Source organism: Panthera leo, chromosome A2, assembly GCF_018350215.1.
Source record: "Panthera leo isolate Ple1 chromosome A2, P.leo_Ple1_pat1.1, whole genome shotgun sequence".
NCBI lineage: Eukaryota > Metazoa > Chordata > Mammalia > Carnivora > Felidae > Panthera > Panthera leo.
In genome coordinates this window covers 143612825-143684052 of record NC_056680.1, presented here as the reverse complement: position 1 = coordinate 143684052, position 71228 = coordinate 143612825, and the positions used below count along the sequence as shown (strand labels likewise).

At 45.1% G+C, this 71228-nt stretch overlaps 3 protein-coding genes and 1 long non-coding RNA gene across 14 annotated transcripts in view; 1 reads left to right on the top strand and 3 right to left on the bottom strand.

Annotated features, from left to right (window-relative positions):
• The window catches only part of FAM71F1 (family with sequence similarity 71 member F1), a 19764-nt gene extending 10304 nt beyond the window's left edge, over positions 1–9460 (bottom strand). For 5 of the 9 annotated variants that reach the window (XM_042923939.1, XM_042923949.1, XM_042923959.1 and 2 more), the window contains exons 1-3: positions 4038–4403; positions 2768–2952; positions 1425–1677 (exon numbers count right to left, since the gene is read on the bottom strand). In XM_042923939.1, coding sequence (XP_042779873.1) covers positions 1425–1677; positions 2768–2952; positions 4038–4286 — 687 coding nt within the window. In that variant the 5' untranslated portion in view covers positions 4287–4403. Of the gene's footprint in view, positions 1–1424; positions 1678–2767; positions 2953–3931; positions 4018–4037; positions 4431–4870; positions 5089–9224 lie in introns of those variants that run through there. The other 4 variants (XM_042923969.1, XM_042923977.1, XM_042923987.1 and 1 more) reach the window with 4 other exon arrangements.
• Positions 9461–19059: 9599 nt separating this feature from the next.
• FAM71F2 (family with sequence similarity 71 member F2) lies at positions 19060–31930 on the bottom strand. Of its 2 annotated transcripts, XM_042923926.1 has the most exons (6): positions 31673–31760; positions 30654–30956; positions 28869–29053; positions 27782–28031; positions 24223–24341; positions 19060–19424 (listed from the first exon to the last, which is right to left on the bottom strand). In XM_042923926.1, exons 3-6 carry the CDS (start codon positions 29030–29032, stop codon positions 19229–19231), a joined length of 729 nt encoding a protein of 242 aa, XP_042779860.1. In that variant the 5' UTR covers positions 29033–29053; positions 30654–30956; positions 31673–31760; the 3' UTR covers positions 19060–19228. The 2 variants fall into 2 exon arrangements, with proteins under 2 accessions (XP_042779860.1, XP_042779849.1); XM_042923915.1 differs by lacking the exon at positions 30654–30956 and having other exon boundaries at positions 31673–31930.
• Positions 31931–43581: 11651 nt separating this feature from the next.
• On the bottom strand, positions 43582–45772 carry HILPDA (hypoxia inducible lipid droplet associated). Its single transcript, XM_042927635.1, is given in 3 exon segments — positions 43582–44250; positions 44253–44479; positions 45589–45772. Coding segments are annotated over 2 exon segments (189 nt in total). The 5' UTR covers positions 44410–44479; positions 45589–45772; the 3' UTR covers positions 43582–44218.
• Positions 45773–46686: 914 nt separating this feature from the next.
• On the top strand, positions 46687–52118 carry LOC122213552. Of its 2 annotated transcripts, none has more exons than XR_006199580.1 (4): positions 46687–47010; positions 49949–50045; positions 50149–50254; positions 51855–52118. It is a non-coding gene; the product is annotated as an uncharacterized LOC122213552 (long non-coding RNA). The 2 variants fall into 2 exon arrangements; XR_006199581.1 differs by having other exon boundaries at positions 49943–50045.
• Positions 52119–71228: the final 19110 nt, after the last annotated feature.

Genomic DNA, 71228 nt, shown 5'->3' with positions numbered 1-71228 from the left:
AGCTATATCTATAAAACTTCTATAAGTAAAGATAGATTAGGGGCACCTGGGTGGCTCAGTTAAGTGTCCGACTTTGGCTCAGGTTATGATCTCCTGGTTCATGAGTTTGAACCTGTGTCAGGCTCTCTGCTTTCAGTGTGGAGCCTGCTTCAGATCCTCTATTCCCCTCTCTCTTTGCCCCTCCTCAGCTCGTGCTCTGTCTCTCAAAAATGGATACACGTTAAAACAGCAACGTATGATTGCAAGTGACTGAGCTATTACTGTAGTACCTTTAGTAAATATTTCTTACCATAGATTAAATCTTTGTGACTTTGGGCTGAACAAAAAAGTCTTAGCTACAACATCAAAAGCCTGATCCATAAAAGAAAAAATTGATAAATTGAAGTTCATCAAAGTTAAACACTTCTGCTACACAAAGGACGCCGTTAAGAAAACGAAAAAGAAATTTACAGACTGGGAGAAAATATTTACAAGACATATGTCTGATAAAGGATTTATATCTAGAATACACAAAGAACTCTAACGACTCAACAAGAAGACAAAACACAATTTAAAAATGGGCAAAAGACTTGAATAGACATTTCACAAAAGAAGATACATAAATGACTAATAAGCCCATGAGAAACTCTCTCAAGATCATTAGCTATTCAGGAAACCCAAATGAAAACCACCATACATCCACTAGAATGGCCTTACTAAAAAACTTAGATAACACCAATGTTGGTGAGGATGCGGAGAAATTGAGACTTTCATGCATCGCTGATGGGAATGTAAAATGGTGCAGCCATTTTGAAAAACAGTTCGTCAGTTTTTTGAAAAGTTAAATAGAAACTTACTTTTAAGTCACATAAATATGTGACCCAGCTATTGTATTCCTCGGAATGTATCCCAGACACATCAAACACACGTCTACGCAAACGCTTCGACACAAATGTTCATATCGGCATCATTCATAATAGTCAAAATCTGGACAAAATCCTCATGTCTACCCACTGATGAACGGACATACAAAATGTGGTTATATCTGTACCGTGGGATGCGACTCAGCAGTGAAAATACTGATAGTCTGACTCTGCCAGAGTTGGCCTCATGCTACAACGCAGATGGGCCTGAAAAACATCACGCTAAGTGAAAGAAGCCAGACACAAAAGACTATAGAGTGTAGGGTTCCATATATATGAAATGTCCAAGAACTATGGATTTATAGAGACTGAATACCGGTCAATGGCTGCCTAGGGCAGGAAATGGGAACATGTGAATGACTGAAAATGGGAGCAAGGACATTTTTAGGGTGATGAAGTATCCCTGTAGTATAGACTGTAGACTCTACCTCAATTAAGCTGATTAGCAAAGGCCTAAGGCAGGGATCACCCTCACATACCAGCTCACCTAAACTCCACAGGCCAGCTCTGGTGCCCACTTACGTTCGAGTCTCCCGAGGGGCTGCAGCTGTTCTTGGGGACCAGACAGTGAGTGACAAGAATCCTAGGGTCTTTGGTGGTGATGGACAGGCCCTTCTGCAGAATCTGAACCAGTCGGATCCAGAAGTGGAAGACAGTCTCTGGATGGTCAGGGTGGAGCCTTAGGTAGTAGATCTTCTCAGTGACTGTCCTCAACCGCAGGATGCGTTGAAGCCGGTCACAGACCTCGAGCTCCACAAACTTCAGGGGGAGTATCCTAAAGCCACAAGGGAAGACACACATGGGCGACCCCTATTGCTTCTGAGCCAACCCTCTCTTCGTTAAAATGAGGAGCGTCTCCCACAGGACTGAGGCTTTGGGGGGTAGGAGAGAGAGGGCTTGGCACAGTGGTGCTCCCACTTTGGAGAGATCAAGCTGGGGAGCTTGATTAAAATGAAGACGCCCGAAGATAGCCCCCGAAACTCAGATTCAGCAGGTCTGGGGTGTGGCCCTGAAATCTGCCGTGATTCTCACGCCGGTGTTCCCTGGGGTCCTGCTTGAGAGAGACAGCCCTGGAGTGAGGTGGCTGGGGTCAGAGGGTTTTTAGTTTCCTCCTTGACAGCATGCAGGGGACTTCCCTCCTCTGCCACAGAGTTGGCACATTCATCGACCCTAATGCTTCAACTACTCTTCGCAATGGGGCTAAAGTTCAGGGGGCTGGCTATCGCCCCACGCAGAGCATAAAGGCGAGGTTTGTCACTGAGTCAACAGGGAGACATCAAGCGTTTACCTGGATTTCTGGGAAGATCTAGGGATTCTTGAGATATCCTACAGATTACTTGGAGAGGTCCAAACATCACATAGACCTGTTTCATCCCAGAGGGGTGTGATGTCCCTGTATGTTACGGTTCTAAGTGAGACTTAGTTCCGCTCATTTTACTAGCAGGAACATTGAGAGGCAGCAAATAACCTGTGACTCAAAAATTATTGGAGTCGGTTGGATACCAAAGACTAGAACCCGTGTTCTCCCAAACGGTGCTCCATTTGCTGGACCTCAGTGCTTCCTTGCCGCTCGGCCCAAGGCGGAGAGATTTCCTATGAATTCAGCGCGGTGAGTGCAGCAAGAAGGGAAGTGGGCTGTTGACTCGCTTCTCATTACCGGCCACAGAACACTTCCCTTTGCCCCCCACCCCTTAGCCTTGATGCTCGCAGTGCACCCGGGCTTGGGCTACCGTCGCCTAAAAAATTAACATCACTGCCAATGACTTCTCTGCTTCTCCCCATCTTGAGTTGAGTCCCAAAGCAGCCTCCCGCTCTGGGTCTGCCCCTCGCCCTACTCCTCTTCTGTTCCCCTCTGTGTTGCTTACCTCTTCAGGATGATGTTTGGGGCTTTAGATGGTCTGTTCCATGTCTGGCTCTGTCCCTGGTGCCATTTGACACTAGCCATGAGGAGGATATTGGGAAGGGGCAGGCAGGGCACGGAGGAGGTCACCCCAACGGCCATGGTGTTGGAGGCTTTGTAGATGTCTATCCAGTTCCTGCCCTTTTTGACCTGCAAAGCAGTCCCGTGGGCACAGCCCTGAGCGTTTGGCAGAAGGAGCAGTGTATTTTAGCTGAGGGTTTCCCAACCCTGGCACTATGCACTTCGGGCTGGATAATTCTTTGTTTGGGGGAGAGGGGTCTCCTGTGCTCTGGGGATGTTTAGCAGCATCCTCGGCCTCTACCTACTAGACGCCAGCAGCGATCCCTTCCCCACCCGAGTTGTGACCATCAAAAATATCTCCAGATGTTACCAAATGCCCCCTGGTGTTGGAGGGGGGGTGCGAAATCAATGCTTGCTGAGAACCACTGTTTTAACCTATATTGGTTAAACGCCTATAAGAACCATAATCCCGGAGTTCCTGGACGTGTGTTGCATTTCTGTGACCCCTCCCCAACAGTTTCCTGGATTTTCTTAGACAGGTTTGTCTATAGGCCCTTTTTTGAGGGGCCCTATAATCTCCTTTCCCTGAACCATAAGGTCCCGTGCAATCCCAAGGTCTGTTTATTCTGGGTTCTAGCTGGCCTGAGGAGAACCCAGGCAAGGAAACAAAAATGCACCGAGCGCCCTCGTACTTAGGCCTTTGCTTCCTGTGTTTGCGTGTAATAACCAGGTTGGTCCAACCCCTTTTACAAGACAGGAAACTGGGATTCAGGGTGCGCCGGTCACTTGCACAATGACACCTCCTGATGAGAGAGCAGATTCTGAGCCCTGGTCTCTCCGGCTGCCCAGCTGCTGTTCTTTCACCAGTCAGCATTTCTGTCACAAACCCTCAAAGGGCAGCTCATTTCACTGCCTCTTTGTTCATGTCTTTGGGCTGACAGCCTGGAGGGGGAAGCAAATTGAGGGATTCGGATACCAGATCCTCTACTCAGAGCAGAGAACACCTGACCTCTTCCCCCACGATGACAAGCGTCTCCAGAAGAAGCCTTGTCTGGGGCTCTGCAACGTCAGGGTCAGATGCATTCCAGGCCCACTGACTTCTCCTTGCCTCAGTTCTCACTCCACGCCAGTCCCAGGGACAGACCCTCCCAGTCATGCCTTGGGAACAGGTCTAGAAGAATCAAGGAGTGCCATTCTGCACGACCCAAGAGTACCTGGACAAAGTTGCTTTCAAACACCACTGAGTCAGGAAATAGGTTGAATTCTGGAGAATGAACCATCTGGCAGAGCAATCCCTCCTCCACACCCAGGCCCACTCCAGGGTTTGGCTCCCCATCCACAGGCAAGAGGCCCCTGACTTCTTCCCAGACATTCAGGGAGGGGAAGATTGCATAGGATCTCGTGACTTGTACTGTCTTCTTTGATTTCCACTGAGTCTTTCTCTGTGGAACTGATGACAACATTTCCGCACATGCTCAGGGGCCTACCGCAAGTTTGTCCTGGTACCTCTCTCTTCCCTCCTGGCCTTGGGCAGCTGGCCAAGGCCTGGGACCGCCAATCAGCTCACAATGATGAATGGATGACATCATGAAAAAACCAGGGCAGGCCTGCAGGAAAGGGAAACGCAGAGGAGCCTCCCTTTTCCTCCAGAGCGCTTTCACGGCTTGTTTATGCCCTCACGCTCCCCAGCCCCTGTTGGAACCGGGGACACAGTGCCCCCAGAACTTGCTGAGCAAGTGGTGAGCCAGGTAGAAAGCAAGGAAGGAAGGAAGGCTGTTGGGAGGGCATTTACCTCCCTGCCTGTCAACCCTCTCTTACTCCTAATGCAACCTGCCCGCGATCAGTTTTAAGGGCCGGTGTCTATTTAAAACCCAGCCCTTCAGAGCATTGCACGATGCGGGAGCACACATGCCCTGGTTTATCTGCAGGAGCCCGTTCCATTTTAGAAGGAATTGCTGGGCTCCGTGCTCTGCTACGGCTGGGTGGTTACTTCTACAGGCCTTATTTTCCTTAGGAGGTAAAACTGAAGAAGTAATCAGTTTCTTACCCAGAGGCTGGCTTTGTGAGGGTGCCAGCTGAGAAGAATAGAGCTGGGATGGGCGTTTCTGCTGAATCAACAAGCCATTCCCCTTCTCGGAGAGCGACAGCGTTCCTCATCCTGGAGCCAGAAGGTGCGAGAGCCCATATCCTGCGGTGGCTAGGTCAAGGGCAAAGAACCCAGCAGGTTGACCGTTGTTCAAGTCCACTTCAGGGAGAAATTGTATTCTAATTTGGACAAAGTTCCAGAATTTACTAAATGATGTATTATCCATCAAAATCAAATATGATCAATTTAGAAAAGCAATTTGATGGGGCACCTGGGTGGCTCGGTCGGTTAAGCGTCCCAACTTCGGCTCAGGTCATGATCTCACAGTTTGTGAGTTTGAGCCCCACGTTGGGCTCTGTGCTGACAGCTCGGAGCCTCGATGGAGCCTGCCTCATATTCTGTGCTCCCTCTCTCCCTGCTCATGCTTGCTCTCTCTCAAAAATAAACTTAAAAAAAGTGTTTTTAAAAAAGAAAAACAATTTGACAACCAATATATGTGACGTACAAGCAGAGCGATTTATTTTTGTATTCATTGTCAAGTCTGAGAGATGGCTGAAAGGTCATGAGGCTTTCCTGATCTGATTCCATCAGCCCCTCACCTGGTCACTTCTATTATGCACCTGTTCAAGCACCTGAAACAGCTCCTAGGTTGGTAAAGCAACTTCCGTATTCACGTTCCTCATTTTCTTTTGCTTATCATGTGGGAAAAATGTCCTCCATGGAACATTCTGTAAGGACGGGGCCAAGAGACCCCATCCTGTGGTTTACATTTCCCTAGGAACAACACACAATACAAATGGGATGGCAATTAACACACTGATATAAGTTAAAGCTTACCCACAACAGTAAAACTTATTGGCCTAGATACATGGCTTGGATATATTTGGCCATTGAGACATCCAAAAGTCCCCTTCAGCTGGGAAGGTGACTTTTTCTCTTTTCTGTACAAGCCTGTTGAGTCCACTTCTGTGGTATGTGGAAGAGACTTTAGGACCCAGCCTAGAAAGCTAATTGTGAGAAAGTGAGCTTTCGGCTCTAAACAAACTGCCAAGCAATGGTAAAATGTCTTTAAGATGTCTACCCTTCCAGGGGCGCCAGGGTGGCTCAGTCGATTGAGCGTCTGACTCTTGGTTTTAGCTCAGGTGGTGATCTCACGGTTCGTGAGTTCGAGCCCCACATCAGGCTCCATGCTGGCAGTGTGGAGCCTGCTTGGGATTCTCTCTCCCCCCACCCCCCGCCCCTTCCACATGCACTCTCTCTCTCAAAATAGAGAAACGTTAAAAAAAAAAAAGATGTCTACTTTTCCTATTTGCCCCTATTGAACCCTCCAAAGTAGCACACTGAAACTTTTTAAAATCCATTTGGAACATGCTTAGTTGCCTTTCCCAGTATCCATTATCTCCATTTCTTTATTAATGGAATGCTTGATTTTTAGTTGGGCGCATATCTGGAATAAAAATTACATTTCCTGGTCTCCTTTACAGCTAGGTAAGGCCATGTGATTATGTTCTAGTGACAGAGATGTGAGCTCAAGGTTCAACTGCTATGAGGAAACCTTGTAGGAAGGGGAGTGCTCTCTTCACTCCTTATGTTGTTCCTCCTGGCTGGAATACAGACTTGATGGTTAGAGCTTGGCAGCCCCATTGGGCCATGAAGTGGCATTGTAAGGACGGTAGCACAGCAATATAAAAGGGCTCCAATTCCTTGATGATCATAAAACTGCCATACCAGTCCTGGACTGCGTACCTCCAGACTTCCTTATGGATGAGAGAAATAAATTTGGGTGTTCTGTCACATTGAGCTGGGCTTAAAACTTGCTGATACAACTATATAAAACTCCTATCTACTCTTCTGGACCAATTTTACAGGACATAATGGTACTCTTTACCACTAATTCTAAGCAATGAAGACGATAGGGTTAATTCGCAGGAAGTTAGGATCTTAGGAATGACAAACTTGTCACTTCTAGGGAGGAAGGTTGTATAAATATATATCCCAAGAACATGAGAAACTCATGGCTCTTGTCTTCCTGTGTATGCAGGGGTGTCGATGCCGCCACAATTGCTGCTTTGGGCACCTTTGGTAATGAGCACTCTGGTGAGAGTCTTCTTGCCAATGTTGATAGTCCTTTGGCTTGAGGCTAAAATCACTTGGTCATGTCATGTATCATTTCAAAGCTTGCTCAGGAGTGACCAGGATATCTGGCGGTCATTTGGGGCTGGACCTGGGTTCTGTGGCGCTTAAAGATTATATAATTTTGGAGACACTTAAAAATAAAAATACTGGAGGGACAGGACAATAGGGAGTTACTGTTTAATGGGTACAGAATTTTAGTTTGGGAAGATGACAAAGTTCTGGAGACGGATGGTGGTGATGGCTGTACAAACAGTGGGGATGTACCTAATGCCACTGAACCCTACACCTAAAATGGTAAGTTTCATGTATATTTCCCACAGTAAAACATTTCTAAAACATAAAAGACAAAATAAAAAGTCCCCACAAAAGTATGACACAAACTGCTCAGAGCCCTCCTAGGGCCTCAGAAGTTTCCATGTGAACAAAGGGTCCTGAAGCGTAAGCTTTATTATCTTCATGGTAAATCTGTCCCGTTTAAATTTGTGTCACTATTTTAAAAAGAAAACTATTACATAAGCAGCACATGTGCTTGTAGAACATCAGAAAACAGAGACAAGTTTAAAAAAACAAACAGCATTTTCTTACTTCCCAGAGAACATCACTGCAACAACCTTGGGTGTCTGTGTGTGCGTGTGTGTGTGTGTGTGTGTGTGTGTGAGAGAGAGAGAGAGAGAGAGAGAGAGATTGTACTCTGAAAATGGTTTTATGACTTTTTTATAACCTGTATCATTTAGCCAACACTTTCTGCCTTTGTGTTTCAGAATCCTTTTATCTCATCTCCTCTAATTTCTAGGCCATATTAAAACTCCTCCATTTAACTCCAATTATTCTTATGACTGATTTATCGAAATCAGCATTGAATCCAGGACCACACATCCCCCTTAAGTTTAGTGTAATCTAGACAGTCTCTTTTTTAGGACTCCTCCTAAACAATCGAGGCAGTTGTCCTACAGAAAATCCCACCTTCTAGATTTGTCTGGTTACTTCCTTGTGTTTAGTTTGCTTTTCTAGTTACTATCTTTTCTGTGAAATAGAGTTTACATCTAAAGGGCTGATGGATTCAGGTAAAAGTGTTTTTTTTTTTTTTTTTAAATTAAAATAGTCACTATTTCTTAATGACAAGCTACCATGGGATCTATGTACGATATTACTCTTCTTTCCCAAAGAATGTCCACAGGAAAATACATTGGAAGAATAGGTATCAGGAGAAAAACGATTCCAGGAAACAGAATAAAGCTTTTGACGAGAATCTTTTCTGTACTCTCAAGGGACTGTATAGTCCCTATGAAACAAACAAACAAACAAACAAACAAAAACAAAATCAGATGCCAAAATGAGATGAAGACAGGATTCGATGAGTTAAGGGGAAAACAGAAGAAAAACCCACTCAGTGTCTGACAGTCACATTAGAAGCCACAAGAAATGGAGGGGACATGACAGCAAACCAAGTCAGTGACGTGCGTAACAGGCCTGAGACTTTCACACAGAGCACAATAAAGAAGGGCAAGCAACAAGGAAATGGAAAGAAAATGATAGTTATGTAAGACATTTATGTCGATCCAACATACAGCTAGATTCCCTGATGAAGAGGGAACGAATGAAACTGAAAAAGTAGTCAAAACCATAAAAGAAAAAGCCATTTCTGAAACAAACAAACAAACAAACAAAAAACAATTTGGCAAACAGACAGGATTTACTATATTCCAGGTAAACTGAATAAAGAAACCATTGAGACCAACATAGCCCTTGTGAAGTTCCTAAATTTAGGCAAAACAAAAGCATCCTGCTACAGATATCTGCATAGAAGAAGCAGACGTTCTACCAAGGGGAATAAAATGAGACTGGCTTTAGACTTCAGCCTCCTTAGATGCCATAAGGCAACGGGACGAAGTAAAAGGATGTTGAGGAGAAAGGATGTGACCCAAGAATTCCACAAATTTAAATCGAATGACATTCGTTCAAGTGTAAAGAAGTCAAAATAATATTAAACTACTACGCACACCTGAATAAATAAATCCATAAGCTGGTTCTTTGAGGAAAAAAATAATTAGACCACTAGCTAACGGTTTACTTTTTTAGAAAAGGAAGGCATAAAACATACAATTTGAATAAGAGAACACAAATAAGTACAAATAACTAGGAAGTACACAGGCTCCTGGATAAAGGTAATGGCACGAACCTGTATTACTTATAGTCCAGGCACTCAAAAGACCTCAAAATATAGTGACTTAAAATAGAATTTGATTTCCTCTTACACAGTAGCCCACAGACAGGCCGTCCTGAGCTGGTAGAGTATCTCTGCCATTCGCAATATATTACTCTTTGTCTCTGGGTTTCAAAGTGCCCGCTCCAGCTCCTGCCATCATGTTTGCATACTGGCCAGTGAGAAGGGGAAAGGGGAAGGGGAGGGCACACTCATTCCTTTTAAGGGCACGACCTGGAAAGGGCATAATCACTTTTGCTCACACCCCATTGGTCGGAATTCAGTCACACGGCCACACCCAGGTACAAGGGAAGCTGGGTCATGTAGCTTTTAGCTGGATGGCCATGCGCCCACCTAGAACTGGTGGGTTCTGTTATTTATTATTTAAGGGTTAAGGATATCATTGTATAATCGGCAGGCTCCGCAAAGGAGCCATGTCACCGAATTACTCCCTCTGACATCCACAGTAAACACACAATAATTTTTTTAATAGCAAAAACTTAACTAGTGACAACCGAACAAGAGGTTAAGTGGAGGCCAAAAAAATAGAGCGGGATAAGCGTCCGACTTCAGCCAGGTCACGATCTCGCGGTCCGTGAGTTCGAGCCCCGCGTCAGGCTCTGGGCTGATGGCTCGGAGCCTGGAGCCTGTTTCCGATTCTGTGTCTCCCTCTCTCTCTGCCCCTCCCCCGTTCATGCTCTGTGTCTCTCTGTCTCAAAAATAAATAAAACGTTAAATTAAAAAAAAAAAAAAAAATAGAGCGGGAAATCTGGATGTGGCCTGATAAGAGAGAAAGTAAGCTATTTAATATAATTATGTGTGTTCTTACAAATGACCCACGCCCACTCCCACCCCACCCCCCACTCCCCCCAAATTGGAGGGAGACAGCCTGAGGGAGGGAGTAATCAGCTCAGGGAAAACAATAGAAAAACCTCCAAGAGCAGAAGCCCCTATTGATTACAACACTGTCTCACCACCACTGAGGCAGGAAAGCTCTTCTGGGCTCTCTGTTTCTCAGGTCTTCAGGCTGAATTGACAAAGCTTACCCCACGAGAACAGGATATACCCCCAACTAGAAAAGATCACATTTTAAAAACTGTCAGGAGACGGGGCGCCTGGGTGGCTCAGTCAGTTAAGTGTCTGACTTCGCTCGGGTCATGTTCTCACGGTTTGTGAGTTCGAACCCCGCGTCGGGCTCTGTGCTGAAGGCTGGGAGCCGGGAGCCTGCTTCAGCTTCTGTGTGTCCCTCTCTTCCTGCCCCTCGCCCCCCTGCTCTTGCTCTGTCTCTCAAAGATAAGTAAACATTAAAAAAAATTAAAAAAAAAAAAAAAAAAAAAAGGAGAGAGCATAGCCTCACTGGACGGACAGCTCAGAAGAGATTGGAGACCAGAAGTGAGCTGGGGTGAAGGTCAAATAGGCAGGATGTCGCTGTGGGGCCCGGGACGGGCAGGAGAGAGGCTGAAGAGGCGGTGGTGGCAGGGCTGGGATGGTACTGGGGCGCACGTGATGCTGTGACGGCACTTGCCTCCCTGAGAGCGAAGAAGGTGTGGGACCCGCAGAGCAAAGGGCCTTGGAAGAGCTGCCGCAGTGCGAGGCGGGACTAGAAGGAGCGGAGAGAGTATAGTAGGATAAATGTTGCTGTCAAAGTATCGTCAACATCAACGGGGCAATATCAAGGAGAAGGTAAATACTCCAATACGGTGCTTCTCGACCTGGTCACACCCAAGCCCCCTTTTCATGCCAAATACTTCGTAACGTCCCCTTTGCCATTGTGAAACAAAATCCAGTGATATTAACCTACCTGTATATATCACTTTAAAAAGCCGACATGCTAGCCTAGCCGTAACGTAAAAGAAAAAATCTGTAATAAAATAATACGTGCTCCCATAGGTAAAGGCTTGTGCCTGACTCTATTAGAGGTTGGAACGAAATATAATCAGAAATACCCAGGATGTAGTAGTTAAAAAAGTTAGACCTGTAAGGGCGTCTTGAACTGGTTACTCGAGGACAGTAAAGCTCCACTGTAAGTGGGGTCCCAAATAGTCGAGATGGAATGGTGTTGTAGCGGAGTTAACAACAGGCCTGGGATTCGCCTGCTCAGCCAAGGGGATGTAGACGCTCATCCAAACCACCGGGGTCCCAGCTGCGGTGGGGCGCCACCTGGTGGCAGTTATCCTCTCTGCTTACACGTGCTTGTGAAAGCATGCCCATCTTGGGGCTGGCCGGGCACCTTGGCTTAGCTGAGCCTGCAACCAAAGGTCTCAGCGATGACGGGTGACCGGATTGGGCACGATGGAGACTGACGTCTGTGAGCAGAGGCCCAGAGGCCATTGCCCTACTGCCCTCTGGACTTGGAGAGTCATGGGCTGCCCAAAGATCATGCCAAGCTATTCCGGGCCTTACTTTTCTCATCTATGAAGTACGGTTCCGAATAAAAAGCCTCATACAATTACGAGAATCACATTAGATTGCAGATGTGGAGGGACGGCTCAGTCGGTGGCGCCTCGGCCTTCAGCTCAGGTCATGATCTCATGGTTCTGGTGTTCATGGCTCTGCTGACAGCACGAGCCTCCTTTAGATCCTCGGTTTCCCTCTCTCTCCGCCCCTCCCCCCACTCTCTCCTCCCCAAATGAATAAACATTAAAAAAAAAAAAAAGGTTGTAGATGCGGAGACACTTTTAAAAATGCAAAGCATTTACAAATAGAATGTCCTGAGTGTGCATGCGTGGTAACCTCATACTGCTGGTCACATTCTTCTTGCATCTAGATCTGTCCCTTGAATGGGGGAGGGAGTGGATGTGACAGAAATTCCTTTCCTTCTTTGTGCAAGGCAGTGTGCCTGACTGGAGACTTTAGGGGCCCATAAAACCACTTTAGAATAAACCATCTGTGACTATTTCTTTATATGTCATGGACACATGGGATGTTTTCTGTTGCGACTATTAACATTCAAAAACAGAGTTTTGTTTGGGCATAATTAAAATTTTTAGTGATATTTTAACGTTTATTTATTTTTGAGACAGAGAGAGACAGAGCATGAACGGGGGAGGGTCAGAGAGAGGGAGACACAGAATCTGAAGCAGGCTCCTGGCTCTGAGCTGTCAGCACAGAGCCCGACGCGGGGCTCAAACTCACGGACCGCGAGATCATGACCTGAGCCGAAGTCGGCCGCTTAACCGACTGAGCCACCCAGGCGCCCCAGTGATATTTTAATTTAAAAAAAAAACCACATTATCCACATCCCCAATGGGGAAATTTATTTATCCTAGTCAGGCAGGAATCAGAGACAGAGCAAAAATCAGAATGGCCCCCCTTTCAAAATATCTCTAGATTATTGTATTTCTGGCTGTTTTCATTCATGGTATAGCTTCTGTAAGTGACTTTAGCTTTAATCATTCTAAATGTTCATTTTTAAATGCTTGTTTTCTGAAGCTTTACCACTTTGAGTTGTTGTTTCCCTATTTTGAAACCAAAGTCTTGGATTTCTCAAGATTGACCCCTTGTGGGCTTTTATGGGTTCTTGTTTTTGTTGTTTTGTTTGTTTTTCCAGCATAGTAAGGGAGACTTCATTGTGGGGGTGGGGCAGGGCCAGGCTATTACAATAGGCAGAGGGATGGTTGTAAAGGAATTTTGCAGTGCGGGAGAGGCTCTGGGCTCCACTCCCAATGCTACGTGGGCAAGTGGGAATGTGTAGCCAAAGGGCAGGGTGAGAGCCGGTGGATGGAAAATTATTGAGGAAATATCAGTAGTAAGGGGGATTCCGGTGAACTTGACCTAATAGGATTCTTGCTGAAGACAAGACCCCTGTGTTTTGTCTTGTTTTCTAAATCAAAGGCCTGTGGTTCTGAGAGTTCATCAGTCGTTCCCTCGGGCCGCTCAGGAGGCAAGTCAGGACCAGTCATTTCTACATGTTCAGTGTCCCCAGAATCTCTGCTTCCTCTACCTCCTATCTCATCCACAACACTAGATTCTTAGTTGGCCAGCCATTTGTTATTTTTCTTAAGATTTATAAGGGCATTTGCGAGGCTTTATAATCTCATTCCATTGCACACTTTAAGTGGGTCTGTTCTTGGTATTGCTCCTTGAGGACATTTTCTTTTTTCTCTGAATTCCATTTCAGAAACTTTAGGATGCGTCCTTACATTGTTTTGGGGATTGTTTTTTGCACATGTCATATCCTGATGGGCTCTAATTGACTCTGGATCACAATGCTTTGTTTCTTTTCTCTTTTAACTTACGTGTTTATTGGTTATTAAAAACTTTACTATCCCTTATGTGGTGTTATTTTCATTTTCATCTGGGAAATCGATGTCAATGATAAGTCCACTAAACAAAGGCTGTCATTTCTTCCCTTGTTGGGGTCCGGGTTGGGAGGGTAGGGGAGAACAACGTGGGGCAGCCAGGGCTGGCTATGGCAGAAATGGGTTTATTTAACAACCTTTAATTGGGTATCCAGCAGGAACCAGGCACTGGAGGGTACACAAGCGAATAAGGTATCTATGGTTGGTGTATTTGCCAACACAGCATCCACTTTTCTGGGAACAGCACCACATTAGTTAGACTTTACGGTTGTAACCACAGAAATTGACAGGTCAACCTTAGCCAAAGGGAATTTCTTGGAAGACTATTGGCGGGTCTCTACCACAAATGAACGTTAAAGTAACCAGGCTTGGGGGATAGGCAGAAACCAAAAGAGAAGCAATAGCCTGGATGCAAGTCCAGCAAGGGCTGCCTGGCCATGGCTCTGGAGCCGGGTGAGGGTCTATGGATGGCAATTTACCAGGAGGAAACGTCAGAAGTAAAGGGGATGATACCCCTGCTCAGTATAAAAATTCAGCTAAGTCCTTACAATGGACCTGATGGGTTAGCAGAAGGGATGGTTCCTGAAACTAGGAAAGCGTTGAGTAGAAGAGGCCACCATAAGAAGAGCAGCTTCTTTCTGTTCAGGGACACAGCCCACTTATGTGACTACAAGAGACGGAGTGATTGTCTTGACCTCCTACCTGGACTTCCTACTGGGCAAACCCACCTGGACACCAGAGGCAATGGGCCCTTCGATGTAGCCCATACAGACCAGCTTGGAGAGCAGGCAGGAATCAGAGTTCTGGGGCATGGAGAAGGTGGAAAAAAGATTGGATTTGGAAGGAGAAGGGAAGTATCTAGCACACAGAGGCATAAGGCCCGAGTCAGGATTCCTGGGACACTGAACGTTAAGGGGATAAACACAAAGAGCACATGGTGGGGACTTATTCATGTCACTGAATGTCCCAAACAGACTGGAGATTAAATCCAAGTCCTACATCCTTGGTGGTGCCCTGGATCAGCTCCTTCCAGTCTTTTCAGTTTCTTCAGCCATCTCTTTGATTCTGTGAGCCATTCTCAAATGGACACAGGGACACAACACCCAGGCTCCTCCTGCCTCAGAATTGTCCCTGTTGACTGCACCTGGAGAATTCTGGTTGGTACTAGTTTGGTATGGATTGGTACTACAGCATGGGCTGCAGGCCATATGGGTCCCCAACAAGATAGAATAGAATGAATGCAGCAAGATTCCATGAACATTCTGGGGTGAAAACTTAGCCGTCAGTGGTCCACAGCTAATTAAATAACCAGTAGTTGATAACAAGGACCACTTGATAACAGACATGTCTGCTGGAGGCAGGCGGTTGCTGCCTTAGGACAAGATAAAGGGCATGAAGAATTCCAGAACACTGGAGTAGAATGGGTGCTTCTGATGACACCGAATAACTCAAAGAGAACAGAAGTTAAAGGGAAAAACTCACATTTGGTTCTCTCGGTTATTGAATTACGAAGGCTGTCGAGGTCACAGCTTCAAACCAGTCTCTTGTGTGACAGAGGCACAGTGTAAGAGTGAGACTCCAATTGGAAAAGGCCTGAAAGACCCAAACCCTCGGGTCCTTCTGAAAACTCCCCACTGCCCATCCCGTGTGAGAGGAAGCCGTTCCTTCCTTGGCGAGAAGGGTGCTGAAGATTCCCTTCCGTGTTATGAGGCCAGTAACCAGAATTCGACTCTATGATGCCCCAGCAGGTGTGGGTAGGTATGTATGGGAATCAGTGTAGGGGAGAGAAAGCATTTTTTTTTTCAATATATGAAATTTATTGTCAAATTAAGAAAGCATTTACCTAGGAAAACATACCGAAGGAACTGGGCAATTTCTATCTGTAAAGTCTGTAAATATTGATGAGTATCAATTTAAAGGCGCTCCATCAGGGAGGGAGAACATAACTTTTAGAGAGGATTATTTCACTGAAGTGGATGCTCTTACCAGAGATGACATCATAATTGTGCTATTTCTCACAGCGCCGTATATTATAGTTTGCCGTGTTGGCTGAAGCGAAACTCAGTTCGGCCTGGTTCACATTAAAGAATGGTGAGAGGCCAGAAATTCCTTGATGCGATGTAGAGAAAGGAATTCAAAGCCTTTGGGAGACAAGAAAGTTGACTTGGACCTATCATGTACCTACTGCCGCCCTTGCCTGACTCCATCCTTTGAGAAGGCCCTGAACGCTTGCACATCCTCAAGGTTTTGAGAAAGCGCTGGAATGTTTAAGAGGCTCTCTTTAAACGCGTAAATGGGCTCTGTAATCTCAGTGACGAGAAGAGAGTTCTAGGGAGCACTCGGGGACCAGAAGCGTAGTTCTGCATGATAATCAGAGCCGAGAATGGTGTGACCTTTCGAGATTCTGTGTCTGTGGTTCATTAATCAAGGATGCTTTCGGGACATTTTTCATGCCATCTGGCTGCCTGTCCTCCTTTCCGGGGATTTACACATCGTGAGTTTCACTTCCTCGAGGCGGAAGCCAGGCCTGACTTTCGCAGCCTCCTTTTCACCCAAGCGCATTCAGGCCAGGGCCACTGGTGGAAGCTGAAGGATACGTGCCACAGTGGGGGCACGGAGTCCTCCTTGGAGCAGTCCCGCAGCCGTGGTTGGGCTACTGTTCCTTGTCCCGGCTACGTAAGCCCTCAAGCCATTTCTCTCTTGCCCTTCCAGAAACTCTGTCAGCCACTGGATATCCTTTGAGACGTTCATTTCATGCTTGAACTAGAGGTGGTTGTTGACAACTAAAATATCAGGACTGGTTTGGGGTCTCTAGGAATCAAATTGATAGGCAATGGCTCGGGTCATTTGTATCATCAAATGAAAGCTGGCTCTGATGAATACGGTTAGAGAATCATGCCTGCTTATCACTCCTCAGTCCTCAGTCAGTGCTGACACCCGGGATCTGTGAATGAGGGGAAGGCCGGGATCCTTAACCGGGGATCCTATTACAAACACCGAAAACCACCTGCCACGAATGTTCCTTCTAGGAATCTCCAAAGAGACCTTAGGCCATTTACAGTGATAATGTGCCCTCATAAAAGGAAAACACAGAAACTTTTGGGAACCTCGGGCTACTGACTCTGAGTTAACACCAACCGGGGGGCGGCGGCAGGGGGGCCCAAAATGCTACGCCGATCAGACTGGAATCCTTCAGACCCAGTGTTGAGTAGAAAAACCATCTCAAGGGAACACGCAAAGTGTAACACAATCTGTCTAAACTCTTCGTCCCTATCCGGAAACATGCAAGTGAGCAAAACAAGCCAGTGAACCCTGGCTAACTTAGCAAGGATGTACAGAGACGCCTGAGGCCCGTGGCGGGGTGCCTCCCTGAACAGATAGCAAAGAGTCAGATTTTGGTGGACATCTGTTATTGTCAGCCACCAGACATCCGTTCCCCTAGCCGTTCTCTTGTGACACCCCTCAATTTCCCTTGGGGAAACCACCCGGCCTGCTGCAGCGTTTGATGAGATGTTCAATTAGCCACCCTTACCTGAATGCCCAGAGATGTTCTGATGTCAGTGAACTCCAAGACTGGCTCTCTAACGGTCCCTTTGAGTCTGTGAGCTAACCCAGATCCTTCCAATAAATTCCCTTTGGTTTAAATTTGAGTCAGCTTCTTTTATTGGCAAAGAACTCTAACATACAGTGGCATCTATTCTCAAAGGGTTCCTAGCCCCACCAAGGAAATGAACATGTAAACAAGGATAAAGGTGTGAGAAGGGCAATAAACAGGCAGACACAGAGTACGATGTTAGCGTAGAGGAACTCCCATCAGCAGGGACAAGGATCACGACAGCAATAGGTAGAAACGCAAGGAAAGTTCCTTGCGTAGAGTGAAGGACATACAACACCCTCGTAGTGTCTAAACACCCCGTGCGTTTTGGAGACCACAAGAAATTTAGCATGTGGGAACGTGAGGTTCAATGGAAGCAGCCTCTGGAGAAGCGGAGGGGCTGGAGATCGATCCAAGCCTGGCCATTTCATAACAGCGAGTTTAGTTTTTATCAAGGGTGAAGCTGTGGTCAGAACGGTGTTTCAGAAAGATCGCTCTGTCGAAGTACAGAAGGGAAGTGGGTTGGGAGAAATCGGAAACTCATTGGACTTTGGAGTTAGACTGGGTTCAGGTCCTGGCCCTGCTACTGACTCCCTCTGTGACCTTAAGCAAGTTCTTGAACCTCTCTGAGGCTCATATTCATCATCTGTAAAATGTGGTAACAAGAGTACCTACCTCCCAATGAGTTGCGTGGATTAAGTGATCTCTGTAAAGTTTCACCATAGGGTCGGGCACATGGTAGGTTGCTAAACGAAGTTAGCTATTATTGGCATAATGATGACAGCTTGGGAGACCCGCTGGGGTCATCGCAATAGTTTAGGTGAGAGTTGATGGAATTTTAAACCAAGGCAATAGAAATGAGGGCGGAGAGCCCCTAAATGTTTGTAAATACACTGTATCAGTTGAGTGACTGGCCATTCATACAGGGACACTTTGAGAGTGGCATGGGTACATATCAATAATGATATAGGACCACAAGCATACATTGGGGAGCATGGTCACCCTTCACATTAGCTTGTTCTAAGTTCTGCTGCGAGACGTCCCTCACCAGCACCAACACTGCTCAGCTTGATTACAGCAGGCTGGAAGGAAATTTGTTTGGTTTTTATTTTTATTGGAGATTAAAAGAAACCCACAGACACTGGGCATACTCCCAGCTCGTGTCTTTTATGATCCTCTTGAGCCAGGATTTATAGCTGAGCCCACCTGAGTGTGCACAAGGGGAAGAGGGGCACGTTCTTTCTCACTCTGTCACTCTATCTCCTATCGTGTGGACTCTAGAAAGGTGGGTCCTCTAGCCTTGATTTGCAGACCCGTGGCTCAAACACCATGCCAGCCTCAGTGGGCTTCCTGTGTCTCCGGGATAGGGCTCAGTATCTCTCCCACACCGTCCCTCGAGGCAGGTAACTTGTCTGTTTGGGCCTCTCTAATATGCCCAGCATCAAGCACAGTGCCTGGCACCTAGAGGGGGCTTGATTAATAGTTACTGAATATTGTGGTAGTGTTGTCCACGTAAGTATTTGCCATTTGTCCAGAGGCTGGCCAGAGCTCCTGCCCCACCCCTCATACACACAGATACTGTGTCTTCCAGTTTGCTTTCATTAGGCCCGGGCTAGGAAAAGCCAAATCCGTTAGGACTCCTGGTCACTGGTGGTCATCGTCATAGTTGGTCGGCATCATTGTCAAGATTTCTCTCACTTTGGCTTTGCAGCAGCCCTGCCTCTGTTTCCCCCTACCCCCCTGAATGAGGAAGTTGGCTTTTTCTGGACTGGACTTCTTGTCTCTGCTTGGCTGCTTTGGGGTTCCAGCTGAGCAGACAGAACATTTTTCCCATTTATTTTCCTAAGGGGTGAGCTCCCGTTCCTAATCGGTCCATCCCCAGCCTGAAGCCCTGCAGAGCACAGCCCGTAACAACTAGGAACTCACTTGGAGGTTTATTGGTGGAAGTACAAAGCACTGTGTTATAAGCACCCTCATACCTCTCCCACGGTCTTTTGGCCCACAGTGGGAAAACAGCATTGATAGGAGATTGTAGCAAGCGCACTGAATGAAGCTAGGGAAGATCGCCCCGTTCTGGATAGGTGTCAGGGTCCAAAAAAGTTCTCTCCTAGGGAACTGGCGACCGGAGCCTGCAGGAAGTGCTCATCTGGATTCTCTTGTTCCCAGAGGCTGTGGCTCAAGGCAGCTCTCATGGGTATTTTCAAACTGACTGGAGATGCCACCCGCAAGGGGGTCTTAGAGCTGTCCAAATTGTCTATTTTGATGGCGACATTGGTGTTACTGTTGGAGCCCAGGAATTTTGGAGTCATTGAAAGCAATAAAAGAAAGAGAAAGCATTGTTAAAAGTTTAATTTAAAAAAACTGTTTCTAAATTGTATATTTTCCAGTACAAGTGCCTTGAGTGTAGATGCGGATGTGGGAATGATGGCCCGGGACGACACGTATAAATGGTATGATGTATCAAGAGAGACTTGGGGACGCCTGGATGGCTCAGTTGGTTAAGCGTCCGACTTCAGCTCAGGTCATGATCTCACAGGTTCATGGGTTTGAACCCGTGAGATCTGTGTGCAGACAGTGCGGAGCCTGTTTGGGATTCTCTCTCTCTCCCTCTCTCTGCCCCTCCCCCATTCACATGCACACGCTCTCTCACTCTCTCTCTCAAAATAAATAAGTAAACATAAAGAGAGAGAGCGACTTGAACAAAGAAAACCAAGCAGGAGGGAGGCTCCGGCTAAGGTCTGCTCTGCTGGAGTGGAACAGATACCCCTCCAAATCTTAAGTACCACTTTTTATGTGGTGAGAACCTAATTTGTTAACTAAGACTCAAAGGCAAGATCTGAGCCCCGTGGGATCTGCCTGATGCCCACTATAACCTGACAGTTACCAGCATAAGGAAAAGAAAACCTCACGACAGTTCTCCAAAAACAGTAACAGCTTTGAAAAAAGTTACAGCCACTGAATGTGCCTAGAAAAACACAGGGTGTGGCTAACATTTTTAAAAATTTTGATTTTAAGTGAAATACATGGTTATTTTATTTTATTTTAAAAATTTTATTTTATTTTTCAACGTTTATTTTTTTTTGGGGGGGGGAGGAGCAGAGAGAGAGGGAGACAGAGGATCCAAAGTGGGCTCTGTGCTGGCAGCAGAGAGCCCGGTGCGTGGCTTGAACTCATGACCTGAGCCCAAGTCAGACTCTTAACCAACTGAGCCACCCAGGAACCCCCGGTTTGTTTTTTGTTTGTTTTTTCATTTAAAATAACCATGTTGGGGCACCTGGGTGGCTCAGTCAGTTGAGCATCTGACTCTTGATTTTGGCTCAGGTCGTGACCCCAGGGTCGTGGAATTGAGTCCCGCACCAGGCTCCTCACTGAGTGTGGAGCCTTCTTGAGAGTCTCTCTCTCTCTCTCTCTCTCTCTCCCTCTCTCTCTCCCTCTGCCTCATTTCCCTGCTCTCTCTCTCTAAAAATTAAAAAAAAAAAAATGAAAAAAGGGAAACCACAAAAAAGCACCAAATGGAAAATAAAAATCACTCACACTGTAACTATTCAAAGATAAGATGCGATGATTTTTTTTTTTTTAAGTGAAAATAAGTTTAGAGTTATGTAGCCAGAGCCTGGCAAAATGGCCAAATAGTCTAAAAAATCTTTGCCATAAAACACCTAGAGATGCTAGATAAAATATAATCACATAATTTAAAGTGTATTGTTAAGCCCACAAAAAGCAAAGAAAAATCCCAGGGGTCAAAAATTAAAGACTGGCAAAGTGTGGGCTGAAGCTAGGGGTGCCCGAGGGACTTGCCAGTCTTGGTGGCCCCGGACTTAGGTTTTACCCACTTCAGTTTAGGCCAACATGAGTCCCAAAGGTAAAGGCCTGTTTGAGAAAGCTCAGGATAAAAAAAATTCCAGCTACAGACTCCTCCAAGACTCAGACGGTTATCTTGCATATCTGTCCATATCTGTACGAGGACGCACAGAGCAGCAACAGAGCATCTGATGTATCTGAAAACAGGGGAGCTCCTATTCCCCCCACAGGTTCTCAGTGGAAAGTGCCCGGGACAGTTGGAGGAGGAGGAAACTGGAAATAAGGGCGAGGGCCCTGGCTGCGGTAAAGTCAGAAGAGGCTGGAGCCCTACATGCCTTATGGTCTCTTGAAGCCATCGGAACACTCTCTCTTGCAAGACACAGCCTCACACTAAGGAAAAGCCACTGGAAATGGGATCCAAATTGAGTAGGACGGGAAGAATAAAAGCAAAGAAAAGAGAAAGATCAGCTAAAGACAGGAGAGAGGATCACAGCCCTAGAAGTACAAGGCCATCAACACTTCCCAAAAGCCACACAAGAGGGAGCTCTAGAGATCAAACCAGAAAGCAACCTTGACTGACCGTCATTCCCAAAGGTTCAGGAAAATCATTTTCACATTAAAAATAACTGTCGGAAAAGGATAGTAATCAAACGCCACACAAAATTATATGAGAAAAACAAAGTATATGAAGCATACTAAATGCTTACAATGAAAGCACACTAAAAAGATATGTCTGCAAAACAAATGAAAAGTACAACCTAGCCTTTCAAAACGAGGGGCGCCTGGGTGGCTCAGTCGGTTGAGCGTCTGACTTTGGCTCAGACTTCGGCTCAGGTCACGGTCTGGTGGTCCGTGAGTTCGAACCCCGCCTGGGGTTCTGGGCTGATGGCTCAGAGCCTGGAGCCTGCTTCCGATTCTGTGTCTCCCTCTCTCTCTGACCCTCCCCCGTTCCTGCTCTGTCTCTCTCTGTCTCAAAAATAAATAAACTTAAAAAAATTTTTTTTTTTCAAAATGAGCTAAAAGAAATTAAGAAAGTGATAGACTATATGAGGGTGCCACCCAAGTCAGAACTTAAAAGATTTGTAAATGGGGTGATGAAACTGAGGTAAGAATCAAACATTTTTAAAGAAACAATTATTTCCAAAATGAAGCCTAAGCCAGAAAGAATACAAGAGCAAACAAAGCAGACAGTGCCTTAAGAGGAAGAAAAGAATAGAAGGAGAGCTTAAAGAAAGAAAAAGAGAAAATGACAGCTCTATTAGATAGGCAAAGATGAGCCAATATTCAAATAACAAGAGTATCCAAAAGAGAAAATTTTGCATTACAATTCAATACAACTATCTTGAAAGTAAAACAAAACAAAACAAAACAAAACCCAAGAACCACAAGACTGGAAAGCACATATAAAGGCACGCAATGACCTGGGAGAGCAGCCCAGCATGACCACCACGGGGACCCTGCCCCAGAGGGAGGCTAAAACAGCACTGAGAGAGAGAAGGGGTGTGGAGAGTCCCTTGTCTAAAGCTGCTGCCTTTTCCCCCTGAAGCTGAAAGAGAGGGGCCTTCCTAGGATCATCCAGAGATTTGAACTGGGGCCCCCTGGAGGCAGGGGTCCTCGGAGACCCCGTAGGTAGGGACACAAGTCCTGAGCAGGAAATCTGAAGGGCGGGAAAGGTGGAAGAATAGGTCTCTTGGGTGGAGGAGTGAAGAGGAGTCATTCCTGTGTCCAGGGGCTCATCAAAGTCTGAGAGGACATTTCCTGAGGGCCAGACGTGGACTATACCTGAGACAGAGAGAGCCAGCCTGGAGCCATTGTAAGCCAAGAGAACGCCCTTACAGCCAGAGCCTGAGGGGGGTGGTGGCTGGAGGAAAGGAAAGTGTCAGAGTTGCAGTTGGGGGTGAGGGGGGTGTCAGGTGTGGGACTTTAAAGAACCCAAGGAAGCTTCTAAGAGAAAAAATTAGCTTTAAAGTTAGGAAACAGGGGGTGCCTGGGTGGCTCAGTCAGCTGGGCATACAGTTTCTGCTCAGGTCATGATCTCACAGTTCATGAGTTCGAGCCCCGTGTTGGCTCTGTGCTGACAGCTCAGAGCCTGGAGCCTGCTTCGGATTTGGTCTCTGTCTCTCTCTGCACCTCCCCCGCTCTCTCTCTCTCTCTCTCTCAAAATATAAATAAACATTAAAAAAAATTTTTTTTTAAGTTTAGGAAACAGAAGGAGAAGAGGAGTGAAAACCCAGTGCCCACCGTGAAGGGCCATCTTAACATGAGGCCAGACTGAGGGAAGGTGTGAACAGTTCAGAGCTTTGGTAATTATCAGCCACATTTTAATTTCAGAATTGATGCTTCTTTGGCAATTTAAAGGGACCAGAGGACCTTTTATATTCTAAGAGGGAGCCCATATGCTTAGGGGGCCTGTCAGAGAATCAGCTTTTATCTAAGGGCAAGAAGAAAACTCCCACTGAAAAAATTATAAAGGGAAGACAAAAATAAATTTACATTAAAAAAACTTTCTTAGTGTTTATTTTTGAGAGAGAGAGAGACAGAGACAGAGCACAAGCGGGTGAAAGGCAGAGAGAGAGGGAGACATAGAATCCAAAGCAGGCTCCAGGCTCCGAGCTGTCAGCACAGAGCCCGACGCGGGGCTTGAACCCACGAACCGTGAGATCATGACCCGAGCCAAAGTCAAATGCTTAACCGGCTGAGCTACCCAGGTGCCCCCAAAATAAATTTACATTTTGATGGTATCCTGCAAGTTGTACTTGTTCAATGTAGTGATTGTGTGATCTTGCTTTTGTTTTCCATCGCTTGCTGCACAAAGAGTCTCATATAATTAGTGAATTAGTAAATGGCTTTGGAGTCATGTCTGCTTTGGGTTACTGTCTATTCTGTCCATTTTACAGAACAGATAAGTGAGGTGAAGAGAACTCAGAACTGTCTTACCCGGGGGACCCTGGTGAACCGGGTTTGGAGATAGTCGATACGGAGCTCCACGAGCCTGCCTGATCAGCTCACCCTCCTCTGATAACTTACTCACCCCTCGTTCTTTTTATTGAGCACCGTCTATGAAATCACTGCAGTTTGCCTAGGGAATATTCAGACCCAACAGCCACAGACCCTGTTTTTGACAGGCTTATAATAAAACTGAGGGGAGAAATCATATGCATAATGGCCCAGAATAAAAAGAAGGAACTGAGGTAGTTTGGCCGAGGGTGCCACCGTCCCCACCCACGGCTCAGTGCTGCGGGAAGGGATGCCGGAGCTGCCTGCACGGAGGACCCACCTGTCCGCTGTGAGCTGGGGCCTCCCTGTGATATTCGAGAAACTGTCACTGGTCTGCTCGGCTGTCAACAGCATGAAGCTTTCGCTGGGCTGGGCGGATGGCAGGAGGCTGCTTTCAGGCTGGGTGGAGAAAGTTACAGTCAGATGACCAGGTCTGCCTGGAGTTCTCGGCCTCCTGGGGCCAGAACCTTGAAGGGACTCAGCCTTGAGTCTTCCAGGCTCGACCCGGAAACCTGTTCCTTAAGCATCAAGCCCCAGAATCATCAGAGCCCAACTGGGCCCTGGCAGGATAACGTCCTCTCTCTGCTGGGCTGCCAATGGCTACTGTGCCTGAACATTAAGAACGAGAGCAGCAGGGCTGGGAAGCTGACTTTGGAAGGCAGTGATAGCAATACGGAAAGGCCTTCAACTGAGACAAGAGGAAGAAAGGGTTTAGGTTCTGAAGTCTGAAGGTGTTAGGCAATCCAGCCTACCGATCTCTTTCTTTCTGTGCTTCTACCCTAAGCAGGTCCTGGAAAAGCCTTCTCTGTGTCAAAAGGGGTGGGGGGTGGGGAGCTGCAAATAAACTGAGAGGAAAAAGCGAATCCTTGGGGGAAAGGTTTACAGACACTTGTGATTCAAGGGTTAAACTTCTTGATATATGAAAAGCTTTATTTTACAAACCAGTTTAGAAAAAAAACACAAAATGCCAATAGAGAAATAGCTAAAGAGCACAAAAAGACTGTATAATGATGTTCAAACTCATTGAAAATCAAAGGGCTGTTACTTTTTCACCTATCATACTAGAAAATTTATTAAAATTTATTCTTTTCTATTGTGATAAGGACACAGTGACATAGACACTCATATTACTGGAGAGAGTATACTTTGGCATGAGCTTTCTGGAAATAATCTGGCAATATGTATCAAGAGCCTTAAAAATGCTCATACCCTTCGAATTGTGCTTCTAATAATCTATTCTGAGAAAACAAGCAGAAATGGGATCAATTCACACAAATGCTTGTTCTAGCATCATTTACCATAATGAAAAGTTAGAAACAACTCTAAATGTCTGATAACAGGAGAATGGCAAAGTAAATTTTAATTCATTCACACAACTACTGGAATGGCGTGAAATTATCAAAATGATGTGTATGAAGAGCTTTAAAAAGAAACGGGAAAATGCTTCTGATATAATCTCAACTGAAAAAAAGCAACATTCAGACATTTATTATGTATTGAATATCCTCAAATATATAAGTTAAAAATTAATTTAAGATGGAAGACTGTCCGGACCCCAAACTGTATCACAAAACCGTAATCACCATGACAGTATGGTACTGGCACAAAAACAGACACTCAGATCAACGGAACAGAATAGAGAACCCAGAGATGGACCACAAACGTAGGGCCAACTAATCTTTGACAAAGCAGGAAAGAATATCCAATGGAATAAAGATAGTCTTTCACCAATTGGTGCTGGGAAAACTGGACAGCGACGTGCAGAAAAATGAACCTGGACCACTTTCTCATACCATACACAAAAATAAACTCAAAATGGATGAAAGACCTAAGCGTAAGACAGGAAGCCATCAAAATCCTGGAGGAGAAAGCAGGCAAAAACCTCTTTGATCTCAGCCGCAGCAACTTCTTACTCAACACGTCTCCAGAGGCAAGGGAAACAAAAGCGAAAATGAATGATTAGGACCTTATCAAAATAAAAAGTTTCTTCACAGCGAAGGAAACAATCAGCAAAACTAAAAGGCAACGGACGGAATGGGAGAAGATATTTGCAAACAACACATCAGTGAAGCGTTGGTATCCAAAATCTATAAAGAACTTATCAAACTCAACACCCAAAAAACAAATAATCCAGTGAAGAAATGGGCAAAAAACATGAATAGACACTTCTCCAAAGAAGACATCTGGATGGCCAACCGACACATGAAAAAATGCTCAACATCACTCATCATCAGGAAAATACAAATCAAAACCACAATGAGATACCACCTCACACCTGTCAGAATGGCTAGCATTAACAAGTCAGGCAACGACAGATGTTGGCAAGGATGTGGAGAAAGAGGATCTCTTTTGCATTGTTGGTGGGAATGCAAGCTGGTGCAGCCACTCTGGAAAACAGTATGGAGGTTCCTCAAAAAATTAAAAATAGAACCACCTTACGACCCAGCAATTGCACTACTAGGTATTTATCCAAGGGATACAGGTGTGCTGTTTCGAAGGGGCACAAGCACCCCCATGTTTATGGCAGCACTATCAACAGTAGCCAAAGTACGGAAACAGCCCAAATGTCCACTGATGGATGAATGGATAAAGAAGATGTGATATATATATACAATGGAGTATTACTCGGCAATCAAAAAGAATGAAATCTTGCCATTTGCAACTACGTGAATGGAACTAGAGGGTATTATGCTAAGCGAAGCTAGTCAGTCAGAGAAAGACAAAAATCATATGACTTCACTCATATGAGGACTTTAAGATACAAAACAGATGAACATAAGGGAAGGGAAGCAAAAATAATATAAAAACAGGGAGGGGGACAAAACATAAGAGACTCAAATATGGAGAACAAACAGAGGGTTACTGGAGGGGATGTGGGAGGGGGGATTGGCTAAATGGATAAATTATTGTTGCACTATATCCTAACTAACTTGGATGTAAATTTTTTAAAAAAGTGATCTAGGGAGAAAAAAAAGATGGAAAACTGTTAAGAAACAAAACAAATAAAAATCAGGGGGTGGTGGTAGGAATAGGCAAACCAGGAAACAGACTCTTAACTATAGAGAACAAACAGAGGGTTGATGGAGGGAGGTGGGCAGGGGGAGGGTTAAATGGGTGATGGGCATTAAGGAAGGCACTTGTGATGAGCACTGGGTATTGTAGGTAAGTGATGAATCACTAAATTCTACTCCTGAAACTAATACTACACTGTATGTTAACGAACTGGAATTTAAATTAAAAATTGGAGAAAGAATAAATATATAAACAAGCAAACATTAAAAAAAAAAAAAAAGAACCTGGCAAATTCAATCTAGCCTCTAACGTTAAAGAATAAATGTTTTCAAAGTTTCAATATATTCAACAATGTGAAAGCATATGCAAAATTCTTCAGTTGATATTAAGAAGACAGCATAACTCTAATGCCAAAACCTAATAAAGATCAAACAAAAAAAGGAAAAAAAAATACATAAAATGGAAGACTGGAAGTATGCCAGAATGTTCCAAGTGATTGCTTGGGGTTGGAGAGAAGTAGGGGTGATTTTTCTGTGATTTTGTAATTTTCTTCAGTGAGCATTATTCCTTTTTTAAAACTTAAAAACAAAAAACCCAACAGAAAACAATTTTTAAGTGAGATAACCACTTTATAGCTCTTTTTTTCAGAAAAAGAAATTCATTTGCTTTTTATGTTTGTAGACCCCAGTTTGATGCGTGTGTATCCTTGGCCCTTGAAAACGAAGTCTGCCCCTGCAACACCAGACTTTAATGCCCACCAATCCTCTAAGGAGCCGGGCTTCCCATCCCCTGTCTCGCTGCAGGTCTTGGTGGGAGGCCCCACTTACTGTTATTTCGGTGGAGCTGTTGGACATTTTGGGCACCAGGCAGTGCGTGAATTGGATTCTTGGGTCTTTGGTGGTGATGGACAGACCTTTCTGAAGAATTTTCACCAAGCGGATCCAGAATTGAAATACGGCCTCTGGGTGGTGTTCGTGGAGCCTTAGGTAGTAGATTTTTTCAGTCACTGTCCTAACCCTCAGGATGCGTTGGAGCCGGTCACAGATTTGTAGTTCCACAAACTTCAGGGGGAGAATCCTGGACACAATCGGGAAATCCCCACAGCAGAGGGGCCCATGCATTCGATCAATCATGCGTGCCCACTTAGAGCCTGGCCCCATCTCACTAGGCTCCCGCCTCTGCTTGGGGGATGCCCACGGGAGAAAGCTCATGGTCTGGGAGTGGGAATGATTACTAAAACTAACTCTTCTCTGACTTTCAGGGACTTCATCACTAAAGAACCTGCCCACATCAATAACAATGGCTGATAGACGATGTCTAACCTCTCATTCAATCCTCACACCCTTTGATGAAAGAAAGGTATTTTTCATTCCATTGTACAGATGGTGAAACTGAGGCTCAGAACAGCTAACTGATGTGCCCAAGTTTAGACCACGTTAAGTAGGAACTGGAACTCAGGTGTTCTGACCCTATTTCCATCCAGATCTCCTCCCTGTATCCTAGTTAACCTTGCTGAGACAGTAAGAAGGGTGGATGTGTCCTGTACATCCAGTATTTGGTTTTTTTTTTTTTTCAATTGTAACACTCCATAATCCCATCTGACTTTCATACCCCTCGCCTTTTTGCGGGGGAAACCCCCTAAGTCTATAGTGACAATATAAAAGTAAATAAAAGGAAGCCAAGATCCTCAAAGACCAGGCTGAGACAGAGACCAGGGCTCTATCACTGCACCAAGCACAGTGTCTGGTATATCCAGATACGAAAGACATGTTTTTTAATGAATGAATTCTACATAGTTTATACACTATACATCGTGTATACACATAGCTTATATACATACTGTCCTCTCTTTTTATCTAAAATCCAGCTGCAAAACAGTACGGTCATCCCACCCCTTCTGCAGCCTTTCTTTACCTGCTGAGGGTGACCACTGGAGCACAATCAGGTGAGCTCCAGGTGGAAAACTGACCCTGGGGCCAGGTGACGTTGGCCATCAGGAGGATGTTGGGGAGTGGCAAGGAGGGCACTGAGGAGGTCACCCCGAGGATCACAGTGGTAGAACCTTCATAGACATCCATCCAGCTCCCGGGCTTAGTGACCTGGAAATCAGCCCAGGTACATGGGTCAGGGAGAAAGAGGAAGGCAAGGGTGGGAGAATACAGGTGCTGGAAAGCAGCACTTTAACTTGGGGACATGCTCGGAGCAAGTGTGCGGCACACTGGCCTGGGCAATGACCAGCATCCATCCTTTTTGTGGGTCTCTCCAAATAGACCAGCTCATTGGCGACAGGAAACTGTGTTGCCCTCCTTTGCATCCTCTGCATTATCCAACGTTAAAGGGATGCATTAGTAAGAAAAAGCTGAGAGGCATTGACATTTTATTCCCCCATCCTCGGGTAGAAGCAGCCAGCACAGGTTTCCAATGATCTGGAAGGGAGATTGTGTAAAGAAGGTTCCAGAAGGGGAGGAGAGTGAGGAAAGAGCTAGTGAATGGGGCAGACCCAGGCAGCCCAGCTTGAGGGATGATTGGGGAGCTTCCCGCAAGATGAGGGAGGGCCCGTTGCTAGATCTCGTGAGAACCTGTTCTCTTGCAGCATCAGAGGCAGCCCAGGGAGACTGGATGGTTTGCACTGGGCACAGTATTTCAGCTAAGACACGCCCGCCTCACTGTCCAGGGCGGGCAGAGAAGCCTCCAAGGAACCACAAGGACCAAGGTAAGGTAAGGAACATTTGAGGAGTGACCGACCAGAGAGCCTTCTCCCAATGTTCTAGACTTTGTAGGACCATTGACACCATTTCACAGCCATGGTGGAGCTGGGGACAAGGGGAGAGCCCCAGGAATAACTGAAATTTCAGTTCCCATACACCTGACTAGATGGTGCTCCTAAGAAAAGTCCATTTTCGTTTTGAAGGAAAAAACAAAAACAAACATTTCTTGGAGCCCACATTGCGGAATGACATTCACATGTACTACGAAACACAGGGGCGGCACACATTGAGAGTAAGTGCTAAGTAAAGGTTTGTGAGTGATGTTTCTTACAGGTGATGGCAGAGAGGTGATACTGACGAGGGGGGAGAAAGGGAGCCACCTAATTGTGTGGGGTGATTCCTTTCGGGTCAACTTTTCCCTCTGCCCCGGGGCAGCTCCAGCGGGCAGGCTTTGCCCTCCCCGGAACGGTCCGAGTTTCCTGCTGCATGAATCACTAAGTGTCCACCCAGAGAATCTACACAGTTTTAATAGCAGGTCAAAGAGAACAGAGTAAGAGAATAAGCCTCCTGCCCAAACCTCACACCCAAATAGAAGTGACTGGAATTCGCTATCCCGAGTCTGGATCTGCCACGTCCCTGCTCTTCCTCCGCTGAGACTGTGTTAGGAAGGAGCACGCCCGCGGGCTGCCAGCTGATTGCCCCACTCTGCAGCCCCCTGGGAGCAGTGCAGGAACCGGGGGGCGCTCGGAGCGGTGAACCGGCTCTTTGAAATCTGGGGGGCTCCGTCAGGGAGTAGCTTGCTGCTCTGTGAACGCGTCTTCTGATTGAGCTCAAATGGTCTCCACTCTCTCCTGTGAGTCCTCACTGCTTTGTGACCCCATCACATGGATTCCTGAGCACAGACCCTCCCTATGGGTTCTAGCCTCCCACTTTCACCCAGGTAACTGAAGTCCCTTGGCCTACAGTGTCCTCCCTCTGCTCCTCCACTTACCAAAGTCTTAGGGATACCTCCAAGAAGGGCTTCACCTCCTCCTCTGGGGAGCCTTCTTCAACTGCCAAACTCCAAAAAGTGCTCTGAACTCCCCGGACACTAGCACCCTTCTCTCTGCTCATGCTTTAGGGATGAGCTGGTCCAAACCACCTGCCAGAGCTTTCTGAGCAGTGACCATGTTATAACATGCCCTTTAAATTGACAAATTCATGAGCTCCTTGGCCAGGGATATCATCTGATCTCTCTTTGCATCTCCTGCCCCGCACACAGCACACAGACCCTGAGAAGCTGGTCATGCGGCACCTGCAAAGGAGCACAGGTATGCAGATCCCAGCTAGACCTCTAGAGGGAGGTAGGTGGGCAGGCCCTCAGTAAGATGTCACACACACTTTTTTTTTTTTAAGGTAAACTCTACCCCCAACATGAGGCTTGAACTCATGACCCCAAGACAAAGGGTCATATGCTCTACCCACTGAGCCAGTCAGGTGCCCCAAGATGTCCTATGACTATCCCATACTCCCAGTGGCCTCATGCTTCCCAGACCAAAAATGCTAACTTCCAATGGCCATAGCACCGCCTTTTAGGGGATGTAGAATCTGGGCAAGGCCGATTCCAGGGGCTTGGCTCTCAAACAAGGCTATTTCTAAACCATCCCATGGAGAGGAGGTTGGATTTCAGAGCAGGGATTCTAAAAACAACCTTCATTCCCTCTAACCAACCATTCCTTCCCTAATGGCCCATGGACCCTGCCTGGAGGGTGAGCCCTGAGGTCCCCTTTTGCAGTTTGTAGTTCTATTTCCTGAAAGCATATGACCTTCAAGGAGCCCCATCATGCTGTAGGCACAAACTGAGCTGAACTTGGGATCCAGACCACACCCTCTGGTTGTCCCTAGCCATAGCAGCCTCCTTCTCCTCCCCAGGGCTTTCGGAGGCCTTTTTGGACCAGCACTTTTGGACCAACCCTTAGGAACAAGTTCTGGAAAGCGAAAGAAAGTGGGTTCTGAGCTGCACACAGGTACCTGGATAAAGTTGCTTTCAAATACCACCGAGTCGGAGAACAAGTTGAATTCTGGAGAATGAATCAGTTGACAAAGAAGGCCATCTTCCACCCCCAGATCCACTCCAGGGCCTGGTTCCCTGACCTCAGGTGGGAGGCCCCTAATTTTACTCATTGGTTCTTGGGAAGAATGGGCTGGAGAACATCTCTGGGGCTCCACTCAGACCCAGCCCAATTCCAAGGTGTTGGTGTGACCACTGCTCCCCCCAACCTCCACAGCTCCCCCTCCCCTCCTGACTTACAAGCTGTCCACCAGGCCAGGGAGGGCCTGTCGGCTCACAATGGCAGGCATGACATCAAGGAATGTGATGGGTAACAACAGGAAAGGAAAAAAAGAAGAGGCAAGGGAGGATTGGGGATAAGCAGAGCTTTTCTCTCCCCTTTCCTACGCACTACAAATTAGCAGTAATAGTAGTCTATTCCATTTTTCACTCAGTTTCTCTGCATACATGAGGAAAATGCACTACGGTTATGGCAAGACAGTGGTGAGCTGGCCAGAACAGCAAGGCAGTTTCTCCAGAAACCCACAGCCTTCAATTCTCTCCCCAGGTGGCGAAGCCCCTCACAAAAACTTTATCTGTGTGAATTCCCTGAAGTCAGGCTCTCACCGGGCCAGAGGAGCTCGGGGTGAAGACGAGTAATTCACGCCAATCTTCCCTACCTCGTTTCATGGGAGAAGAATGAGAACTTTTTGGAAACACCAGGCTGCTAACAAGGCAAAGAGGCTTATTTCTTTGGGAACAGTGGGCAGATGAGGAAGTGCAGCACAGTGGCGTGCTGGAGCCCGCACAAAAGAGACCCGTGAAAACGATTCGATTTTCAGGCATTTTACGAGCCATTGTTAAAACACAGCCAATAGTAAAAATTTAACTACGGAAACTTACACTTCAACAAATTATACAAAAGCAAAGGTAATGACCCAAACTCACCACTTCTTAATTGTTTTACTATATTTTACTACTCTCTATACCCTTGAGGTTATTTACGTGGATTGTATCTACAGGGTAGAAACACTGTGTGATGCTGCACTACCTCGTCCTATCTTCTCGGGGTGTGTTGGTCACTTCATGTTGGTCACTATCTTGAAACCAGCCATGTTGGGGGTTATTTACACCATGGAAATCAATTAAGCCTCGATTTATTGTTTTGTTGGCTGTCTAAAGGGATAAAGGGGTGCCTGGAATCCTCAGTCGGCTAAGCGTCTGACTTTGGCTCAGGTCATGATCGCACGGCTCGCGAGTTCAAGCCCCGCGTCGGGCTCTGAGCTGACAGCTCAGAGCCTGGAGCCTGCTTCGGATCCTGTGTCTCCCTCTCTCTCTGCCCCTCCCCTGCTCACATTCTGTCTTCTGTCTCTCTCTCTCTCTCAAAAATACACATTAAAAAAAATAATAAAGGGATAGAAAAAATGTTGATGTAAATTGCGTGTGGCTGTTGCTGTCATACTGTAGGCACACAAAAAATCTGAGGAGTCTCAGTAGCTTTCAGTATTTGAAAGCTATTATCTGATTTAGCAAAGAAGTTGCTGAAGTCACTGATGAACGTGTAAAGTTCCAACATACAACTAGGTTAATTCACTTTCATCTTACTCGTTAATAGAAGTGGAAAAATCAGCCAACATTCAGGTCGGAACTGTACTTGTCAGTTGCGTTGGTTGGCTAGGAATACAAGAGTTGGACAAAAATCAGTGAAAGATTTCTGTGAGAATCAATTGGCTATATGAAACATACAAGAGCACTGTGTATTTTATTGTTAGTTGTAAATTGGGTGCTATACGCACTTTACGTCAGTAAAACTGCAGAGAAAACATACATACTTATATGTATGCATATATGTACATATAGATATATACATACATATATATAATTATAATGATATGATTATAATATATATGACTAATTATAATGTATATTAAATTGTAGTTATAATGCATATAACACTATACATATCGTATATGTATATATATGTAATAATAACATGTGTATGCATGTATGCTTATTATTTTACATATTATATATATCCCCAATCAGATCTGGTGTGAAACATTTACTAGTGTACCATTTAGTGGCACCAACTCCTCCCCTCCCCTCGCAATCTCCTATCTTTGGTACCAGGAGAAGAAACTTCCACTTAAAGACTTCTTCAGGATGCATGAAGTTGAGGAGGAGTGAGTTATTAGTTATCCTCTCAGACTAGGACTGGATAGCTATCAGGCATTCTCACTTTGGTGTTTGTACAGGAGTGAGCCAAGGAGGTAAGTCGGTTCTCTCATGTCTTTTAAACCCTCAAGACACACAGGCACAATCCTCCTGTGACTAGAGTTAAATTTCCTGGTGCTTCTCTTAACATAGGGTGGGAGGCCTGCTTCTCTGGTATTTTTCCAAACCTGTTACCTCAGAGGCAGAAGTTTGTATCGTAGTGGCTTATTTCTTCTTAAGACTTGCTCATCGTGGGGCACCTGGGTGGCTCAGTCGGTTGAGTGTCTGACTTCGGCTCAGGTCATGATCTCACCGCTCGTGAATTCGAACCCCGCGTCGGGCTCTGTGCTGACAGCTCAGAGCCTGGAGCCTGCTTCAGATTCTGTGTCTCCCTCTCTCTCTGCTCCTCCCCTGCTCACACGCTGTCTCTCTCTCTCTCCAAAATAAATAAAGATAAAAAAAAAAAAAAAGACTTGCTCATTGGAAGCGAAAACTAACTCTTACAATTTTTTATTGATGCAAAGATTATAATAGTAGAAATTCAAATATTCAAACAACCTTCAAGGTCATTATTTTGGCTTTTTTTGCATTATTTTACTCTCTGTTCTTGACATTTTTTCTCCTTTCCTTATAAAAGGTAAATGTCCATCAATAGAGCACCAGTTAAATTATGATACTTCTATATTAATGTTTTGCAGCCATTAAGATAAGGCAACTTTACATATACTGATATGGAATGATTACTGAGACCTATACAGTTAGAAAAAGATGAAAAACAGTATATATAAAATGCTATCACTTGGGTAAAAGGATTTAAAAAAAGGATATGCTTGAACATGCCCAGATCATTTCTGGGAGGATAAAAATGTAGGGCATTGGTAATGGTGGTGAAAAAAGGACTTATTTTTCACACTTTATTTTTTGTACCGTTTGAACTATTTACCATAAGCAAGTGTTTCCTTATTAAGTAAATTTTAAAAAGTGGTAAAGAAATTTCTTGTACATGGCTCTACAAATATTTGCTGAGAAGCAACTATGTACATAGTATGCTACATACGGGAAGAATCATTATTAGCTCTAAAAGTAGTCTGACCAGAGTTGTGGACTTGTGGTCAGGGCTGTATTGAACATAACTGTTTACTTCCTGAGATAAAGACATATATTTGAATAAATACGGGCTGGAAGACTTCAAATATATAAAAACCTATAAACCTACATCTACACAAAGAGTAAGCAACCACTAGAAATTCGAAATACATGAGTCAACATTTTAATATATATACACATATAATTTTTGAAGTTCTTTAAACAAAAATTGAATATTTAAAAATGGTAACAATGCAGGGGCATCTGGGTGCCCCTGCACCCAGCATCCAACTCTTGATTTTGACTCAGGTCATGATCTCACAGTCATGAGCTGGAGACCCATGTCCGGCTCCATGCTGAGTGTGGGGCCTGCTTAGGATTCCCTCTCTCTCTCTGCCCACGCCCCACTCTCTCACTTGCTCTTTCAAAATAAGTAAACATTTAAAAATGTTTAAGTGATAACAATGTAGTATGAAACATTAGGTTTAGAACATACATAGAACTAAAATATAAGACAAAAAGGAACAGAGGATGAGAGGGGGAAATAAAGGTGTAGTATTGCAGGGCTTTGGTATTATACCTGAAGTGATAAAATACTAATTGAATTTTTTTTTCTTACATTTATCTATTTTTGAGAGACAGAGTGACGCAAAGCGTGAGCGGGGGAGGGGCAGAGAGTTAAGGAGACACAGAATCAGAATCAGGCTCTGGGCTCTGAGCAAGAGGTCAGCACAGAGCCTGATGCGGGGCTCGAACCCACAAACTGTGAGATCGTGACCTGAGCCGGAGTTGGACACTTAACTGCCTGAGCCACCCAGATGCCCCCGATAAAATACTATTTGAAGTCAGACTATAATAAGTTAAAGATGTTTGTTGTAAATCCTAGAATAGAGGAACCATTAAAAAAAATTAAACAGAGATCTATAGCTAATAAATCAATAGTGAAAATAAAATAGAACACTAAATAATTCACAATCCAAAAAAAAGTAAGGAAAAATGGAACAAAGAACAGATGGGAAATAGAAAATAACAAGATAGAAGATTTAAACCCAACCTTATGGATAATTACACTAAATTTAAATGGCCTAAACATTCCAATTGAAAATCAGATATTACCAGTCTGTATAAAAAGGAGGGCACAACTAAATGCTATCTGCAAGAAATCCACACTATATAAAGACACATAAGTTATAAGGATAGAGTAAGATAAAACTTTGCAGCCACTAATCGTATGTTAGCTAAGGTGGCTAGATTAATATCATATAAGGAAGACTTCATGACAAGGAATAATACACCTTGATAAAGAGGGACATTTAAAGAAGATAAGGGGGTCAATTTAGTAAGACATAACAATCCTAAAAGTATATGTATCCAATAGCAGAGTTTAAAAAAACATGAAACTAAAACAAATAGGAAATCAATAAGGATACAGAAGACTTAAATAACCATCAACCAACTTAAAAAAATTGTTTTAATGTTTATTTTTGAGAGACAGAGAGACAGAGAGAGACAGAGAGCATGAGTGGGGGAGGGGCAGAGAGAAAGGGACACAGAATCCAAAGCAGGCTCCAGGCTCTGAGCTGTCAGCACAGAGACTGATGCAGGGCTCAGACCCACAAACTGTGAGACCTGAGCCAAAGTCGGACACTTAACCAACTGAGCCACCCAGGCGCCCCACTAGCAACGAACTTTATGTAATTTTGTAAAAAAATTATTTTGTATTTTTTAATACTTTTGATAAAAAATATTTTGTACACTTTCTGTAAAACACAGCTCACTCAATAGCAGAATCGACATTCTTTTCAAGTGCACATTGAACATTCACCAAGATACATCATATATTGAGCCATAAAATAAGTCTCAATAAATTTTGACTAATTAAAATTATAAAGGTATGTTCTGTTAACATAATCAATGAAATTGGAATCAATGAAATCAATGAAAGAAAAAAATATTTGGAAAATGTCAAGGTATTTGGAAATTAAACAACCTACTTCTAAAGCTAAATTAAAAAAAAATATTTTAATGTTTATTTATTTTTGAAGGAGAGACAAAGCATGAGTAGGGGAGAGGCAGGGAGAGAGGGAGACACAGAATTCCAAATGGGCTCCAGGCTATGAGCTGTCAGCACAGAGGCCAACGCGGGGCTCAAACTCACGAACTGTGAGATCATGACCTGGGCCGAAGTCAGACGCTTAACTAACTGAGCCACCCAGGTCCCCCCCCCCCCTTTTTTTTTTTAATTTTTAAAGTTACATTTTTTAAAAAGAGCAGTTGGGGTGCCTGGGTGGCTCAGTCGGTTAAGCGTCCGACTTCGGCTCAGGTCATAATCTCAGAGTTTGTGGGTTTGAGTCCCACATTGGACTCTGTGCTGACTGCTCAGAGCCTGGAACCTGCTTCGGATTCTGTGTCTCCCTCTCTCTCTGCCCCATCCCCCACTCACACTATGTCTAAAATATAAACAAACATTTAAAAATAATTTAAAAAATAAAAGAGCAGTTAAATTTCTAAAAATTGAAAAACGTATAGTTTGTGAGATCTAGAAAAAAAAAGAAAATATGTAAATTGCCAATCTGAAAAAAGGAGGGAACATCACTATAGATCTTGTGCACTTTAAAAGTATAATATGGGGGCACCTGGGTGGCTCAGTCGGTTGGGCGGCCGACTTCGGCTCAGGTCATGATCTCACGGTCCGTGAGTTCGAGCCCTGCGTCGGGCTCTGTGCTGACAGCTCAGAGCCTGGAGCCTGTTTCCGATTCTGTGTCTCCCTCTCTCTCTGACCCTCCCCCGTTCATGCTCTGTCTCTCTCTGTCTCAAAAATAAATAAACGTTAAAAAAAAATTAAAAAAATAAAAATAAAAAAATAAATAAAAGTATAATATGGAAATAGTTTTAACAACTTAATGCCAGTAAATTTGGCAACTTAAATGTTCTATACTAATGTCATCACACAGATATTACTAAAACTTAGGAAAAAAATGACTTAAAAAGAGATTTAGGAAAAATCAAATAAATATACATTCATAAAAGAAACTGAATTTGTAATTATCTTGCCACAAATAAAACTCTAAGCTCATATGTCTTCACTGGACAAGTCTATCAAACTTTTAAGGAAGAAAGAATATTAATCTTATATAAACTCAGGAAATGGAGTAGGAAACAGTTCCCAACTCATTTTATGAACCCAGCATTACCAAAATCAGATAAAGACAATGCAAGAAAAGAAAGTAACAGACCACAAACCAGCATTACTCATGAAGAGAGATACAAAATTCTTTATCAACAACAGAAGGAAAGATATACTATGTTCATGGACTGGAAGATTCAATATTAAGATGTCAATTTATCCCAAATTGATCTATAGGCTGGGGGCACCTAGGTGGCTCAGTTGAGCATCCAGCTCTTGATTTCCAGCTCAAGTCATGATCTCACAGTTTATGGGATCGAGCCCAGTATCAAGCTCCATGCTGATAGCACAGAGCCTGCTTGGGATTCTCTCTCTCCCTCTCCGCCCCTCTCTCAAAATAAATAAAAACTTAAAAAAAAAAAAAAAAGAAAAGATCTGTAGGCTCAATAAAATCCCAATTAAAATTCCAGAAGGCTGTTACAATAGAAACTGTAAAAGATTGTAGGCATTTAAAAATTAAAATTGTGAACAAATAACACATTCATGAGGTACAAACATCATAAACTTTCAAATGGGAGAGTGAAGAGCTCCTTCCCACCCTCATCATTGGCTTAGTTCCCATCACACTTGCCCCAAAATGAAGCCACTGTTGTTATTTTTTCTATTCTTTTAGAGTTTACACATACTTATACCAGTATAATACATTTAACTTTTTCTATCCCTTCTTACATAAATATGAGTACACTATTCTAATAAGTCTTATGAACATATTTTCCAATTTAGAATTCCTCAGATTAAATAAAACTACCTACTTTTATCAATTATTTGTTTCTCCATTTCATAATGTTAAGCAACAGGGAAAAAAAGAGTCCAAATTGCATTCATACTATTACAATATAGAAATGTCCAATGTGTATGAACAAGGTCTAGAAGGAAACACAATAATAAAAAGTTAATGTTTAAGCGATGAATTATGAGTTATTAAGTTGATATAGGTTTGCCATACAAAGCAAGTCAAGTCTGAGGCATTACTGACAGTCTATGGGCAAAGCAGCATGTAAACACTGCAAGTTACAGTCATTTCATAATTTTGATTTGTAACAATAGGTTTTCTTAGAGAAAAAAAAAAAATCTCACATGTGCCCACACAAGAATTACCTTGGGGGTGAAAAAGCACATTGTTGACATATTTTGCTACACTGCATTTTGGAGAGTTCTTAAAAAAAAAAAAATCATGTTGTAGAAAAAAGAGCTGCATGCTAGGAAATTACCACCCATTAATTCAATGCTATTGTCTAACTTACTTAGCTTCCATTTCCTCTGCAGTCAAATGAAAAGATCTATGCTGTCCAATGTAGTGGCCACTAGCCATGTGTGACGACTGAGCACCTGAAATGTGACTAATCCAAATGAAATATGTTCTAAGTGTAAAATACCAATATAAATACACACTTAGTACCAAAATAAAATGCAAAATATGTATCTCATAGATCACTTTTTAAGTTGATTACATGTTGAAATAATGTTTTCTAATATATTGGGTTAAATGTGTTTACAATATCTTTTCCTGGGGCGCCTGGGTGGCTCAATTGGTTGAGCGTCCAACTCTTGATTTCAGCTCAGATCGGATCCTGTGGGATCGAGCCCCGTGTTGGGCTCCGCGCTGAGCATGGAGCCTGATTAAGATTCTCTCTAAAATAAAAAAATATTGTAACAAATGATATATATATATCTTCTCCTGTTTCTTTTTAATGTAACCACTAAACAAATTTTAATTACCTATGTGGCTTGCATTACATTTTTATTGGACAATATTAGACTAGATCATATCTTCCACCCTTTAATATTCTGATATCTATCATAAGCTGTAGAGGCACAGCCCTTCACATCCAGAAAGCATTCCACAGCATGGATTTAGTGTTTCCTTCTTCCTTAGACTCCACTAGATGGCACTAGTGCTAAGACTTCAACCTAATAACTGGGATTTAAAATCTGTGCTTACCAGTTTTCTAAACATGCTCTGTGTGCTTAAGCTCATTTCCATGTCCTTTGCTCATGGTTCCCTCTCGTGGGAAACTCTGAACTTGGGTACCTATTCATTTTTAAAAATTCAGATCCTCTAAGAAGCTTTCCCTTAATATCTGCCTCCTGCCAGTAAATAACTTTATGTACTCAAATCCTGTACGCGTATTTCTATCACAGAATCTTGAGAGGTTATGGGTTTGTTTACGTGTTCCCCCCGCCCCCCGCGGTCTTATGCATGTTATCTGAAGTAGGTAGTAATGAAATCTTAGTCAATGCATGGTACCCAGTAGGTGCCAAAGGCAATGTATCAGTCAGGATGGGCCAAGTTATGCTGCAGTAGCTTAACACAACAGAGGTTTCTTTCTCATTTATACTACATGTTCACCAGAGATGAACCAGAGATAAAGGGCTCTGCTCCATGACTTCCTCACTCCAGGACCTACATTAATGGAACAGCTGCATTTGGAGCATTGATAGTCACTGTAGTGGAGGGAAAAAGAAGGTTAAAGGTTTTGGAGGTTTTTGAACCAGTGCTTAAGTGTTCCAGTTTAGAATTAACACACATCACTTCTACTCACAACTCATTGGCAAGAACTAATTCATGGCCCTGTCTGACCACAAAGGTGTCAGGGAGTACACTTCTATCATGTGCTTCAAAGGCAAGGGCAGAAATACTTGGAGAACATTAATGAGTACCACTACTGAACCTTCTAGTGAATAATCATTCAGCTCACTATCCCTCCTGCAGGTGGAATCCATTCACCATACCTCCCCGAAGGAGACAATCCAATAATTCCCTTCAGCCACAACATCAAGGCCAAACTGAAGAATCTCCAGGTGATGCACAATGGTTTCTATACCAGTTTTGGATGTGGCTTGAGATGGAGATCTATAAACTAAAAAGACAAGCCATGTGCTTCCACACATCTAATAAATATTGGTGGAGGGGCGCCTGGGTGGCTCAGTCGGTTGAGCATCCGACTTCGGCTCAGGTCATGATCTCACAGTTTGTGGGTTCGAGCCCCGCCTCAGGCTCTGTGCTGACAGCTTGCTCAGAGCCTGCAGCCTGCTTCAGATTCTGTGTCTCCTTCTCTCTCTCTGCCCCTCCCCTGCTCATGCTCTGTCTCTCTCTCTCTCAAAAATAAATGTCAAAAAAAAAATTAGTAAATATTGGTGGAATGGGGACAAGATGAATGCACTGAGGGGAAAGGGGGAGAATGGGAAACACAGCAGCCTCATGATTATGACGTGCCACTGAGCAGATGCAGTGAAGTCCCCTTACCCCGAGGAAGGGAATATTCCTTGATTAGGCCCCAATTCTGCTTCCTAGGAGTACTGCCTTGGGCAAATGTACTCTCTTTTAAGCTACTGAGAATTTAGGGTTGTTGCTGCCGCATAACCTAATCTAATGTGTCCTTGACTGATAAGGAGACAGGAATGTGTGTGTTGCGGGGGGCAGTGGGGGGGGGGGGAATGTTGCATGTTAAAAAAAGAAAAAGCCTTAGTATGTGTGACATTAACTTACTTGGAGGGCAGCAAAGAGATCTTATTGAAAGAAAGAGGACAACTCATGTTATACAGTAGAAGAGTATCTGGTAAAACTGTTGTCTACAGTAACTTAGAAGACACACATTATTTAATCTATCTAGTAAGAGAAAGTCAGAGAACAGAATTTTAGCAGCCTGAATTGGATACTGTTGGTCACCATCAACAAAGTACAGAATTAGCTCAGACAAGACCTGAACTGGCCAGTTTGCAAGCAGCACAAGGGACGTAGAGAGACTACAGAAATCAACCGGCTTGCAGGGTTCACAGAAGCAACTGCTTCTCATCCCTAACGGGTTAACAGATAAAGCTGAGAAATGTTTGGAATGACAGACGCCATTTTGAACTCATGTTTTTCAGGTAGAATAACCGATTGGCCATCTTACCCATCTAATTGCCTTGACCAGGTTTACCTATACCTGTCCCAGTTTTAGCTCTGATAAGTACTACACCCCAGAAAACCCCTCTGCCAAGCAAGTGGGGACAGCAGGTGACCCTACTCGTAGGAAAGACTGTAACAGCGGTATGACCATCATATCTGTTGTTAAAACCTAAAACCTCCAAGTAGATCCAACTGTCTTAGAGCAAAGACCTCAAAGGTTGTGGCACCCTGTAAACCATTGCAGTTAAACTGCTTGGGGAAGAGACTTAAAATGCAACTCTCCCACTTAAAATTTGAAACATACCAAATGAGTCGGAGAGATGTGAGAATAAGAAAATATATCAAATTTAAGAAATATGTCTAGGAAAACTACTGGCACATGAAAGTGCCTGAAATCAGAGATAAAAAACCAACTATAGTTTTGATTGTACTATGCTGCTGAAACACAAGTTCACATAACCCCAGCCATCCACAAAGGATCAGGGAGCCCAATGGTGCTATGTGCCCAGAAGGTGGGAAGCTGGAAATACTTGGTAAATAGCACAAGTGACCACCACCGTGCAATAAATAGAAGTGATGTCCAGGGGCACCCAGGTGGCTCAGTCGGTTGAGTGTCCGGCTTCGGCTCAGGTCATGATCTCACGGTTCATGAGTTCGAGCCCCACAGTGGGCTCTGTGCTGACAGCTCAGAGCCCGGAGCCTGCTTCAGATTCTGTCTCCCTCTCTCTCTGCCCCATCCCCACTCATGCTCTGTCTCTCTCTGTCTTAAATTGAAAAATAATAATAAAAAAAGAAGTGATGCCCAAACCACTAGAAGCTAGTGTTTCTGTTACAGTTTCAGCTAGTGGCACTTAGGCTTCAGAACAACCCAGGAAGCAAAAGTAGTTCAGCAGAGAAGACCATATTCCAGTCTTACCCTTGGGCAAAAGTAAATCAAACTCACCTTACATAAAATAACACAAACCAAGAGACTGTGAATGGATCTATATTACAAGGGACAGAGGAGTGAATGCACCTGAACATGGACGAGTGGTGGATACAAGTAGAAAAAAAATAGCCCTCCATTTCTGTGTAAAAGCCACGCTGCAGAGATCTGGGAGTGAACAGAAACAACTGTTGTGAGATGTGGGCATTTTACCAAATGACTTGGAGAACAGAGTTGAGCCCTCCTTACTTCAGCAGTGCAGAAGGAAAAAACCAAGGCCTACTGGACTGACAGTCTCCTTCTCCCAGAGACAGAAGGCGAGGGTGCTAGAATAATCATTTTTCTTTAGAAATGGAGAGTCAAGAGAATACTGGAATATTCTTGGCCCAGGATCAGAAGACTTGTTGATATGAGGCAGACACAACTGCCCTGGCCTCCAAATCCAGGTGTATTTACCTTATGTTTTAAACAAAGTGTTTTAAGTACTTTTCTGCTTCTAAGTTTTTAAGATGTCAAACCCCAGATCTAGGAATTAAGACCCTTCCCTACCACTAATCTCAAGGGCAGAGGTCAACATGACACAAAGTAGAAATATATACTCAACTTTTATTTCATTAGAAATCCATTTAAGCCACATGGTGGCCATAATGCCATGTCCTGAGCAGGCTTTGTCATCCCAGTGTCCCCTTCAGACTGATATTCACAAGTTCGCTGTATGTTGGAGAAAGGGCATTTAACATGTGAAACAATGAGAATTGGACACTATTTCATCATTCTCCCTCCCATACACCAACCCATACATCACTCCCACACAGACAAGCTCTCACCGAAGAGAGGCTGAACATCAAACTGACTGACTATAAGACGCGCAAGTCCGAAGGAACTCTTGGCAGATGTTGAGGAAGCAGGGACGAAAACGACACCATCTCCCAACGGCTGAACATGAAGCACAAGCCCCTAGCTAAGAGATGTCAGAGAACTGTTGTCAAGGACACCAGAGGGTACAGCAGACCCCGGGAAGAGTGACATCATTCCATCACAGTCATAGGCAACCCGTTCACATGGGACAGGCTCTTTTTCCAGGACAGGAGCATCCAGACGGAGAGGCCCTTCAAGGGCCTGGTAACAGTTCTGATAATACTGATGTTTGGAGCCTGCCTGCGCAGTTCCTGCCCGGACCCTGCCTGGTGTTCCAAGGTTATAGCCGGTGGAGTGAGGTCTTATCACACCCCTCTGGATGGATGGTCTGGAAGGCTCTAGGGGGCTCTGTGCTGGCTGGTTGACTTCTGGTGGTCCAGGAGCTCCCAGGTAACGGGCTCTCCAGTAAGCCTCCCAGGGACTCCATCAGTCTAACGAAAATGGAGAGCAGGGTCAACACCACACCTAAGAGATAGAGGTTCAACAGAGGCTTCATGGCTGAAAGGACCCCACACTCCTCTGTAGAGCAGTAAAGCTTTCTTCCACTTCTGGAAGGCCTCTGGATGCTGAGGAAAGAGAGGTGCGGTTAACCTATAGCCTTCTGGGATATGCATGCATCTGGCCCTGACTTCTGTCTTCCTAGGGAGCTAAGACAGGGAGATAGGGACCAGCGCATGTTCTTCCGCAACAGAATCTCCCAGCATATTTACACTATAAACTCCATGGCCCCAGAGCTAGACTTAATTCTTGGGCTAACTCAAAAGCACTCCTCAATACTTTTACATCTTCTAGGGCACCTGGGTGGCTCAGGGGTAAGCTTCCCCCCCACCCTTGATTTAGGCTCAGGTCATGATCCCACGGTTTGTGGGTTCCAGCCCAGCATCGGGCTCCGACAGCACAGACCCTGCTTGGGATTCTCTCCCTGTCTCTCTGCCCCTCCCCCACATGTATAGGTGCCCTCTCTCTTTAAAGTTTAAATAAACTTTAAAAAAACAAACAAACAACTTTCACTTCTTCTAAAGCAAAACCTTTTTACTCCTCCCGCCTGGTGCAATGCACAATCCCTGTGCCACAGCTCAGGGCACAGAGGGACCAAAAATCTTCCAGAACCGAGTCTGTTTCTGAGGGAGGAGTTGTAAGAACATGCCCTTGAGAAAGCAACCTGTCTAGAGGTCTCCCTCACATCTCAGTCAGGTTCCTGTTAATCATAAATTTTTTGATAAGTAAAAATAATTCTAAGACAGTCAAATCTATCTAGTTCACTTAACAACTACGCCCTGAATAGTATAGTGTGTTAGGCGCTCTGCAAGGTACTACGGCCACACGGGGTCCGGCAGACATGAACCCTGTCCTCATCGGGCGGACAATCTAAACAAGAAGACAGGCAGTTACCACCCACCCACCGCGCCAAGTGCTGTGACAAGAAGGGTTCTTCGGGAGGGCAGGACTGGGACACCTAATCCAGCACTAGCGAGCATGGGGAGGGCGTCATGTAACACAGGGTCATCCCTGAAAACACAGCTGGAGCGGCTGACTCCCGGACCCGAGTGGAGGAGGAGCAAGGAGCACCCGCTCCAGGCAGCGCGGCCCCAGGCCAGGAACCCGAGGCGGCCCGAGGGGCACGCAGCCCGGGGAATAGGGGCGGGAAGGCGGGGAAGCCCACAGGGTCGCTCACCTCCAGGAGGAAGGGCCAGGAGCCGTCCACTCGCGGTAACAGCGGGTCGTGCAGGAGTCGAGAAAGTCAGCCCCGGGACAGAGCTGAATCGCAACCAAGAAGATTCTCGGAGCACAAAAGCGCAGCCCTCCGCAGGCAACGCCGGGAGGCCGCCCACACCGCCCACTTATAGCCACGTCCCAGCCCCGGAGCCCGCGCATGCGCACTGGGGCCGCACGCACTCGCCCGGACGCACGTCCGCGGCCCCGCCCCCAAGCGGGGCGGTCCGAGGTCGGGGTCTCGGAGCAGGGCCCTCAGTCCGACCTGTTTTGGAAAGAACGCAACTTGGGGTTCTGAGTCACTGAGATCGGCAGTAAGGCCAGCGTGTGTGTTAACTCGGACTGCTTTTTCCTGCTGCAGGAAACTTTGGAAGGAATCGGCACATTTACCCCCGTACTAAGTGGATTGGAAGACACACCTGAGGTGCCCCAATCCAAGGGACCCTCAGGTCCGATGAAGACCGGTCTGCGGAGGAGGGCTTCTTCACCAGATATTCCAACAAAGCACAGATTGTCAGAAGGCATCAGACCCCCACCCCCTGCCCCCAGTGTTTAAATTCCAGGGACTGAAGAGCTGACTTTCACTTTCTAGAAGTGTCAGCATTCCGGGCACCACCCCCACTCTCCAGTCCAAGGCCTGAGGTTTAATTTACCACTGATATCATTGGAATGGTGAGGCGTTCTCGCATCGTATTAAGTTCTGCTTTCTACGAAAGTTTGTCATGTGTCAGAAAATGTGAAACACTCAGCTGGCCCTGGTGCCTGTTCTGACGTCACAAAGACGTCACTTTGTACTCACTGGGCCTCAGTTTTCTCACCTAAAATGTGGACACAAGATGATTTTATTTTATTATTTTTTTAACGTTTACTTATTATTGAGAGAGCATGAACATGGGAGGGGCAGAGAGAGGGGGAGCCACACAATCCGAAGCAGGCTCCAGGCTCCGAGCTGTCAGCACAGAGCCCGAAGCGGGGCTTGAACCCAGGAACTGTGAGATCATGAACTGTGAGATCATGACCTGACCCCAAGTAGGACGCTTAACCGACTGAGCCACCGGGCGCCCCTACAAGATGATTTTTAAAGATACTTTCAGATTGAACCAAAGAGCTAGGAGGTGACAGTTCAGTCTCATACTCAGATTTGGGGGCTGGGAAGCTTTGCTAATCCCACCCCCACCCCGCCATCCCCGCAAAACCAGAGAAATGTAACCGTTCTACTGTGAGAGCACCCAAAGGCGGGTCTCGGAAAATAGAGAGTCCTGGGAAGACACCAGGAGTCAGCGGGCCCCTGGGAAGGAACCTTCAGGCAAGAAGGCTGCCAGTGGTTTCCTTGCTTTCCTCCTGGGGAGGAGGAGGAGGGCAGTGGGCCAAAGCGCCGGGGCAGGTGAGTCTAGGCTGGTCCACGGAGCTGTAGGACTGGTGGTTCCACGTGCCAGGATCATGTGCCGAGGCTGGATGCGGGAGAACCCGGGAGCTCTGCCGTGCTCTGCCTTTTAGTGAAAAAGCAGGAAGGGAGGAGCCAAATCCCAGCTGCGACCTTTCCCCTACTTTCTGGGTTCACAGTCTTCTTTTTCCAGGAGGAGTGGGTGGAGAAAGGAGAAAGTTGGGGATGAAGACGTGCTGGCAGGCAGGCAGGCACTTAGAAACTAAATTTTCTGTTTAGCCGGCAAGAATTTTTGGTTTTTCCTTAGAGTTTTGTCTGCTTTTGTGCTGGACCCAGTGACTCTTGCTCTGTTGTTAGGAGATGCTAGAGCGCCAAAATCACACTGCCAGATGTCCCAAAAGCCATCACTTGCTAGTTGGGGGCTTTGGGCAAATCCTTTAATCTTGTTGTGCTTCAGTTTCCTCACATGTTATGTGGAATGATAATAGCCCTTACCTGGAAAGTCAATGAATTCATCCTTGTATAGCACAAAGAACGGTGCCCGGCACATAGAAAGCATTCCATGGCGGGCACCTGGGTGGCTCAGTCCCTTAAGTGCTGGACTCTTGGTTTCAGCTCACCTCATGACCTCGGAGTTTGTGAGTTGGAGCCCCACATGGGGGTTCCATGCTGACAGTGTAGAACCTGCTTGGGATTCTATGTCTCCCTCGCTCTCGCTGCCCCTCCCCTGCTCACACTCTCTCTCTCTTTCTCTCAAAATAAATAAATAAATAAATAAATAAACTTAAAAAAAAATTAGAAAACATTCCATGAGTGTTAACATCATCTGTATCATTGACCACAAAAGTCCCAAAGAGGGACTTTGTTCATAGTAGCCTACGTTTGGTGCTCGAACCCCGAAGTTCCACAATAACCCTTTGGGGTCTGCATATTGTGAGCCTTAAATTTTTATTTTCACACAGCTGGAAGGAAGAGATGGGCACCTCTCGAACAATTCCCTCTCCCCCATATTCACTGTCATTGCTTGAATGTCATGCCAGCTGAAGATAACCAGGGTTTGAGTGAATGTAGATAGCCCTTTGCTTCCCAACTATCAGCTACAAATATTATTGGCTGTCATCTTTGGGTAGGTACTGGGATGTCTAAGTCAGGATTCTTGTCCTGTTTCCAACACTGGCCAAATTAATCAATCTATTTGAGCCTTGGTTTCCTAATCTGTAAATTAGGGAAAATCATAAATAAATAGGAGATGCTCAGTAAGTAGTGACTATTGTTTTATTAAGCCATTTAGAAGCAGGTTCTTTTTTCTTTTTAAAGAAACATGTTTATTTTAAGTGTTTATTTATTTTGAGAGAGGGGTAGGGACAGAGAGAGAGAGAGAGAGAGAATGAGCAGGGGAGGGGCAGAGAGAGAGGGAGAGAGAATCTCAAGCAGTCTCCATGCTCAGCATGAGCCGGACTTGAGGCTGGATTCCATGAACAGTGGGATCATGACCTGAGCCCAAATCAGGCATCAGATGCTTAACCGACAGAGCCACCCAGGGATCCTGCAGCAAATTCTTTTTTTAAAAGTTATCTCTGTGCCCAACATGGGGCTTAAATTTACAACCCTGAGGTCAAGAGTCACTTGCTCCACTGACTGAGCCAGCCCCTAGAGGCAAATTCTTATCCTAAGCAGGCTGTCATCTAGTTGGATAGATAAGACCTAAAATATCTAACTACCAGCCCCAGGTACTGTAGGAGTATTGGTTAGAAATTAGTCACACTGGAGCGTGAATCCTGCTCCGCAATTTGTTAGTTGTTGCCCTCGGGCTCTGCTGGCCTCAGTTTCTTCATTTATATAATGGAAGCAATAATGGTTCTAACCTAATAAGACTGTTACGAAGATTAAACTAAAGAATGGGTGTAAAATACTTAGCATAGACTAAGGGCAAAATAAATGGTGGTTATTAATCTAATTAGCTCCCAAAGCACACTATCATGAATGTACTGCGGTTCTTGGGAGCCCAGAAACAGAGGAAGAGAGAGAACTGGGTAGTAGGCAAATATGAAGTAAGAACATAACTAGGGTGGAGATGCCTTGCTTGGGGATCTGGAATGTAACATTCACCATGAGTAAATGGAAGACTGGAAACGAAGTAAGCATTTTTTATTGGAGAAATACAGGAAAAGATGACTATCTTACCCAGCATCTTTGGCCCCACTGTTCCACCAAAGGAGGGTAGATAGGGTCCCAAGAGAGTTTGTCTTCTCTTTGCGTTCTACCTCCCCATTGGGGACTGCTTATCAGGAAAAGCTCCTTATGTGGAGGTTCCTCAGAAAATTAAAAACAGAGCTGCCCTATGACCCAGCAATAGCACTGCTAGGAATTTACCCAAAGGATACATGAGTGCTGATGCATAGGGCACATGTACCCCAATGTTTATAGCAGCACTCTCAACAATAGCCAAATTATGGAAAAAGCCTAAATGTCCATCAACTGGTGAATGGATAAAGATGTGGTTTATATATACAATGGAATAATACTACTTGGCAATGAGAAAGAATGAAATCTTGCCATTTGCAGCAACATGGATGGAACTGGAGGGTATTACGCTAAGTGAAATTAGTCAGTCAGAGAACGATACCATATGTTTTCACTTATATGTGGATCTTGAGAAACCTAACAGAAGACCATGGGGGAGGGGAAAGGGGAAAAAGTTACAGAGAGGGAGGGAGGCAAAGCATAAGAGGCTCTTAAATACAGAGAACAAACTGAGGGTTGATGGGGAGTGGGGGAGAGGGGAAAGTGGGTCATGGGCATTGAGGGGGCACTTGTTGGGGTGAGCACTGGGTGTTGTATGGAAGCCAATTTGACAATAAATTATATTTAAAAAAAAAAGAAAAGAAAAGCTCCTTATGAACCCTATCTTTATCTCACACCCCCTATGGAGTCATAGTCAGCCCACGTGGGAGTACTGTGTGACAAATACACTATCTTCACAAATTTGATCTTATGATCCTGGGTCCGGTTAAAGAACATGTCTTGCATTGCTGGTGAGTACAAATGGGTACCCTGTATGGAAATCAATTCGGTAATGGCTGTAAAAACGAAAGAATGTGTACGCCCCTTAACCTAGAACTTCACTTGTCATTGCAGGCAAACTCCTGCACGTGGAGAATGGCGTATTCAGAGGCAATCGTTGCAGCACTGTTTACCATACAGAAGATTGGGAAGAAGCACAGCAGCCTATCAGGAGAAACTGGTTAAGTAAATGACCGGGATTGCACTTTCATACAGTGGGTCACCGTAAAGTCAGCAAAAAGAATAAGCAGTTTTGTACATACGGACGTGATCTCCACAATACATTAAGTGGAAGAAGCCAAGTATATAGTGTGTGTGTAGTATGCTACAGTTTATGTTAAAACAGACCCGCAAGACAGGATGTACAAAATGAGATACCACCTCCTACCCACTAGGATGGCTCTATATATATATATATATATATATATATATATATATATATATATAAAACGTTTATTTAGTTTTGAGAGAGAGCACACAAGGGAGGGGCAGAGGGAGAGGGAGACAGAGGATCCAAAGCAGGGTCCGTGCTGACAGCAGAGAGCCCGATGTGGGCTTGAACTCACAAACCGTGAGGTCATGACCTGAGCCGAAGTTGGGCGCTTAACCAACTGAGCCAGCCAGGTGCCCCTATATATCCATTTTTTAAAAATTATTATTATTATTTTTTTATTTATTTTTATTTATTTTATATATTTTTTATATATTTTTATTTATTATTATTATTTTAACGTTTATTTACTTTTGAGACAGAGAGAGACAGAGCATGAACGGGGGAGGGTCAGAGAGAGGGAGACACAGAATCGGAAACAGGCTCCAGGCTCTGAGCTGTCAGCACAGAGCCCGACGCGGGGCTCGAACTCACGAGCTGTGAGATCATGACCTGAGCCGAAGTCGGACGCTTAACTGACTGAGCCAGCCAGGCGCCCCCCTATATATCCATTTTTAAAGAAAATAAAATAAGCGTGGGTGAGGATATGGAACCCTTACGCATTGCTGTCGGGAATGTAAAGTGGTCAGCTGTTGTGGAAAACAGTTCGGCAGTTCCTGAAAAAGTTAAACATAGAGTTACCATTAACTTATACGCAAATGTTCATAGCAGCATTACACCTAATAGTCAAATAGGTGGAAACAACCCAACTGTACATCAGCTGATGAACAGGTCAGCAAAATGTGATACAATAGAATACTATTTAGCCGTAAAAAAAGGAAGTTCTAATACATGCTTACACTATGGGTGAGCCTTGAAAACTTTATGCTGAGTGAAAGAAGCCGGACACAAAAGGACACGTATTGTATGATTCCATTGACATGAAATGTCCAGAATGGGGAAATCTCTAAAGACAGAAAGTAGGTTAGTGGTTGCCAGGGGCTGGAGGGAGAAGGGGATAAAGAATGACAGCTAATGGGTACAGGGTTTCTTCTTGGGATGATGAAACTGTTCTAAAATTAGACAGTGGAGCTGGTTGCACAACTCTGTAAATACACTCTACACCACTGAATTTCACACTTTAACGGGGTGAATTTGGGCATGTGAATTGGATCTTAATACAGCTGTTACTCTTTAAAAAGGAAGGCAAATTGAAGACATCTTCAAATGACAAACAAAAAACAGAATGAACCACCCTAGACCCTTATTAAGGAAACTTGCAAGCATGTACCTGAAAAGAAAACTGAACCTAGGGGAAAAAATTGTGAGATTCAAGAAGAAAGAGTGAGTAAACACTGGGAAAACGAAATAAAACCGAACAAATTATGACTACTCAAAACTACCTTTCCAGACCAGAAGAAGGTAGGACACACGGCCACAGAGTGCAGCATGTGAGATCGGAGAGGTCCTCGCCCAGGACAGACGGCAGCAGAACCACGGACGAAACCGCGAAGAAACCCGTCAGGGTTAGTGGATATAGCTGCATCTGTGTGAACCCGCTGGCTGGACCATCACAACGCGGGAACAGCCAAGATACGAAGGCTGGGGAAGTGCATGGAAAGTGTTTCTACTGCTTTGCAACTTTTAAGTCCAAAGTCAATTCAAAAAAAAAAAAAAAAAACTTTTAAAGGTTAAGAAAAACAAGAACAAAACCGTTTTCGATAATACCACTTTTTTTTAAATGGTAAACATTTAAGCTGGGAACGTTCTGCTTATTTTTTTCTTCATAGTACTCAATACCATCAAACGTGTTTTATATTTATGTACGGATCAACTATCTGTCCTCACTAGCAGGTAGCTCCCTGAGGACAAGGATTTGGGCTGTTTTGTCAATAACTATGCTAAACCCAGAGCGCTGCCTGGCATGTCGTAGGTGCTCCGCAAATATTTGTTGAGTGAATAAGGAACAGCTGCTCACTGATTGGTTTCATTTATTTGTATCTGTTGTGCAACATTTTAATAATGAGCATTACCGGGTGATACAGCTACGAGATATCCCCCCCCAGACTATTCTCGGGTGCACATGAGTTACTTTTACAATTGGAGAAAAAACACATTTTGTAAAATTAATTGCTTGTGCAACATTGTGACAACAGCAGATATGCAACGACAGCCAAGGGAGTTTGGATGGGGAAATTGGGTCAAGAGCAGTGGCAACTGTGGAGGTGGGGTGTTTGGGCGGGCTGGGGCAGTGCAGGGCACCAGAGGAAGGTGGAGCCATGGAAGGTAGAGCCGGTCCCCAAAGATGGGCCAAGAGCACCCAAGGCAAACAGAGGCTTCTTCGCCCCCTACCTGGGCCAGGGGCCTCAATTCTGAGTGTGGTTCTGAAGCTAACTACTCACTGACCTGGGACAAGTTACTCTCCCTGTGAAATGCAGGGAGGAGGCAAATGAACTGTCTTCTAAGCGTTTCTGCCTCAGGGGTATGTGGTTCCAGAAGCTGCGGCATGGGTGGGAGTGGGTCTGGAAGACACTGGAGACCTCTGTCCACAAGCCCCATTTGGAAATTGCTCGATGAACAATGCAGAGTAGAAAAGAATAGTTTTCAAAACTATATGGACCATATACTTTAACTATACATATATACACACACATAAATATGTACATATTATATATGTATATATACACATATATATGTATATACATACATATATACACATATATATGTACACATATTATATATGTATATATATTATACATGTACATTATATATGTATATATATATTATACGTGTATACATATATATATTATATATGTATATATACACATATATATGTATATACATACATATATACATATATATGTATATACATACATATATACACATATATATGTATATACATACATATATACACATATATATGTATATATATATGGGAGAGACTGACAGGGTGCATGCTGAAATATTAACATTGACATTATTTTTCATTAGGCGGGCCCTTTAATTCATTAATCACAATAAGCTCAGTGCCAGGGACCTATAGACTTTTCAAGGACTCTTAAAAATATTTGAGATATGGAAAAGAGAAGAAGTTGCTTCAAGATTTTTTATTTTATTTATTTATTTTTAATATATATATTTTACGTTTATTTTTTATTATTGAGAGAGCAAGCAGAGCATGAGCATGGGAGGGGCAGAAAGAGGAGAAGACACAGAATGTGAACGAGGCTTCAGGCTCTGAGCTGTCAGCACAGAGCCTGACACGGGGCTCGAACCCACCAACTGGGAGATCATGACCTGAGCCGAAGTCGGATGCCCAACCGACTGAGCCACCCAGGCGCTCCTTCAAGATTTTTTAAAAGGCAAAATTAAAATGAATAAACACTTAATCAAAGGTTCTCCAAATATGACATCATGTCAACTGGACAATTTCAGTTCAACCTGATAACTTTAAGTGTGGGATATGGGTGTATTTTAATGTGCTGGAGGCATCCAGCTTACGTAGGCATGTGTAGGAATCGTGCAAGTTTCTTAAAATGAGTAAGTGGTAGATTATGAATTAGTTTTATAGTTTCCTGTAGTTTCCAATTTTCTATTCTAAGCATATATGGTAAGAAGAAAAAGAGGGATGCCTGGGTGGCTCAGTCGGATAAGCCTCTGACTCTTAATTTTGACCCAGGTCGTGATCTCACGGTTCATGAGTTCGAGCCCCACATGGGGCTTGGTGCTGACAGTGAGGAGCCTGCATGGAATTCTCTCTCTCCCTATCTCTCTGCCTTTCCCCCCCCCCTCAAAATAAATACATATTTTTTTGAAGTTAAAAAAAATAAAGAGAAGAAAACTTCGATGAACTTTGGGAAAGCACGTGCGTGAAAAAGCCGAGGAAAATATAGGGTGAAGAAGCACTATTTCCTCATCTCCACAAAGGCCGAGGACTACCTAGTCCTTTGATTTCTGTAGGTAATAATAATCAGAAGGGAAACTCGCTCAAAACATGTATTTTAAACAGCTTTCTGTTTCTGGGCTGTCAACTAAGTTATGTCCACCCAACAATTAGAGTAAATCTGTGTGTTGATATTTTGCTCCCTCTTTCCTTCATGGAATCATAACGTTATTAAATGTTAAGACCTAGAGGAAGTCTTCCTTCCTCCTGGTCCTTGTCTTGGCGACCACAGTGGGTGGAGAGGAGGGAGCCCAGGTCAGCTGTGACCAAGCCAGGCACGGGGCAGAGTGGGCTTTGTGCTGCTTGGCCAGTGGCTGCAGGAGTTTCAGAAGGAGGCAGGTGTTTTGCTGTTGCACTAGGGGGACGGACATCGGGGTGGGGGGCTCGGGAGGCATGGGGTCGTCCCGATGTCTGTGCTGTTTTCATTCATAATTACAACACCTACCTCCGTCTCTTCTGCGTGTGGCTATACACACACATGCCCTGTGTTTACACATATGTGCCCACATGGGCACATTCTCTCTTCTTGTCAGGCTGGCACCTTTTCCCCAGACACAGATGCCCAGACATTTCTGCTGCCAGCTGACTGACTGCGTGGCTCTGTTCCAAGTTGGCTAGTGGAGGGCAGGGGGGCCGCCCTGCTGCCTCTTATCCCAGCCAAGAAGGGCAGAAGCTGCTGCCGGCAAAGACTGTCCAGCCAGATTTCTCCCCCTCCCTTCCCTTCAATGGTGATAGTGATGGTCTGGGCCCGCCTGAGCCCTACCCAGCCCCCAACCCCCACCTCCCAATCCACACCCCCCCCCCATGCTTCCCCCAACACCCCGATGGATCCTGAAAGGCAGCTAAATTCACTCAGTATGCCAGGCTCCCAGCTCTCTCACTTGGCCTTGGGAACCTCTCCAGTCCCTCACCTCTGGTTCTTTTGCATACTCAAGTATCACTTCCTGATATCATAGCATTCAACGTTTTGTCTTTCAATCGATAAAGGTGTTCTGTCTAGAAAACCTCCTGTTCCCCTAGAACAAATGTTTTACTTATTTATTTATTTCTACTGTTAGGTTGTCATCACTTTGAGAGGAAGGATTACTTTAAAAATTAAAAATATAGCGTCTTTTTTTTTTAACGTTTATTTATTTTTGACAGAGAGAGAGACAGAGCATGAGCAAGGGAGGGGCAGAGAGAGAGGGAGACACAGAATCGAAAGCAGGCTCCAGGCTCTGAGCTGCCAGCACAGAGCCCGATGCGGGGCTCGAACTCACAGACCGCGAGATCATGACCTGAGCCGAAGTCGGACGCTCAACCGACTGAGCCACCCAGGTGCCCCAAAAATATAGCGTCTTTTTAATCTGTGCCTTGTACAGACTAGATGCTCAGTGGTGATCTGGTGATCAATCTCTTATCACACACAAGCAGTAAATATCAGTGAGCCCCCTGAGGTCACTAAACCCTTTAGCTAGACTGAACTTGTACCCTCCCTGCCCATGTCACCCACATCACCAAACTCAGGCTTGGCCACTGCCCAGCCTGAAGCAATGGGGCACATCCCTTCCTCGGTGCAGCCTCAGGGTCCTCTGTTAAAACACAGGGACTGAGCTACATAATGCTCTAAAGCTCCTTCTAGTGGATTAGATTCTATAACTCAGTGCTTTTATGGCATCCTGGCAGCTTCTTGTCCTCCGGCTTCTGGAATAAACTCATAGTTGTCCCCTGCCTCTTCTGTCTCTGCAGGAGAGGGAGGAATCAAGGGAAAAGAAAAAGTGGTAGATGTGGAAAATCTCCTTCCACAGTGAAGAAAACCACCAGCTTAGGGACTCATGCAAAATGAGAGCCACCCAGAAGAAGGAGCAGGTATATAATGGGACACGTAGAGCCCAGGGGGCTCTGAGTGTGTACATCGGGGCAGGTGTGTGCACACTTTGGAACCTTGACACTGTGAGTGGCTCTCAGCCTGTTGATGTTCTCATTGTCGATGTGATTCCTACTGCCCCAGAGTGCCTGGGCAGGTGACTTTCAAAGCCTCCTGGTACAGGTCACTTGGTCAACGGGCATGTGACTGTTGCTGTTTTGTGTACCTGAAACTGTGTGCTGGGCTCAGTCACTGCAGGAAGTTCAAGCTCTCCGGTTGGATTAGTGAGTCACCCAGTAAATAGTGGACACGGGCTGCCTACAGCTCCCTTACTTCTTCCAAGCCAGGAAAGGAGGGGAATCCTTCCCCTCCATGCTCCCAGAGGCCAGCACACCTGAACAGCCCCTTCCCACAGAGGGGATGCATTGTGAAACTATCTCCTGAGGATGAGACATCATTCATGAGGCCCCTAGTGGGAAGGGCATAAAGTCAAAGTTATTCCACAGTCTGGAGGCCAGACAATGGCCTGGAAACAAGCTCAGTAACCAATCTTGCATTACTAACTTCCCAAGTCTCATTACCTGGTTGACCAAGGAAAGGACATTTTCCCATGCCAGACAAAAATGAGAAGCTGCTGCTCTCAGCAGAGCCCAGATTTCAACAAACCCTATTCCCAAGCCTGGGCTCCCCTGACCTGTCAGGGCAAGACAGAGCTGGCTCAAGCTCCAGGGAGGATGTTACCCTTCTCCCCCGGGGGTGATGTCCACTGCCAGAGCTGGATTTCCTCCCCAAAGGATGGGTTCACCCTCTAAGTCCTTCCCAGGAAAGTCACATTCCTGCTCCCAAAGCAGGAAGCTCATCAGTGTATCCCTCTGCTTTTTCTGGCTGCTATCCCCAACCTCAGATCATCAGATCTGAGATCAACATCAGATCATCCTGTCAGAACGCAGAGTAATTCCCCTCCTGCCCTTTTGCTCATCTGAAAAAGGTCCAACCCAGATCTGCTGCTAGCCTCCTTGCATTTTCTGATTGAGTCCCCCTTCTTACATACCCAAGGTCCACTTATCCTCATGTGGTCCCCTATATTCTCGTACAAAATTAATATGCTAAGTTCCAGGAGAGGCGTTTATCTGGCATTGCCATTTTTGTATTAAAAATTTCTTGTTTTTCTTATCAACTTTCCAAGTTCTGGACATATTAAGAAGCTGAGCCCTTTCCTGTTGCATTTATGAAAAAATATTTCCCTACTTGCTTTTAATTTTGTTTATGATTGTCTTCCTCTCTTTTGCACTCATTTATTCAACAATGATTTACTAAGCGTCACTATGAATAAGCACTGGGCAGGGTGTTTTAGAGCCTACACTACTTGCCTTTAGGTCACTTCCTCCCTCTTATCCTCTGATTATTCAACTTACGGGTCTAGAAGCTTAATAGTATATTCATACTTTTGGTTGATAAGGCTCTGGGCCTTATCACTTAAATTTATATATAACTCACTTACATGAGTAATAAAAAAGTAAACTTTAACTTAAAATGCACAATATATGGTTAATATAATAATTCACTATTAAGAGGGTCTTAAGCAGGCTCCATGCTAAGTGTGGAGCCCAATGCAGTGTTCGATCCCATGACGCTGGGATCATGACCTGAGCCAAAAATCAAGAGTCCAAAACTCAACTGACTGAGGTGCCCGGAGAAAGTCACTTTAAATCAAGGAAAATCTCAGACTAGAAGTCCTCTGAGGGCAAAAAATTAACTTATTTCTTGTTCTACCAAATAGCATGATACATGTTTGGAAAATGACTGGTATCCTTCTAACGAAGTGGAAAATTTGGACACAGACAGAGGGAAGATGGCTGTGTGAAGACAGGGGCACATTGAAGATATGCTGCCACAAGTCAAGGAGTGCTTGGGTTGCCAGAAGCTGGAAGCAGCAAGGAAGGATTCTACCCCAGAACCTTCAGAGGGAGCATGGCCCTGCCACCCCACCTTTGGACTTCTGGTCTCAAGAGCTGTGAGAGAATACACACTGTTGTTTTAGTGCGCTTTGTTATGGCTGCCCTAGGGAAATCATACAGATTTCTAACACAAACTGACATCATTTACACATCTGCAGGAATGTCAGATTAACTCATTTTAGGACACCAGTGGGGGTGGGGAAAGGAGCAAGGCAGTGGGGGCGGGGGGAGATGGATTGTGCTGTGGGACACTAGGCATCTAGGGGATGGGCATATCTGGGGCCAGATTAGGAGTCAGCTGGGAGCAGAGGTCCAGGGGAAGGCAAAGGCCTTAGAAGGAGAGCGGTCCCATCAGTCTTCACCAAGGAGTAACTCTGGGGACAGGTCACACTTCTGGATTTTCCAGAGGCAAAGTTCCCATTCTTCTGACACTAAGGACTCTTTAGCCTCATCCATTAATCCACATTTCGATTCTGTCTCCCCCAACGATTTGCCAATCAGAGATTCTGATTAACAAGTGAGAACTAATAATGATTTATTCATTCACTTCAACATTTACTATATGCCAGGTTTGTGCTTTTTGGCGGTGAAACAGCCTGAAGGAAGTGCATTCTCTTTTCTCCCTCAGCTAAAATAATTCTAGTCAAAATTAAATCACTTGACATTTCAGTTAGCCTGAGAACCCTAACGTGGGTTATATCAGGATTTTTGCAATATTGGAAATAATCCTGGGACGCTCTTTAGCGTGGATAAGGCTGATTTCCTAATTCTGAAGGGTGTATAGAGAGTAGAGTCTTTTGTTTTCCAACTCTATAAAACCCTACATAAAGATCACAGAGCCTAAAATACAAATACAATGAAAGCAAGATTGAATGCCACTCCCACAGACCTTCAGCTGCAGAGGCAATAACAAAACAAAATAAAACAATAAAACAGAGGGTAACAAGTGTTGAAAAGGATGTGGAGAAACTGGAACCTTCAGGAACTGCAGCAGGGGATATAATGACGTTGCTGTTTTGGAAAAACATGCCCTAGTTCCTCAGGAAGTTACACATGGAGTTACTATATGTCTCGGCAACTGTATACTTTGAACGGGTGGATTTCACCGTGTATGAACTGTACCTCCATAAAAAAAAAAAAGTCTAAGCTCTAATGACTAATGATGTTGAGCATCTTTTCTCATGCATACTGGTTATTTGTTTATCTTCTTTGGAGAAAAGTCCTTCCACTCCTTTACCCATCTTTTAATTGGACTATCTTTTTGTTGTTAAGTTGCAAGAGCTCTTACATGTTTTGGATACAAGTCCCTTATCAGATACATGATTTGCAAATATTTTCTCCCATTCCACGGGTGCTCTCACTTTTATTTTTATTGATTTATTTTTAATGTTTGTTTATTTTTTGAGTGAGAGAGACAGAGCGCGAGTGAGGGAGGGGCAGAGAGAAAGGGAGTCACAGAATCCGAAGGAAGCTCCAGGCTCCAACTGTCAGCACAGAGCATGGGGCTCCACAGGGGCTCGAACTGACGGACCCGTGAGATCATGAACTGAACCGAATCGGTCTGACGCTCAACCGACCGAGCCCCCCAGGCGACCCTGTCACTTTTATTTTTTTAAGTTTATTTATTTTGAAAGAGAGTGCCTATGCATGTGTGGGATGGGAAAGGGCAGAGAGAGAGAGATCCCAAGTAGGCTCTGTGCTGTCTGTGCAGAGCCCCATGATCTCATGAACCCTGAGATCATGACCTGAGCCCAAACCAAGAGTCGGACGCTTAACTGACTGAGCTGCCCAGGCACCCTGGTGGTGTCACTTTTAAGTGCTAGTTTGGCTAAGTATAAATTGTAGTTTGCTAGTTATTTGCTCTCAGACATTTAAAATATTATTCCTTTGTCATCTAGCTTCCATTAATGATGGAAGGGGAGCACTCTTGTCATTCGTTGTTTCCGGACAATTATCAGCCACTATTTCTTAGAATAGTTCCTCTCTTTATTCTATTTTCCCTTACAGAATGCCAGTTCCATGAATGTCAGTCCTGATGTTAGTCATTCTGGTCATTGTGTCTCTTAGTTTTTCCTTCATATCCTCCTTTCTGTCCATCTCTGCTGCATGCTGTGTAATTTCTTAGATTTATTGCTAGTTTACTAATTTTGTCTTCCATTCTATCTAATCTGCTGTTTAACTTGCCTAAATAGTTCTAAATTTGGATCAATATGGCTTTCATTTCTCCATGACTAATTTGACTTGTTTATCAAAACTCTTTTGCCTTTTTTGATAGCATGTAGTGCTTTTCTCATGTTTTCAGTTTCTTCTTGTTTTCCTTCAACATTTTTAAAAAGTCTTATTTTTTTTTTTTAATGCTGTACCTAATAATTCCATTAGCAGGAGATGGAAGGGGTCTTACACAGCAGTTTGCTAGGTATGCTGATATTTGCTCACGGAGGCTTTTTTCCTCTGTTTTGTTTTTTATTTGAGCGTTACTTGTCCAAACTTGTTTTTGAGGGAATCCTATGGAATCTGGGGGAGGGGTAGCTCCTCCAGAGAAGCTTTGTGCAAAGTTCTTTTTTTTTTTTTATGTTTATTCATTTATTTTGAGAGAGAAAGGGAGATCCGAGAGTGAGCAGAGGAGGGGCAGAGAGAGAGAGAAAGAGAATTCCAAGCAGGCTCTGCCCTGTCAGCATGGAGCCCGATGTGGGGCTCAAACCCACAAGCTGTGAGATCATGACCTGAGCTAAAATCAAGACTTAGACGCTTAACTGACTGAGCCACCCAGGTGCCCCAGGTGCAAAGTTCTTTAAAGAGCCACCAGTCATTGTGAATTTTTGTTAATGTTTCCTCTAGTGTTTTACCAGACCAGGTATAGTATACATTGTAGTCTCAAATGCACCTGAAGGGCATGATAGCAAATTCTCATGGGAAATTTTTTTTCAGGTCTGGAATGCACACAGAGACAGGCACATATTTCTGACCCCTCCCTTTGCTGATGGTTAGATTTCTCCTGGCCCACCCTTCCTTGAGAGCACAGCCCTGAGGGCTCCAGCTCTTTGCCAGGTTCTGGTTATTGAGATGAGCCAACACCCACAGGACAGCCCTGGCTGGCTTCAGGTCCGCTTGCTTTGCTTCGTGTATTCGTCTTCTGACTCTGTAGATTTCCCTTTCTTTTTTTTCTTCAAGCTCTGCTATGCATTTAAAAGAACGTTTGTCATGTTTTTGGTGTTTTGTATTTGGAAGGCTGTCCTATTATCTAGTTCCTATATTGCCTGTAATAGGACTCCCCAGGGGAAAAATGCGCAAATAAACACCTGATTTCTAGTCCTCGCAGCCCCACTGAAGCCTTTAGGGATCTGCATGCTCCAGAAGATGAGTTAATCAGACAATGGAGTTCCTACCGGTGCTAGGTATTAGATGTGTGACCTCACTGAGTACCGTAGAACAGTGACCCAACCAGAATGCAGCACCCTTAAGAGGGGTTTGAAAAAGTGAAATCAGTCCTGAATATTTCAAGTAGTCACGAAGAGAGATATTAGAGACAAAGGCTGGTCTTTCTGAGACCCTTAAATCAACCCCTCTCCACCTAACTCTCCTATTTGGGGCTCTAGAGGAAGGTGTGTGAAACATAATACCTGGCACCTAGTGAGTGCTCAATAAATCCTTGCCGACTAATGTTGATTGTATAACTGGCTCATTGTGTCACAAGACAGCTCCTTGATTTTCTGCAACAAACTCCTCGATTTTTTTTAATGTTTATTTTTGAGAGAGAGAGAGAGAGAATGAGTGTGCAGGCATGGGAGTGGTGGAAGGAGGACAGAGAGAGAGGGAGACAGAGGATCCAAAGTGGGCTCTGTGCTGACAGCAGAGAGCCCAATGCAGGGCTCAAACTCACACACGGTGAGATCCTGGCCTGAGCTGGAGTTGGACACTTAACCAAATGAGCCACCCAGGGGCCCCTGTAAATTCCTCTACTCATCTGCCCAACCCCCAGGCCAGCGTTGAAGAATACGTTGGTGAAGACATTAATACAGAGAAATAAAGTGCATTTGGGTGGTTTGCATTTCGGATTAATGAAAATACAGGGTGGGGGCGCCTGGGTGGCTCAGCCAGTTAAACTCAAGCGTCTGACTTCAGCTCAGGTCGTGATCTTGAGGTTCGTGTGTTCGAGGCCCCCCCCATCGTTGGGCTCTGTGCCGACAGCTCAGAGCCTGGAGCCTGCTTTGGATTCTGTCTCCCTCTCTCTTTGCCCCTTCCCCACTCGCTTTCTGCTTCACTCTCTCTCTCAAAAATAAATAAACATCAAAAATAAATAAATAAAAATACAGGGTGTACTTGGGGTTTTGAATGAAGAAAAAAAAAAACGGGCCACTCCAAAGCTTACATATGAATTGCAAAGGGTAATATCTAACATGCAGGGAACGCTTGTTATGTGTAATCATTGTTCTCAGTTCTCTTCCACGTATCAATTTGTTTAACCCTCCCAACAGCCTTCGGAGCTGGGTATTGTTATAGCAAATCCTATTTTATGGATGAGGAACTGAGGCACGGAGAAATTAAGTAATTTGCTGATGAAGGTGGGAGCTGGAATTCCAACCCAGACAGGGCAGCCCACGAGTTGGTGTGCGAAGCCATTAGGCCACGGTGCCTCAGCTGGGACCTCGCTTCCTCTGCACAGAGCTTCGTGCTGTTCCATAGAACACGTCTGGCGAAGCCGCTGAGCCTTGCCTCTGCTCTTCTCAATACTTGACCTGTTCTGTCTTTCTCTGGGGAACTTGTATTCACCGTTTCAGACTCAGCTGAGATTTCTGGTGCCTCCAGAAACTGACTCTACTTCGGACAAGGGCAACAAGGACAAAGGGAAAGGGAAGAATCTATATAATTTAAAAAAATAAAAATCAATAGATATTGATTATGTGAGGCCAACAGGGAGACATCCGTGTTTGCCTCCTGGCCTGCGGCTCTGGGGGGCTGGGCTGAAATCTTGTGTGTGTGGGTGTGGGGGGGAGGTGGGTACAGATGGGAGAATTGATGAAGTCATGTTTGAAGGGTTTTAGGAAGCACTTTTTGCATCCAGCTCGCCTTTCTTTAGGACTGCTTTATCCAGAAGGAAACTGAAGTGCTTGGTGAGAAACAAGCTGTCATCTGTTCCATACGATTTGGGTGGTGATCCAAAACCCGTCTGCCCAAACGTATTTTCCTTTTTGTGTGAAATCACCACCTCTTGGGGTACGGTGTTTTCCTGTGAAAGGCACACTTGAAAACCATGTGCTGAGTTCAAACTTTGTGCCAGGCAGGGAGCTAAGCGATCTGAATTCTGTCTCATTTAATCTTCTCAGCAATCCTCAGAAACAGGTGCAATAGTAATTATTACACACTTTACATGTGAGGAAGCTGGTGTCTGAGGAACCACAGGAACTCACCTAGGGTAACACAGCTCAAAAATGACAAGATCACTGGGCACCCAGGGGGCTCAGTCTGTTAAGCGTTGGGCTTCAGCTCAGGTCATGATCTCACGGTGCCCCACTTGGGGCTCTGTGCTGACAGCTCAGAGCCTGGAGCCTGCTTCGGATTCTGAATCTCCCTCTCTCTCCGCTCCTTCCCCCTCCCTCAAAAATAAATAAACATGAAAAAAAAATTTTTAGCGGTGCCTGGGTGGCTCAGTTGGTTAAGCATCAGTGTTCAACTCAGGTCATGATCCCACAGTTGTGGGTTCGAGCCCCGCATTGGGCTCTGTGCTGACAGCTCAGAGCCTGGAGCCTGCTTCAGATTCTGTTGTCTCCCCCTCTCTCTGCCCCTCCCCTGCTTACACTCTGTCTCTCAAAAATAAACATTAAAAAAAATTTTTTTTTTTTAATGACAAGATCAGGATTCACCCAAGTTGGAATCCATGCTCTTAACTAATTCTCCACATCGCCTCTCTTGTACGCCTCATGTGTGTTTCCTGAGAGTGGAAGGGGCGGTGGGGAGACCCTTCCTTCCTCCCATCGGCAGAAGTTACTTCCCCGGGAAGTCCTGGGTGCGGAAAGTACCAGTCTCTGATGCAAGGTCCTGGATGGTACTAAGTTTGTCCCAGGAGGGAAGGGAAATCTAAGCAAGCCCCACCCCCACACCCCCACACCCCCGCCCCCGACTTGCTGCGGTCAAGTGCTTTCTCTGGCTGGACAGCACTGGCGTCTAACGACCCGAGGGGCCCAGGACCCCCCCGCGCCTCCCTCTGCTCCCGGCTCTGCTCCCTGCTGGAGCTCGCTCTAACTCACTCACGGCCGCCCCTCCGTCGGTCTGTCTGCGCGTCTGCCGGTCTGCGCTGCCGCGGGGGCTGCCTAGCTGCCCCGCGTGCTGGGAGGAAGGGAGCGGGCAAGTCCCTGCCGCCACCCAGCTCTGAGCTGGCCGAGCGGTGCTCTCCCCGGGAGGCTGACTCAATCGGAAACTGCCCTGGGCCGCTCTTAACGGGAAGGAGTCCCTGCTCACCTCTCCCCTGGAACAGACTGACATCCAGGCTGGGAGAGGCAGCAAACCCCGGGGGAGGGGGGGGGGGGGAACCCGAGGGGGGGGCAGAATTCCTGCTCCCCCGGGGGGGGGGGGGAGGCTGAGCAGGCGGTCTTGGAGGTGCTTTGAGATACCAAGGACTCCCGGTCACCTTCACCTCGGGAGCCACCTCTTCTTGGGGGGGGGGGGGGACTGCCAGTGCCTGTCCTAGACTGTCCTGTGTGGAGGGGCCTCCAGAAGGCGGTGGTCCCCGAACTCAGGGGTCCCCGAACCCCGAACCTTCCTGAGGATGGCCACACAGCGACCCGGAGGAGAAGCCCTGGGGAGCCCCCAAAGCCTGGGCCAGATGTAAACGCCCCCGCCCCGCCGCGCCCCGCAGCGTGGCAGAGTCTAGTCCCCTTCCCCCAACCAGAGGAATCAGTGTGACAGGTGTCCGCCTGCACTCTGTAGGGAGGTTGCTGTGGCAGGGAAGTGAGTGGGCAGGAAGGAGGTGAAAGGTGCCAGTTGAGCTAAGCCTCCATCAGCACTCAGGAAGTCAGCACACCTGGGCTAGGCGGGCAGGGCCAGAGTGACTGAGTCTTTCCCCGGAGGTGGGCAGGTCCTGCCCCAGTCACAAGCGGGTAGGTCAAGAGCTGAGCAGCCCTCTGGAAGCTGATGGCTTCTCAGCAGCAGTGTCTCCTTAGGGGCGACTTCTGTCCTGACTGATTTCACTTACAACCTTTTAATTTAGTTTATTGATTTTCAAAGATGGTGAGGGTCCCAGGGTGGGGATGGGGGATGGGCATCAGGACTGGCCCTGGGGACATCATGCCCAGAAGCCACTCCGTGGACATTAGATAGCAAGCATGTTGAACTGGCTGTCCTGGCACCCACCCATCCCAACCCCCTGTCTTGCACAACCCCAGGAGCTCCAATGGTTTAAATGGAATAGGCCAAATCCTCTCCCTTAGTTATCTCCAGAATTCTGGTGCGTAACCCTCAGCTAAAAAGTAAATATCATCTTTGCCACCTTTCCCTATGCTTAAGTTTCTGACGCAGCAACGGGGTGGCTCCAGGCCCCTCAAACTCAGAATGGATGCAGTGTCACCTTGCTGTCACCTCACTTCTGAGCCCCTGCTCCTGGAGGCTGAAGGGTTAATACAAGCCCTGCCTAACTCTGGAACAGTTCTCATTAGGGCTGCTGGAATCCAAAGCAAGACCTTAGCGAGGACTTATGAGAACCAAGACTCAAATGAGGCCTGCCATCCAGGTAGGACACTGGCCCGTGATCATGAGAGTCTTAAAGAAGGTAGTGAGTGGGCACAGCAAGAGAGGAAAGGTTAATGTGGGGCTCACACTGGTGTGGTGTGTGGGTTTCCTCACACACACGGACCCCACGCAGCAAACAGTCCTTACTCGTGGTAGGAGCTCAGTAAATAGTTGTTAAATGAAAACTTTGGGCAAAGCTTTAGACTCAAAAAAGACTCAAAAGTGGTCGTAACCATGTCCCAATCCTTTGCACAATTGTGAGGTGCACCTAGGTCTCATCCACTCTGTTTTTCCATCCCTGGACCTTACCCGTGCTGCTCTGTTTTCTCTCCCGGAATGCTCCTGACCTTCTCCACGTGCCTCACTCCTTCTCAACATTAAAAAAAAATTTTTTCTTTTAATGTTTATTATTTTTGAGAGACAGAGAGAGAAAGAGAACAGGCAGGGAAGGGGCAGAGAGAGAGGGAGACACAGAATCTGAAGCAGGCTCCAGGTTCTGAGCTGTCAGCGCAGAGCCCGATGCTGGGCTCGAACTCACAGGCCATGAGATCATGACCTGAGCTGTGGCCGCCCAACTGACTGAGCCACCCAGGCACGCCTCCTTCTCAACCTTTAAGTGTCAGTCTACATGTCCCTTCTTCCAGGAAGTCTTTGCTGACCCTCTGAGTGTGGATTCTGTGCCCTTCTTCTGTGCTCCATATGCCTATGCCTCCTTCCTGTGTTAGCATATGTCACATGCGATTTGTAATCGCCTGTTTCCCAGCCTGTGCCCTTTATTAGACCATAAGCCTTGAGGTCGGTGATTACATCTTATTCATGTCCGTGCCCCTGTGCCTAGCACATAGTAAATACTCACTAGATATTTATGAGATGAATGTATTAAGCACACTGTTTCTTCATCCACTTCCTCCCTAGAAGCTGACCCGAAGTTGAACCACCTGCCAGGTGAGACATAAGATTTGCCTCTCACAGAGGTCTACCTATAAAAGACTTTAAGCCCAGAGAAATGATATCTAAAGTTGAAAGCTCAGGTACCCTCTTGTGTAGAGGGTTCCTCCTGCAAATAACACCTGGGAGAGGTGGTCATCCAATCTGCGACAGATGCTGCTAAGAACCAATGGTGGGAGTGTTTTTGTGTGTGGAGACGAAGTGGAAGACACCTTTGGGTCCTGAGCATCCCCTTGGGCCAGTGGAGTCATGTACAGTGATGTGGTGGGCAACTGGAAAGGGAGAGGGTTTGGATCTCTAGAGTCTGCACAATACTGCGGGGCTGGCAGAGGGTCTCTATATAGCAGTGGCCATCCATGAAGGTTATGTGGGAAAAGGAGAGTTAGTTCAAAAACTTCTCTGCTTCATCATTCTCTCAGGGGCTTTTTTGTGTGTTGATTTCATCAGCTGAGATGCTGTGATTACATGTATGTATGTATGTATGTATGTATGTATGTATAATGTGCTTGAGGTTGAGGATTGGGCATAAACAGATGGTTTAGAGTGTGTGTGTGTGTGTGTGTGTGTGTGCGTGTGTGTGCTTCATACCTCTGTGGACATGGTGTATCCCTATGCCTTCAGTTCAGTCATGGAAGTGAGGAGGGAAGAGAGGTAAAAAAAAAAACAGCAACAAAAAACCCCATTTATTGAGTACATTGAGTACCTGTCCTATACCGGATACTTTACGATTTTTACCTTTAAATTTTTTTTTAATGTTTATTTTTGAGAGTGTGCACGAGCAGGGGAGGGGCAGGGGATCTGAAGTGGGCTTTGCACTGACAGTAGTGAGCCCACTTAAACCCACACACGGTGAGATCATGACCTGAGCTGAACGCTCAGCCTACTGAGCCACCCAGGCACCTCATGATTTGAACATTGTTTCAGCCTGTAACTCTCTAGCGTAGATTTCACCATCCCCATTTTGCAGATGAGGAAACTGAGACTCATGGACGTTAGGTAGCTTGTCAAAGGACATCGAAATGATTTGTGGCCTTAATAGTAATGTTCAATTTATGTCTGCTCTATCTTTTCCAGGTTGACTCCTAACCCAATGGTTTGGCATCTAGGACAGGACAGAGAAGTGAAGTACTTCTTGAGGCCAATTAAGAAGGAAGGGTAGGTTTTCAGGCTCTGGGGTCAGATTGAACGCATTGAAATCCTCCCTCTGCACGTTTACTGGGTGGCCTTGGCATTAGGGTGGAGACCTTAGTGCATCAGTGCCTTTTTTTTTTTTTTATGCCATAAATTTCCCTTTATTAACTAGTCAAGACCAAACCACTTAGCAAATATATATATCCTAACAACATAACCATTTGAAAACATAGTACACATAAATTCAAAGAAAAAATATTTTGATTAATTCTTAAATGACCACAGTTACTAATGGGATATTGTGACTGTTGGGTGTTGTGTTACTTCCCAAACCTTAGAATCATATTGAACACCACCCGCTGACTACCGGGAGAAATTTTCAGTTTTGCCAAAATAGGTCATTGAAAGGAATTTAGCGCCGCCTATTGTAGAAATGGTGAACTGCCTTGAGCTAATTAGTTCACACGGGTGTTGACAGACATAGGTGTTACCCACTCCTGAAAACCCCCCTACGGCAATGTGGAGAACCTTAGGGCATTAGGGACTATCCAGGATCAGTTGGGCAATTTGCTTTTTTTTTTTTTTTCTGTGCTTTGTTTTCCTCACCTGTAACATGTGGATAATAATACGTAGCTGAGGGGTTTGTGATAAGGTTGAACTGAAGTGTTTGTAAAGCACCTATGCGATGGCCCTTGATGCTTTACGTTAGAATCACCTGGAAAGGTTAATAAAACTCATGGATGCTAGGAACCCTACCCACAGATTCTGATGTAATTGGCTGGGGTGAGGCACAGGCATAGGAATTACTTTTTTAAGGTACCCCAAGAGATTTTCATGTGTGGCCAGGGCTGAGATTCATTGACCTAGTACACAGTGAGTAGGCTATTTTAAAAATAAAAGTAATGTTGTCAGGCAGAGAAAATACATAGCTAGGTATGTGAAGGCCTGGGTTCGAGAACTTTCTTCCCATTCAGGGGCTGTGTGGTCTTGGGCAATCACTTGCTGTTTCTTTAACCTCTATTCTTCCGTTAAAGTGAGAATAATAACTGTGTTCAGTCTTAAATCATAGGGTTTTCATGAGCTTAAATCATAGGGTTTTCATGAGCTGCTCTTTAGACTGTGTGGCTGGTGCTATACTGATGGAGGGGCATTATTGGGAACTAGAAGATGTGATCCCAAAGAGTAAAACCCCACAACACTTGAGGGCCACTGCCCTCTGCCGGTCTGTGCACCATGCAGAGACCCGCAGACCCACAGCTGAGAAGAATGAAACAGAAGGTGGGGTTCACCAGGATCCCTTCTCAGCTGCGTGAGGCCAACAGCCTAACCAGTTTATGGAGTCACTGCGGTAGTGAAAAGTACCAGAAGGGGGCACCCTTGTCTCAGACCGAGACTTGGGTTTGAGTATGGCCATCCAAACCAATTTGTTTTGAAAAAGTTTAAGTGAATAAAAGTTTAAAAGTTTAAACTTCTAGAGTTTATTTCTCTTTATTAGCCATTGTACAATAATACATAAAGTAATTACAAACTCAAGAATTAAAACAAGAACGAAATGTGAAAACTGTAAAAGAAAAGAAAGCTATTTTTTCCTTGCTTAAGGCTCTCTGGCAGTAGACCTTCTCAAGAAGTTTCTCTAGATTTCTTTTTAAACGCCATTTGGAGTTTTAATAATTACATCTTATTCACACTGGGCATATATGTCAGCCACGCAAAATAGGTGTGCCAATCTAATGAAAACAATAACAATGGAAGAGTTATTTCAATAGTCAGGAGACAAAGGACTAGTTTTAACCAATTAACAATAACACCTTCATTCCCAAGGTCAAGGGAAAAATCACACCTCAGAACTCACCCTCTGCAGATTTTTTACTCTCTGTGTATGAAAATACACAGGGCTGGCTGGGCGCCCGGGTGGCTCAGTCAGTTAAGGGTCAGACTCTTGATTTTGGCTCAGGTCATGATCTCACGGTTCGTGAGATCGAACCCCGCGTGGGTCTCTGTGCTGGCAGTGTGGAGCCTGCTTGGGATTCTCTCTCTCCGTCTCTCTACCCCCCACCGCCCACATGTGTGTACTTTCCCTCTCTCTCTTTCTCTCTCTCTCAAAATAAATAAACATTAAAAAAAAGAAAAAGAAAATGCACAGGGCTTCCATTTAGCTCCAGGTGTCATGATAATAATAGCTATTGTTTATTAAGCAACCGCTATGTGCCAGGTGCTTCCTTTATAAACTGCTACTTCTCATAGCTTAACAGAGGTCATGATCATCCTTATTTTCCAGATGAAGAAACAACACTGAGAATTTCTGGCCACAGTCACACAGCTGATATGAGGACAACTGAGGGAGGCCCTCTATTGGCCAAGCTCATGAACTCACTAGAACCCAGCTGTTCTAGTCGATGTAGCTTTGGCCTGGAGACTTTCCCACGTCTAGTCCAAGGTCTCAGGCAGGACTGTGTAGAGAAGGTGTCTTTGCCTACATCTCCCTGGTCTATCTAGCATGAGTTGCCCTATAGCTTTAAGACCCTGAGGCTCAGAGGGTGCCTGGTACCTCCCCCCCTGAAGAAAGAGCCTTGCCTGCAATCACAAATCAAAGGGAATTAGGGCATGGCTAGAACAGCAATATGAACCTGGGGAATGGAATAAGGGACAGGAGGGTTGGATTTTCAGTCCATTGCCAAACCTTAATGGAACATATGTTTGTAAGCCATGCGGGCTCTTCCTGAATCCAGGAAAAAAGGGCTGCCTGTCTGTTGTCTAGGCTTTCTGTGACAACTGTGAAGAGGGTGTTGAAAATCCTGGATGGGACTGATCTTTAAAATTATGCAATGTTTTACAAGAACCCCTTTCATTTAATGTTACCTGCACCTTCTAAGTAATCAACAATTATCTATAAAATATATGGTATATATTAAAGCCACTCACCCAATGTTTCCTCCTCTCGGCTTTCTGGCCCACGGTAGGATTGCACTGCTGGGTCCCTGGTCCCTGCTGACGGGTGTGGCCACAGACCGGTTATGGCCAATAAAATATAAGTGGAAATAATGGTATTGCTTTCAGACTCTAGTCCTTAAATGCCTTTTTAAGCCCTTCAGAGCTCTCTTCTCTGCCACAGCAAGAGGATAATACTCCATCAGCCTGAGTTTAGAATGAGGAGTTGTTGCTGTTTTTTTTTTTTTTTCTTTTAATTTTTAGGTTTATTTGCTTTGAGAGAGAGACAGAGAAAGTGAGTGGGGGTGG

Coding starts and splice junctions, on each gene's coding strand:
- FAM71F2 (XM_042923915.1), bottom strand. CDS start 31,825: ATGAGTAAAATTAGGGGCCTCCCACCTGAGGTCAGGGAACCAGGCCCT. Junction 28,032..28,868: donor CCAGTGGTCACCCTCAGCAG/GTAAAGAAAGGC, acceptor GATTGTGTCCAG/GATTCTCCCCCTGAAGTTTG. Junction 19,425..24,222: donor CCCCAGCTCACAGCGGACAG/GTGGGTCCTCCG, acceptor GGGCTCCAACAG/TAACACCAATGTCGCCATCA.